General features: G+C 40.0%; 4 protein-coding genes across 5 annotated transcripts; 2 read left to right on the top strand and 2 right to left on the bottom strand.

Annotated features, from left to right (window-relative positions):
* Positions 1–15,480: 15,480 nt before the first annotated feature.
* On the top strand, positions 15,481–23,097 carry slc26a10 (solute carrier family 26 member 10). Its single transcript, XM_026155306.2, has 18 exons — positions 15,481–15,979; positions 16,379–16,489; positions 17,582–17,739; positions 17,829–17,993; positions 18,085–18,237; positions 18,313–18,395; positions 18,500–18,647; positions 18,724–18,837; positions 19,036–19,113; positions 19,198–19,293; positions 20,431–20,537; positions 20,729–20,798; positions 20,962–21,144; positions 21,269–21,323; positions 21,499–21,587; positions 21,715–21,769; positions 21,904–22,010; positions 22,102–23,097. Exons 1-18 carry the CDS (start codon positions 15,715–15,717, stop codon positions 22,138–22,140), a joined length of 2,076 nt encoding a protein of 691 aa, XP_026011091.1. The 5' UTR covers positions 15,481–15,714; the 3' UTR covers positions 22,141–23,097.
* A 5,336-nt stretch (positions 23,098–28,433) lies between these two features.
* Positions 28,434–48,180, bottom strand: b4galnt1a (beta-1,4-N-acetyl-galactosaminyl transferase 1a). The gene is made up of 11 exons (XM_075410366.2): positions 48,036–48,180; positions 45,152–45,363; positions 44,895–45,077; positions 44,424–44,530; positions 44,058–44,095; positions 43,780–43,960; positions 42,819–42,911; positions 42,529–42,716; positions 41,838–41,978; positions 29,113–29,350; positions 28,434–28,934 (listed from the first exon to the last, which is right to left on the bottom strand). The coding sequence occupies exons 2-11, from the start codon at positions 45,361–45,363 to the stop codon at positions 28,723–28,725; spliced, it is 1,593 nt and encodes a 530-aa protein (XP_075266481.2). The 5' UTR covers positions 48,036–48,180; the 3' UTR covers positions 28,434–28,722.
* A 12,074-nt stretch (positions 48,181–60,254) lies between these two features.
* c1galt1la (core 1 synthase, glycoprotein-N-acetylgalactosamine 3-beta-galactosyltransferase 1, like a) lies at positions 60,255–67,433 on the top strand. Of its 2 annotated transcripts, none has more exons than XM_026154903.2 (4): positions 60,255–60,395; positions 61,521–61,775; positions 62,191–62,855; positions 66,529–67,433. In XM_026154903.2, exons 2-4 carry the CDS (start codon positions 61,565–61,567, stop codon positions 66,862–66,864), a joined length of 1,212 nt encoding a protein of 403 aa, XP_026010688.2. In that variant the 5' UTR covers positions 60,255–60,395; positions 61,521–61,564; the 3' UTR covers positions 66,865–67,433. The 2 variants fall into 2 exon arrangements, with proteins under 2 accessions (XP_026010688.2, XP_026010687.2); XM_026154902.2 differs by having other exon boundaries at positions 60,382–60,626.
* Positions 67,434–67,464: 31 nt separating this feature from the next.
* tac3a (tachykinin precursor 3a) lies at positions 67,465–69,777 on the bottom strand. Its single transcript, XM_080294342.1, has 7 exons — positions 69,537–69,777; positions 69,084–69,199; positions 68,733–68,832; positions 68,418–68,447; positions 68,281–68,334; positions 68,130–68,196; positions 67,465–67,864 (listed from the first exon to the last, which is right to left on the bottom strand). The coding sequence occupies exons 1-7, from the start codon at positions 69,760–69,762 to the stop codon at positions 67,846–67,848; spliced, it is 612 nt and encodes a 203-aa protein (XP_080150468.1). The 5' UTR covers positions 69,763–69,777; the 3' UTR covers positions 67,465–67,845.
* Positions 69,778–71,606: the final 1,829 nt, after the last annotated feature.

The following is a 71,606-nucleotide window of genomic DNA, read 5'->3' as shown; positions in this document are numbered from 1 at the left end:
GCACGATTAACACACAGTTGCAAACATGGGTCGAGATGTCACACTCCTGCACTGTAACAGAGCCGGGTCCCCTCGATGTTGAGGGGAAGGGTTCAGGTTTTTATGTTAATTTGCCAATGATCTGTTTATTTATGGGGATGTCTTCAGTTGTATTTCATGAAGTTACATCAGATATATACTGTATATTTGTTCATGACCAGTGAATTTGTCATTATGATTGAGAGAGTTTATATAGAAGGTGCTACACATCGTGTGGCGTCCTCTCTGCGTTTAAAGTATCCATTGTTGCACTTTTGAGCGTGATAACTTTATGTTAATTTATTTTCCCCAGCACAGCATTTAAAATTAATGATTACTAATTTACCGGGAAAAAAATGAATTGTTTATTCATAGGGTTTGCTGTGTAAATTCCCTAAAAAGATGAATTCCCTACAATTGCCTGTCTGTGCAATGTGACACAAAATGAATAATAAAAAAGCAAACACAGAGACAAAATGAGAAAGAAACAATGGGATTATCAATCACAGAGCCTATGCAAACCCACTTAGACAAAGACGACACAGGTAAACAATTACCTTTAACACTTGACAATACAGTTTACAGCCATCAAGTTAATGTGGGTATTGTAGCATGCAGGGACCTCTGCCAATTGATCTTATAGCGTTGTTCAGTGGCTGCGGGAGACACGAGCACCTGTCATGGTAATATTAGCTGATCTGATATAAACTAGTGCTGCTCACTCTCAAAGGAAGCAGGAATTAAAGTTTAAGAGTTAGTAAAAGTCTGTGTTTTTATTAAAATTGTGTATCATGAGTATATGCTGGGGAAAATGACTACTTGGAATATTGATGTAACAGAAGGCCTGTATTAGCATTAGCAAAGGCCCATAGTATCTTGTCTCTTAAATATTACCCAGGAAGCCCAAACATGCCATCTGGGAAGAAGGACTGAGATCAGTATGGTAACCGGATCTATGGCAAAGCTCCAGCTGAAATCAGAAATGCAAAGCAGGAGCAGAGATACAAGGGCTACATGTGCAGAGGAGTGCTGCACAGCCCGAGCAGTAGATATATTTGTAAATGTACGCCTGTGATGCCACTATCTGTTAAGCCCCTCCGTCAGCTCAGCCTGCGTAATGTGAGGGGAAGTGTCACCCTGTCACCACCATGCCAGGGATCAGCCTGCTGTTTGTGTGTACTGCTAATCAAGCCAAGCTTTGAGGAGGAGGGGAGAAAATGACACAGAGGCTCTTTCATCTAATCCTTGTGGTGTAATTTGCACCTCAGTAAGTTTAATTGATGACTACTGATCAAATGCTTGCCTTTGAAAATAAAATCTTTGGGATTGTTATTTTCCTCTTCAACCTGCAAAAGGAATTCTTAATGCACCTGATGAGAGGTTTCCAACTGATGGATCCGTTTTAACTTTAGTACAGTGCAGTGAAGAGCCACAGCTCCTGCCAATATCATGTGCATTTTCTTTTATTCACTGCAATGACTTTAGATGCATTTGATTAAGCAAACTTAGAAGACGTATATTTTTTCCCTTTTGCAGCACTTGCAGCATATGCACCTGGGTTCTGTGTATGCACAACTTCCTCCAGAGATCCAACCTGAGTATCAGTGTCATTCAGATAAATGGAAAGTGACAAGCCCAGCTTATCAATGTCAACGTCAGGGCGCTCTCCGGGTGTTTGATTCCGCTCTTTTCCCACAGCTGAACAGAAGGCTGTGCTTTGCAAAACAAACCAACAAACAGGGATCCTGAAGAGTGTGATGAAAGAGTAAACAACATGGCCCGGTAACATGCCCCACAACCATGACACTTCCTAAGTAGGTTACCACGGAGGGTAACCCAATTTAACAGGTGTGTCTGACTGTAGTCAGAACATCCAGAGAACTTCAGGAAGTTAACGGCATCCCAGCAAAGTGAGGCTGATGAAGGCTGATCCAGCTCAGGACCGTGGCCTTGAAAAATCAAATGGGCCCAGCACTAATCCCCCCCACGTTCATTCATGAGTTCATTATCAAGAAAAATTATAGGGAGTCAATCTATTGATGTTGCTTAACTAATTGTAAAGCTGGGGATTCAAAAGCAGATGTTGCATTTCAAAGCAGTTGTTAGCAAGGAGACAGGTTATGATTTATGCTAAAATGTGTGGCTTCAAAGCGTCGAACGCGGCTTCTAAACAAATTGAACAAGTCAAGCGCTATTCACCCAGGACCAGGAGAGAGCCCAGCGCATGTAGATCAGAGGCGCGCGGCTGCCGCTTGTAATATCACTCAGTGGAGGAGGGGGTCCCACTGGGGGGAAGCAGCACATAGAGGCTAACACCGAGCCGTGCTCGCGCAGAAAGGAATTATGTACGAATGCAGCTGCAGCACCTGTGCAGAAACTACGCCCGCCTCCCTCCTGGAGCATCATCCACACAGGGGGAGTGGAGAGGGGTGGGCAGCATCTTGAGACTTGACATCCTTTCTGTGGATGGCACTATTATTTGGGAGGGGATGGAAAAGTTGGTAGAAGATACCAGGCCTATGTCAACACACTGATGCAATTTTAGAAAACATGGAAAGCTGGGTTAGTTGTTGGGAAGATTGGTGGCTGGGGGAGGCTTAAAAATGTGTTCATCACTGTTGTCTTCTAAACGAGGTAAAGTGTCTGAAAAAACAGAAGATGAGCAGGCTGGACTAATTTCCCATCTTCAGTCCAGAATTATTGATTTAGAGAAAGAGAAAGGAAGAGTTAGGAAGATGGAACTGGAGAGCTATATATTCAGTGTTTGGATTTATTTGTTGAAATGGAAATACATGTACTACACACAGGATGTAACATATTTCCTGATAATGCATGCTGCATGAAGGAAAAAGGTGGATAGGATCGGTGTATCATCCTGAATTTTACATTACAGAAGTATTCCTCCTTGTTGATGTTGCTATACATGTAAAAAGACAGACTGCATGGACTCCTCTCACAAGTCATTTTTTTCCCTTCAGTTTTCTGCTATTTGATGCAGCCTAAATTGGGACGAGAGAAACGAATTGCTAAATTTTTAATTAACTTCATAACATCTGCACTTGTGCTTTGAGAGAGCAGCGAGATTTCCTTTTAACCTATTCCAGCACATTTGCACACCAAGGTAAATCTTGATGCTGGCACTCTTACAGAAAGGAAGGGGGAAAAAAATCAAAAATGGAAATGAACTCTCACTTGTGTGTGCAGATCAAAGAGGCGGAATTATTCAACTTTTTGCCATTGCTTGATCTTCAAAAAAAGAAGAGAGGAAAAAGTAGAGGAAAATCTGGATGGATGAATGAGTTTTAGTTAAGAGTGTTCTTCAGTTGTTTGAAGGAGTGTTCGTTTTCTCATTTGGTGTATTTAGTTGTACATTATGACTTTAATGTCTTGTGTCTGGCTTCATTTCGCAGGTAAAACAGCTGCATGATAAGTGAGATTACCACTGGTTAAAAAGTGGATTCGCTCCTCTGGCTCAATTAATCTAACCCTTTATTTTTAAGTCTTTCTCCGGCCTGTTAAATGTCCATTTTTTAATGTAAGTAATAGACAGTGTAGAATGCATACTATACAGGAATATGTAATAAAAATAAGAGCTACAAAGGTTAGATAGGTAATCAGGCAGAGATGGTGACTTTAATCATAGCACCACTAACACTAATTGTTCAACTGCAACAGCAGCTGTTTTATATTTAAGGGAAATTTCTACTCAGCCTGCTCGTGCTTACATCCTGTACACACAGGCAGGCCTGTGTTTCGTTCACTATCAGCCTTAATAATACAGTAACAGAGTTTTCTCAGTTCCACATTATAAGGAATAAACGAGCACACGTGTTAAGGTAATATACAGTTTGTCTTTGCCCCACTAGGGAGAGCTGTTGAGGAGCAAATATAAATAACAGGGCAAGAAGCACATCTCTGTGGGGCAAATATTTACACTTCCGGGTATAGATTTGAAGCAAAAGAGTGATTCATGCAATTGTTGCTTTAACTTGGCTTAAACCTGCTCACCCCCAGGGTTGCAAGCACCTGCACAGGTAGTCCTGACTGATGTGGGTGATATCGCAGCACACCAAAGCTCCTTTAACAAATCTCCCTTTGATGCAGCACAAACAATGGTGTCTCTATAGGAAACCCCCTTACCTCTGTCTGTGTATGTGTGTGTGTGTGTGTGTGTGTTGGGGGGGAGACTCTCAAACAGAAAAAGAAAATGGCACAAAAAACTTCCAAATGAGAGGGAAAACGTTCTGGTTAAAGGAGGAAAGCACTGGATTTGCTTTACCCCATCTCTCCACAAGAGGACACTGCCAACTTGAATCGGCCCTACTGTACTGTGAGAGCATTTCACAAAAAAAAAATGCTACAATTGCTGTGATAAAATGACATTTTACAAAAAAAATGCTACAATTTCTGTGATAAAATGAGTACTGTTTCGCTTCCTGAAATTCTTTCCCTTTTTGGAGTTTTCTCTTATTTCTTTTTTCCCCCTAAATTTTAAAAGTGCATCCTAAATTTCTTAGAGAAATCTGCACATACAATAAATCCTGGTGACGTGTATTTTGTGATTGAAAAAGTAACAAAATGCTGGTGAAAATTTCATCATGTTCATTCAGGATAGAGCCGCTCAGCAGAAAATGAATTATCAAAGCACTTCTTTCCAGTGTTCACATTTGGGGTGACTTTAATCAGCAATGTTTTGAGGTTGTTCCATGATTGTGGTTTAGATTTGTTTTTGATTTCTGCTTAAAGAGAAACTGCTTGTTAAAGTGACTTTAAGTGCAAAGAAAACCTAATTACTCGTGAGTTGTTCCATCTGTATTACATAACTGTCTCAGTTTTATTTGCCTCTCCCTCAACTTTTATAAAACGTGTTAATAACTTGTATATTAGCAATAAACCAATAAAATTAATTAATGCAATTTTTGGGAAATGCTTTTTTTTCACTATGTTTTAATTATATATCTTTTTTTAAAATTCAGGCGTTCTGTTTTTTCCCTACATTTTACACAAAATCCTATGTGTTTTCTCCCTAAAATAGGCAGGATAATCAATCTGTGAACATCATAATTGTGATTTTTCACTGTCACTGTGTTACTCGTGCGGTGCCTTTATGCACTTAACAGTGTTTGCAGAACTCCCTTCTTGAGCTATTGATATGTTTAAAAAAAACTCAGCGCAGCCTGCGAGGTGGAGGGGGGCAGGCCCTTGGCTTTGTCTCTCTGTTGAGTGGAGCCATCAGATAACAGCCAGGACAATAGTGCTCCATTCTGAGGGCTCACTTAAATGAGCAGGAAGTGGCGGTGAGCGCCTAGCGGAGGCTTCTGGTGGACTCCCTGGGGTCTGCTCAGCCCTGATGGAGCACCACTGCTGAATGGTTGGAGAGCATGAGAGGAAATGAGAAGCTAGCAGCCACCCAGCTGGAGCCACGGGTGTCCTTTGATGGTGAAAGTAAAGTTGGGAGCAAGGTAAAGGTGATGGAGAAGTAAGAAGAGGCAGAGGAAAAATAAGGAGAAGTTAGAAAAGAAATGGAAAAGAAAGGCGGTGGCACAAGGGGAAAAGGAAGAAACAAGGAGAGCGCTGAAGCAGACCTCACTGGCCTAGAATCAGGGGGAAAATGCACCAGAACTCAGTTGATGACTGTGTAGGTGTGCACCTCACAGGAATGTGCAAAACAAAAACCATTCAACACCAATGTGTTTTCAGAGATGAGATATTTTGAAAGATATTTTCTCAGCCTTGTACATCACTGATGGTATGCCCTGAGCCCTTTCCCCTGGCTGTATCGCGCATATGATGCTTCCGAGCTCACTCACTGCGCACACTACAAAATCTGCCCTGCACTTATATTTCAGAATGCTTACAGCCCACTACTTTGCATTGATAAGCATTATATATAAACAACACTCTGAAGGCGTAACATAATGAAGGGTTACAGGTCTTTGAACATCAAAGAAGCCCACTGCTTCTTTCACTGCATTTTTATTTATTTATTGTCTTAATGTTTTCGACATCTAACAATAAGTAGACTAATAAAAAAAAAAAGCTAAAACAGTTTTCTGGTTTTACTATTGTTGTCTAGCTTCAAATGTGATTTCATGAGTGATGTCCCTGTGTGGCAGGAAGGTGGTTTGGCAGTGGCAGCCGGTACAGTTCAGCCCCTGCATCTGTTTGCCCTCTCCACCCTGCTTATTTCAGCTTGGTACGTGCAGGAGAGGGTGTCTGGTGCTAGAGCTGCCGTGCAATCCCTCAAGCTGACAAGATCAAGTCAGGAAATCCAGTGTTAATGAATACTATTAAAGCAGACTGTAAATGAAAGTGCACACAAGTGATGCAATGGAGAAAACAATGTTTTGTTTCACGTACGAGAAACCCGCACATTTAACTTACTATTGTACTGTAGTGAACTAACAGTGACATTCAGCTTGGACGTGACACTATGCCAGTATTACTGTTTTAGAATAAGTCCCAAACTTAACCAGACAGTTTGGGAAGCATATCATATATTTTTTTAATATACTGTTCCGCTACTTTCTGACACTTTTACTGTTAATGATTTTAAAAATGTGACAAAGACCCTACACTCCGAGCCTTTTATGAAATATAGCTCTTTGATCCACAACCTTGAGCACACCACCTCACGATGTAGAGAAATCCAAAGTCTGAGAGTCAGGGAGTAATAGAGGATCTTTTACTTTAGCAAGGATACATTTTTGGAAAGATACATTTTACGTAAAGTTTTAGTAGAAATCTCAAAACTAACATGACTAGTTGCCACTACAGCTCATAATGTGTTCAATATGGAGATAGCAGCCTGTAAAGATCACTGTGTTGGTGCCCACAACTAAGCTGTTGAGTCAACATAACCATCATGAACTCTGTGTGAGGTAAGCCTGGCCGCACTAGTGATTCTCAAGGACCACTCAGAGTCTTACGCACAAGATAAAGTACAGGAGTCCCTGCAGAGGACGGACGCAAGATCTCAGGTTGCAGTCAGAATATTTAGTGCAGATCTTTCCTGTACAGATGAAAATGAAACTCCCCCGTCCCTACAATAACTTAATGCTTAATGTTTAAAGTTTTATTTATAAGGCTTATTGAAAATTAAATATCATACACATAGTTGAGTCATGCGTACTTCTTATTTATGATGACAAAAATGCAAAAAGGGAAACTTTGATGGGTACAGGAATCTTTCACAATACATAGAAAACATAAGCTATTTTCCCCCATATGCTGCACAGAAACATCCCCCATCTTTCTTTCTTCTCTTTTCAAGCCCACCATTTTTTGTTCAATGCCTGTGGGAGTGATTATTACTCTCAAGTGTGCAACGCCACAAATGACAATGCAGAGAAATGCTGTTTCCCTGTTGTGTGGAATGCTCTTAGTGCTCTAAAGCTGAAAGTGAATCCAGTGTTGACAGAAGTGTTGAGGTGAAACAGACAATGCAGTCAAAGCTCTTACAATGTGGTTCAAGGCTGTGTCGCCAATGTGTACTTGAGCTGCACAATGCTTTGGCATAGGCTAGGAAGTGACACATCCCAAAACCCAGGCTCTCCAGTCAACCCAGAGCCTCAGTAGCCCCGGTCAAAACAACTTGGGCATCTTTCTTTGCCTTTAGACAACAATTCTGATGGCAAAAGAGCCAAACGGGACAGGCGAAAAAAAACAACAAAAAAAACAAACAAAAAAAAACAACAACAACAACAACTCTCCTTCATGACTTCAATCAAACAGTTATTCTAAGTGGCCAAATCATCAAAAATCATCATGGCAGAGTAAATGTGAACAGGAAAAGCAGTGCACTTCATCTGTGACAGAAATCCTCCAGATGAGACCGAACAAAAGTGAGTGTTTGTGCATGTGTGTGACAGCACATCCTGAAAGGCGACACAGCCAGCATGACACAGCAAGGAAGGTCAGCTGGGAATAGAGCTCTCACCTTTTGTTCTTTTCAGATGACAGGCGGCATGCCTAGGCAAAGCGTTAACCATTTGGTTTCCCAAATGTAAGAGCAGTAAAAGTTTACTTCCTTCACCACCAGCGGACCAAACATTTGCTGTACTCAATAAATCCATTATTGCCTTAATCATATGGGAACTGTAGTATGAACATGTGCTTAATTATCTTTATTGTTACCTAACAAGAGCATAAAATCTAATCTCAGAGGATGCTTTTTGAGTGCTCACTCGTTAGGGGGACTTTTGATATAGGCGGGTACTCCCTTACCGCCCAGGAGATGCATGGCCCAGATGTTTGATGAATGGACATGACTTGTGTAGGTGTGGTGGGGGTCAAGAGACGTTCATCACAAATGAACAGGAAAAGCCACCCACTCCGAAATCTTCCCGACTCACGCAAAGGTGAAAGCTGTTTTAAAAGCACTGAACTAATAACTGAAAACCTTTATGTATGACATGCCTTTCCCAAGCGAGACAAAGAGATCTGGGACATGCGAGTAGAATTCACTACACATCTCTGACACTAATTAAATTATAGTGTGTTGCCCGGGGACAGAGATGATGATGATTACAGGTGTATTTAAGCATGGAAAAATTATTAGAAGAAAAACAAAAGCTAAAAAAAATATGCAATTTTTGCTTTCATTAATGTATTTTCTAAAAACAAGCTTCTTTAAAAAAAATATACTTTTTGAAGCAAATCAAGTGGTTGTCTGAAAAAATCCTAGTTTTTGTTTGGCATTTAACCCTTGCAGGAGCTTTCTGACATGTAAGTGACAAATTACCATAAATTTATGACTCAATCTTATGCTTTGTAAGGGAGATGATTTCTGAAGTCAGACAATACTTGGACAGGACAAGGAGAGGCACTAATGGATGGAGACGAGCAGTAGACGGAAAGGGTTGGGAGAGGTAGGGAGACACAAGGAGAGGCTTGGCTTCTAGCAGTCAGCCTCATTGACAAGGTCACTTCCAAAGGAACATGCCATGGGGGGTCGGGACAAGCGTCCCATAAAGTAGATAAAGAACAATAGCAGGAACTATAGGCCACAAAGTAACTGGAGACTCTCCCTGGAAGAGAATAATTGAAAGACCCCGTAAGATCAGGACACACACTCAGCATGAAGGAGACAGGCTGGATGAGGTATTTTTATAATGTGATTAATGCTATTGCAACAAGGAAAGTGGGATCATGAGGTGCGCTGCCAAACAAAACTTCAGCTGCCATCGGATTGGATGTTTTTCCAAGCCTCACTGAACTGTAGAGGTTTTTTTTAGACAAGATAACTGTTTTTCTTCCAGGAAAATTCTGCGCTTCAAAAACATCAACAACAGTGAAAAAAAAAAAAATTAGAAAAAAATAAGGAAGTAAAAAAAGCTCGTTGGGACCCATAGTTTTTGGTTTTGTGTCAGCAGGTTTACTCCGATGTTGTAGTCAGTGTTACTCAAATTAGTAATGTATTACACATTACTCATTACTTTTCTTAAAAATAATGCAGTACATTTATTACTCTCTGGAGAAAGTAGTTTGCTACATTACTAGTTATGTTATTTTTGCGTTACTCTTTAACATCAACTGAACCGCACTGTCACATAATTACCAGTTAGCAATAATAATAACAGTCCCACACACTTACATAAATGCCTGTTCTAATGAGGAGACACACAAGAGCTTTCTGTACGTGTTTTAATATGAACACAGCACCGACAACACAAAATGTAAAGCTGAAACCAGCTCAAAGAGACTTTAATTCTGATTGTACTGTAGAAATGGAGGCTACAATGCTGCACGCCTGACTGCTCAACACTGCTTCTGTTACCTGTACCTAAGATCAGGCTCCAGCTGCAGGGCTCAGCATACACTCAGCTGCAACATTGGCCTGGGTTCTTTGTGAGCTTTGTGTTAGGATGCTGTCGGTGCAGATGCTTAGTTGCATTGTGTCTGCCTTAGATGCAGTTTGCACTTTACTATTATGCTCTTGTCCTTTCTTGCAATAAAAATAACAGTAATGGTTCCTTTCTTTGAATACGAACTATTATCAGCTGACTGTAGTGAAAGGGTGCTGTAAGAAAAAGCATATTATTCTCTTTCTATCTGCCTTTTGATGAAGATAAGTGAAGAACCTTTTTTAACTCAAGTAATCATTGTCAAGTTCTACAATCGAGACACACCTTCGTGAATGTTTACAACATGGTGCAAACCACTGGTTATAATCAAGTACAAGAAAACAAGATTAGAGTTTGTCAGAAAACGTCTAAAAGAGCCAGCACAGTTCAGAAAACGCATCTGTAGACATATGAAAGCAAGATTACCTTATATGAAAATGATGGGAAGAGAAAACTATGGAAAAGGAGAGAAACAGCTCATGACATGAAGCATGCTACTTGTTGTATTACTTTTGCATTACTCCCTAAAATGGCCTGAAGCGTATTAGCACATAATTACCAATGAATAGTGTAAAACACAGGCTACAGCCCCACACACTGACACAAATCCCTGTCCTAATGAGGGCATACAGAAACAAATACAGGTAGAAACGAGGCTACGGTGCTGCAAGTCTGACTGTTCACTGCTTGATTTTGTTACATGTTGAAGATCAGACTGGCTGCTAGGATGGGGTCAGTACATGCAAATTTTTAAGACTGGTCTGTTTTCCTTTGTTAGCATGCTGTGTGTGCAGATATTTGCAAAGTTGTTGTGTCACTGTTGTTATCTTTGATGTTGTGTTGGCAGTAGCGGCTTTACTGAATGCAGCATGTGTTGCAGGTGTTTCTATCCTGGAAGCAGTTTGCACTTTACAAAACTGCTCTTGTCCTTTTATGCATTAAAAATAAAAAATATTGTGCATTTTAATCCTCAAAATTTGTAGATGTCCACCACTTCCCTCCTCTCTGTTTACAAACTGAAATGAGCTGATTATAGAAGCTACAAAGGAAGAAAAAGGGCACGCTTGATGTTGTTTTCTTTCTTTTAATCCACCCATTCTTACAGCGTCCCTGAGAGGTCCGATGCACCGCAACCTAAGAAAATACCAGCATGCACACAAAACACAACAGAAGTTGAAATAAAAGAGACGCTCATAAAACACAGGTGAAGTCATTTAGGGGAGACACTTAATGTCATGGAACAGCTGCAAAAGTGACAGAAACCAAAAATACCAAGGACTGCACTGAGATGTGCTTATAAAAGAATTGGATGCTGGTGTTTTCTGCATTTCATTGAATAACTTTTGTAATGTAAGTAACATAACTGTAAATGCAATGTGATTAATGAATTCACTATAATAATCCATTACATTACCAAAATATATAGTGTGAGTATGGTGGAGATAATGTTATAATAGAGCCGTGTATGACTGACAGTTTCTCCAGTCAAAGAAATGGCCGAGCAAGTCTCCTAAACTCAGCCAGCAGAGCCTGCTTTCACTTATTAAACACAAACCTGCACTGCGAAAGCAACTGAAAGTGGCTGCAGTAAAGGCCGAGCAGATCATCTCAAAGGAGGAAAGGCAGCATTTCGTGATGTTCATGGGTTCAACACTTCAGGCAGTCACTGACTACAAATGATTTTCATCCAACTATTAAAAACAATCATTATATTTAAAATTGTGTTAGTTTTTCCAATAATTTTCACCCTCTGAAAACAGGGGACAGCGACTAAAGATGGCTGCAATTCCCAAACAATTTATTATTATTATTATTATTATTATTATTATTATTATTATTATTATTATTATTATTATTATTATTATTATTATTATTATTATTATCATTAGTAGTAGTAGTAGTAGTAGTAGTAGTAGTAGTACTGTTATTGTGTTATTCCCCTTGAAATAAAGCTGAGAGTCTAATTATGGTTTGAGCCACTATGGTGGATAGAAATTCTGTCTTTGTCCAATAATTTGTGGCTCTAACTGTGTAAAGGACTCAGGTTTGTAGCTTACTGTGCCCCTCGGTTATTCACATTTTCATTGTTACCATTCCTAAAGAACCCTGTTTGTAGTTTGGGGTTTTCATTCAATATCCTTTTCTATTCAATGCATTTTTCCTTTAACAGCTGACTAATATCTTGTTTAAACAGTCGCAGACACATCACTCTGCTGGCATGTTTATAAATCCTCTGGAGCTAATCAACACAATAGCCCACATTCCTGGCATTTAAAGGAAGTCCCTAATATCACTGGATCGCTTCTCCACCAGAGACAGAAATTCTAGGAATATGACACAAGAACAAAAACAAGTCTTCACATGCATGTCTGTTTATTTCATTCAGTTATAAAGGCAAGAATACATCACACTTTGCCAATGCAGCGCTTTGCATCTGCAACACATCCTTGGACCTTTCACCTACACCCTGTCTGACTCCCCTTGCATTGTTAGCAGTGAATTCTCTTTCGGGGAATAACAACAACATGGGGAAGTTTTAGCTCAAATTAGCTAATGTTTTCATTTAAAAAAATGAGAATGAACCGCAGTAATAAGAATGAAAGATTTCTCAGAATTAAACCACTTGACCTGGATCCAGCTTTGTCGCCGTATGTGAGATTACCTAACACCCCCTGGGCTGAGGTGACATGACATGTGAAAATGATTTCATGAAAACTCCAAAAGTGATTAGTTTTATTTTAAGAATTACTCAGATGACTGCATGTAATGTGTCTGATGCACTGTGGTGATGAAATCTACGAGAGCAAAGTGTGCAGCTTCATAGCTTGGTTGCATTGTGCAGTAATAGTTATAAATAGATAAGTTAATTATTGTAAGCAATTAGAAGCTCACCTAACCCCCAAGTACGTATTTAACCCTAACTCTGACCTTTTCCCAAACCTGACAAAGTTGTTTTGTGATTGTTGTGCTGCCTTGCTGAATGGAGTGTCAGATTAAAGACCTTCAAAACATCTGACTGCTTTATGGAACTCAGTGGCTGAAATCTAAAATCTACCAACAAAGCATTTTTCGATTCTGAGCAAAGTAAGTGTGAGCAAATTAGATAATTTTTTTATAGAACTGCAACTCTTTAGGGGGATTTAATATCTGGGACTGAGCATTCAAAAGTAAGTGAAACTTTAGCATTAATAATTACAATATTTTGATCACCTGTCTCTGGTATCACACTGGGATAATAGTTCTTGTACAGTGTATTGTTATACCTGTATGGTGCTCTATATTAATGATATTACAGTGTGCGTGTGGGTTCATGGTCAGTAACATTTGTAGCTCATGCTTTGTTATCTTTGATGTTTGGGCGTGTGTTACAGTACATTTTGAATTTTCAAATTTAAACTTGATGCCCTTCTAGCCAAGGTCTGGGTCCATTCAAGCCGAAACCCCTGGGTGTTGCCTTGTACAACAATAGAAAGCAGTGGCGTTGCCTTCCCTACCTCACGTAGCTTCTCATAGAATGGGAGACTTTATTCATGAGACGGAAGAGATTCATTCACAGCACCCAAGACTGGGTTTACTTTTAAGATAAATTCTCCATTTCCTTAGTTTTATCTCCACCATTCAGACCAGTCCTTTCTTGAGACTGTGATTTCCCTCTGCTTCGCCCTTGCTCACACATTCGGTAAAACCGTTTCTGTTTTGATTATACGGTTAGATTTCCAAGTTGCGTCTTGCAGAGAATACGGCCAGCAGGCTAACTCACACACACACACACACACACACACACACACGCACGCACGCACGCACGCACGCACGCACGCACACGCACACACACACACACACACAAACATACAGATCCCGTTTTATCTTGTATTTATCCAAAGCTCCCTTGTATTCACTCCTGTCTGACAAAGAAGATCTCACTCATCACATACAATCTGTGATCAGAGTCAAGGTGTGGTTTGATCCATGAACCAGGATGCCATGTAAGATTGAGTTTCACAGAGGTTTCATGTACCATGCAGACTCTTTTCCTTATGGCTACACAGTTTAAACAACCCCCTCCACTACAGACATTTATCCTTCTCGGAAATGAACTCCTCGTTAACAGACATGGTTTGAGGTTACACCTCAGCTCCACCAGCGACACTACTTTGATGTCTTTAGGAGTTTCACAGTGCTATACATTGTATGACTTTATCAATTGTGCCTCCTTTGACCTCCCACATAGCTGTGCAGTGTGAAGGAGTGTGTAGGGGAGACCGGGGATAGTTGTAACATTTTTGACATTTCTGTCTGTAAATTGGAGCTCGTTTAAGGTAGTGGATTCAAAATGTAATCCAAAGTATTTACATGTCTCTGCTATTAAATAGTGCAGCTATTTTCTCTGCAGCACAATTACCCATTGCATGGTATGGTCTCAAACACAAAGAGTGAAATGTTACAATTAACCCCATAGTCTGGGTTAGTTGTAACATATCCTGGGGTGAAATGTAACACAATGAAATAAGGGTACTAACAAAATATTAACATGTAATCTTTGTTTATTCAACACATGAATGCACTTACATCCATTTATGTAGCTGTGTGTGTGTGTGACAGAATGCAGAAATCTAGCTTTTGAACATATTCCAACCCCCCAAAAAAGACAAATTATGGAATTTTCTGCAACTGAATATTTCATTAATTTTGGTTGGTCTTCCTTGAGTTTGGCCTCATTGGTCCAGTGGGCATTATAACCTACAACTCTTGCACCAATTTTGAACATAACAATGAAGCTGAAAAAATGTAGTTGTTCACCAGCATCGCAATTCCATTACTTTTTATCATGGCTTACCTTGGTGTGGTTTGCAGAGTGCTTCAGAAAGATGAGGAAATCTGTTTCTTGCACCCATCCTGACTTATTTCCACCAATATTTCTTACTGGTCCATCTCTGACACAGTGGTCTGCATAATGTATGTGTGGGAACACAAACAGTGGAGGAATTGTGTTGCCAATGGCATTAACCACATATACAAATGCGACTAGTGAACCTCTCTCTGCTGATGTCGTTGCCCCAACTTGTTTAATATAAATTAAAGTAAAAGTGTGGTAAGTTGTAACATCTGCATTATTGTTACAACTGAACTAGCTAACATTACAGCCAACGGCTAAAACATTAGCACTAAAGACCTACACAGAATATATCCCCATAGACATACAAATAACATAATTTAAGTTTGATGAGTTTAGCTGCAAAGCAGATAATGCTATTAAACATTGAAAAAAGTAGAAAAACTTACTTTTTGGCATACAAATGACTTTTTTTCATGTTAAATTGTCTGTGTTTGACAAAATGTGCTGATTTTTCACATGTGATAGCAGAACTGAATTGGGCATGCACAGGATGAGTCACATCATTTGAAACTTAGCCCTGATTGGAGAAATTTGAAGTGTTACAACTGACCCACGTTACAACTATCCCCGGTCTCCCCTATGTGTGTGTTTAGAAGTAGGTATTGAGAGTGAAGGACAGGAAAATTGTATGTCTGGCTTTCTATCTTCTGCTGGGGAAAAAAACAAAAAAAACTTTTAGCAGTAGGACCCAGAGGATTTCTCTCGGGGGGAAAATCGACCAGCACACCTTTATGATTTCTGAGGCTGGACAAAGATGTGAAAAAACTTGTTGATTACTGTAAGAAAAAAAAGTAGAGCTATGAGCAATGTCATTGGCTACTTAGAGTCTGACAGGAAAATGGAATGGCTCTTGAGGTCAGAGTAGAGTCAACTATAAATGTATTATAACTGACAACACCTCTACTGAGTCAACTTCTGCGGCTGCACGGTGTCATTAGTCATCTCTGCAGGGACAACATGAGCGCTTCTGTTGCTGTATACAGGAGCATTTACACGGAGGACCGATTCAAACAGGCTTACGGCTCTGACGATAACGCCAGTGGAAGCTTGCGGCTCCGGGAAAAACTCGCAGGGAGGTGCAGGTGTTCAAACCGAGCCTGCCTTCACCTGTTGAGGGAGAGAGTGCCCATTTTCAGCTGGCTGCCAAGATACAAGCTAAAGAAATGGATTCTAGGAGATACCATAGCAGGACTCACAGTCGGTATTCTTCATATTCCTCAAGGTGAGAGAACACTGCGTCGAGAAAAAGAAAAAAGTTTGCGTTAGAATTAATTACTTGGAGCTTCTCTCGTACTTTAATTTTTTTTTTTTAATTAAAATCCTACATTGCCAAAATTTAATATTAACAAAAAAAGCATCTCACGACAAAACATAGTTCATTATTAATACTGATACTTTGAAATAAATTTATTTTGAACAAGTATTTCAAAAATGTTTCAACTGTAAACTTCAAACTTCTTAAATGTACATTTACATAGTTGGTGTCTGATCTGGTCACACTGCACCTTCATCGCCTTAGTGTGAAGAACAGGAACAGATCGTAAATTCCTAAATGAAAGAGAAGCAACACACCATTAACTGTCCTTTCCTTCTCTCCTTCTTCTCCCCCCCCTCTAAACAGGCATGGCCTTTGCTCTACTCACATCCGTGGCTCCGATATTTGGTCTTTACACCTCTTTCTTTCCTGTTGTCCTTTATATGTTTTTTGGCACGGGTCGCCATGTATCCACAGGTAAGATGTTAGTCCACAGGGTGTCTATTTATTCACAGAGAAGTGTATAAGATGAAATTCAATAATCTGGGACAACAGCAGAGTCATGATCAGATGTAACCCTCACATACTGTGCATATTTCATGCCCTCTCTGTAAGTTTTGATGAGGTCAAGAACTTCCACGTAATAAGTGTCTATACTGAATCTCGAACAACAGATCTCTGTAAAATACCCTGCATGTCATTATTAAACGGAACCTTAATCTTTTATTAATGTTTCAGAGAGCAGGTGGAGTGTTTTTGTTTGTTTGTTTGTTTGTTTGTTTTTATGTCCTGTTTTATAGCAGCAATAATTATTTGAATATGTCCAGAACATTCTAGAGCTGTTGGGATTTACTATATAAATGTAAAACTATTACAATTAAAAATCCATTACAATCATAACTACCATCTATATCATCAGTATTTATTAAAAAACAACTATTTTGTTTATTGCAAACTACTGAGTGCAATCGTTGAAATTTTATAATCATATGAAACTCACAATGGTTCTATTGATCTTGGTTGTAATCTCACTTATCTCAGAATATATATTAGATTCTTTTATGGCATTGCTCGTGCTTGCAGTTGCAGATTTAATGACCTCTGGGCTTCTGTGCACCTTAAATGGTTGCTGCTACACAGTTTTCCTATTTCACAGTTTCAAAGAGCAGCTGGAGTCTGACACCAGGGGAACCTGGGTAAATGTGATGAACAAAGGCAGTTGTTGGGACAGTCAATGTCCCCCTTGAACCACCAGTATCACATAAAAATACACACAGACAGTTTCACAATTTGAAGATTCCCTAAAAACACCATTTCCAATGTCTCAATGGATGCAGGTCAAATTTGACCAAGCCTTAAATATACTGAATCTTCTAGCTTGTAAATAATATATTTCCCTTTTTTGTGTTTTGGTTAATTTTAGGAAAAGTCATCACATTTCAGGCTATGAAAAACAGGTCAATGTTACCCCACCTGTATGTGAGGGTTAAATGATTTGAAGCATATCTCTTGGAATTAAAGTCAGATTACTTTTATATTGCTTTATGGATATGTTTGGCCTCTTTTCAGGGACCTTTGCTGTAGTGAGTTTGATGACTGGCTCTGTGGTGGAGCAGCTGGTTCCCAGTCCTCTGGAGATTAACTCAAGTTCTTCTGAAGCGAGTGACTTTGAAGCCCAGAGAATTGGAGTGGCCTCAGCTATAGCACTTCTCTCAGGAATTATTATGGTAAAACAGACACAGAAAGTCAATAAAGTGAAATAATAGTGTATGTGTGTATCAAACTCACAGTGTTACATTAAACTCTTTTCGCCCAGCTCTGCATGTTTGCTCTTCAGCTGGGATTTCTCTCCACCTACCTATCTGAGCCAATTGTTAAGGCCTTCACCAGTGCTGCCGCCTTCCATGTTACCATCTCACAGCTGCAAAGCATGCTGGGCCTGCGGCTCCCTCGCCACAATGGGGCCTTCTCTCTCTTCAAGGTAAAAAGCAGTGCTTCTTGGTGAAGAAGAAGTGTTCTCATTTGAGCAAAGAGTTATTTTTTGTAGTCTTATCACGGTCTTGTGTGCTCAGACTTTAGCATCAGTGATGGAAAACCTGCCTCACACTAACATGGCGGAGCTGCTGATCTCTTTGGTGTGTTTGGCCATCCTGGTACCAGTTAAGGAGCTCAACATGCGTTTCAGGAAACGCCTCCGAACACCTATCCCTGTGGAGATCCTCACGGTTAGTTAACTAGCTTTGTGAACACTAAAGATATATTTAATAATTTACAGTTGTAACTCTGACTTTATGCTTCAGGTGATTATTGCCACAGGTGTGGCTTATGCCTGCTCACTGGACTCCACTTACAACATTGAGATAGTTGGCCATATCCCTGCTGGGTAAGCTTTTAGACTTAAATTTAAAAATAAAATAAAATAAAAGACTGATTCATTCAGTAGTTAAAAGTGCTCTGACTAATTTTCACAAATCTTATGGTCTTCAGATTCCCGAGGCCACAATTGCCTGCCTTTCACATGTTCCCTGCCATTGCTGGGGACACAATAGCCATAACATTTGTTGGCTATGCTGTGTCCGTGTCACTGGCAATGATTTATGCCGATAAACATGGATATTCTATACACCCCAACCAGGTAAAATGTAGGAATGTCACTGCTCGATTCTTGCAAATCTGTCAGGTATTTGGACTGAACCTGTGTTTTATTTCAGGAGCTGCTGGCTCATGGGATCTCCAACACAGTGTCATCCTTTTTTACCTGCTTCCCTAGCTCAGCCACTTTAGCCACCACTAATATACTCGAGAGTGCTGGAGGATACACACAGGTAGCATACATGATATTCAGTTTCCACTAAGAGTTCTCACCAAGGAGCAGAAAATGTGACACCTGATGTTATACTGATGTTATAATAGGAGCAGAAAAACATGCTTCAATTTCCAAACAATCTGCACAGAGAATACAAAATGCTAATTTTACATTTATTAACATAGAAATCCTTGTGTCTTTTGGTGTATTCGTGCAGCTCTCTGGGTTGTTCACTAGTCTTGTTGTCCTGATTGTTCTTCTGCTAATTGGACCACTGTTCTACTTCCTACCCAAGGTGAGCTTAAATATGTGTCTCAACAACCTTTAGAGAAGGAGAGGGGGCAAGTTCACTTATCCTATCCTCTGTCTGTGTCTGCAGGCAGTCCTGGCATGCATCAATGTTACCAGCCTCAGACAGATGTTCCTGCAGTTCCAAGACTTACCTGACCTGTGGAGAATCAGTAAAATTGACTTTGTAAGGCCACTTAAAAGCAAGCTATAACACGATAAGTGTTTCTCACCTATGAAGACAAATAAATACCAGAAAACAGAAGAATGATTATTTAATGCAGCCAGAATCTTTATTTATTTTAAAACACTGCAAATAGACATATAAATAGCTATCTCAGGGATTAAATATATAGATAAACTTCTGTACGCTGCCAGAAAGGACTATTTCGCTGGTCCGGCCCACATGAGATCAAAGTGTAATGTAAAATGAGCTTGGCATCCCTGCTCTACATCATCAGTAGGATTTCTTTTTTAACCATAACCTGCTTTTGTTTGTTTATGATAAAAAAACAAACAAAAAAACCTCTGAGCAACAAATTGAACAAAAATGCTGGCAGTAGCAAACACATATATGCAAATTGATATTTTAATTTCTATTTTTTTTTTTAAAAAAAGGTCTGAAGATTAAATAAATGCTCCAGTTTAAAAAAATGAGAATTTTCTGGCCATTTTCATATAGTTCAGGCTTTACAGGGTTAAAGCCTCATGTCATATTGCTGGGTTTTTCCTCAAATTTCCAGAATTGCAGCAGAAGTTCTTGCTGGCAGTGTGGAGATAGAAGACTGGCCTCATAGCTGTCATCCAGACTTCTAAGTAATTAGTGCAGCAACTAATGTAACTTTAAGAATTAGTGACACAGATTTCCTTGGTCTAGTGAACATTTTACACAGGTGGGGTGAAGTATATTATAATGTTTAATTTAATCATGCAGGATAACAGTATCTCCAGCTTTGAACTGTGTCAAAGTATGTGCCATTTAAAGAAATGCTGTGAATATTTTTCCATGCACGTCTTCCATACTTTGTAATACTAACACTCAATTATTCCAAGTTCATTTGACAAATTGATGTCACCTGTACTGTCTTTAAACAATAAGTACGGCATCATCAGTTGCCAGACTTTTTGAAATAAACACTGCCTGAAGCCAAGAAGCATTAATCAGGACCCTGGAATCCTGACCTACTGGAACACGGGGAGCACATCACATAAATTGCTTGATCCTTGCACCTTCGCATTAATTGCTAGGCTAGAATTAATCATAATTTATATCCTGTTATATCCTGACAAGACAATGCATTATTGTGTCTCTGTTTGTGTGTAGATGGTTTGGCTTGTAACTTGGCTCTCTGTGGTGATACTCAATGTGGACCTTGGCCTGGCTATCGGGGTGGTCTTCTCTATGATGACTGTCATCTGCCGCACACAAAGGTACATTTTCCATTCCCTCTGCACAAATACCACAGTGCAATCCAGCAAAAGCACTTATAAGGGAAAATGTGCACATCTGGAAGGTTAAAAATAAAACTCACATAAACACAAACATCATACTTCATGTATGTAAGTAGCATATGTGGTCTATCATAACTTCTTATATTAATTTAAAGTTTATGATTTAACAGGGCTGGTTGTTCAGTGCTTGGTCGGGCCAGCAACACAGAAATTTACAGACCTCTGGAGAACCATAACAAGGTGAGCGAGGGTTACTTCTCTTCTTTGAAATATGAAAATGAGCAACCAGCTCCAGAAATATACAAACTTTCTCTCACCCTGTCAATATCTCGTCAAATTTGCATGTGGATTTGCAGTATGAATATCCAAGAATACAGGTGATGCATTTCTATTTTTCTTACAGTGCCACGAAGTGCCTGGAGTGAAAATCCTGACTTACAACGGGCCCATTTACTACGGCAACCGTAGCTTCTTCAGGGAGGAAATGATTAGGCTGTTGGGCCTGACACCAGAGAAGATCCGCAGACGGGAGAAGGCCATAAAAGCCCTGGAGAAACGGGAGAGGGAGACCACTGTCAGCACTGTGGTATGATTATTGCTATTCCTCGTTAATCTGAGTCACAAAATGTAAAAAAAAATAGAGTACACATACATGGTAAAAATACAAAATACTTCAGTAACTTTCCGCTTCCCCCTGTGTTTTTTTGTAGGAAAGAGGGATTGCAAACACATCGTTTTCCTCAGAAAATGAGTTCTTCAAATCAGGTAAGCAATGACTTTGAATAAGTGTATGCTAAGTAAACAATTCTAAATACAACTGCTATTTCATGAATTTAAAAAAAAAAATCAAGAGACTTTTTCACACCATATTAACATTTTCTGAAGACGTTCTTGTATTGCAAATAGTTTGAACTTTCAAATGAATACATTTTTTCTGCAGAAACATCTGAAAGCTATGACCAGGCAGTGTTAATCGATTGCAGCAGCGTGATATTTGTTGATGTTGCTGGAGCAAGACTCCTGACACAGGTTAGTCGGTGAAAGTAAGACCTAATTGAAAACATTGAGCCTGAATTACACCATGTCACCATATAGGCGTTTCCTTATTTCTTGATGCATTGTAATCAGTGCAATTTATTGCTTTTCCCCCCTTTAGATGTGTACTGAGTGCCAGAAAGTTGGAGTTCATGTATATTTGGCTAACTGCAATGGTGAGGCCCATGTACCCCAAATATTTTATTCCTAATTGTGTTCTTTCTGTTTTATTCTGTGCAAACTTTTATGTAGAAGCTTTAATATTTTCTAGAGAGAGTAGACATGCTGACCGCTTGTTCTCTGTGCACAGAGAGTGTTTTAAAGATCCTAACGTCCAGTGGGCTGATGAAATACATGAATCCACAACATATCTTTGTCACCGTCCACGATGCTGTGGTGTATATCCAACAGCAGAAGGTAAATATCAATATCAGAGTATTTTATAAATAGATGAGACTTTAAATTCTGATGATAAGAACAATGATGTTAACTATCTTGTTTGTTGCAGGAAAAACCTTCAGCGAACACCACGACAGTTTGGGTATGAGGCTGAAGGAAGGTGATGAGTTATGTTCCCCTCAACCAAGTGTTGAGTGCTAAAATGGCAGAGACCATTTTAGCTGCTGTAATAGCTAAGACTGTACTTGCCAGTGTTTGAAAGGCGCAGTAGCCTGTTGTAGCATGAAGTCTTAATTTGTGTTAACTTCTTACATGATAGTTTTACCATGTTTTTTATTTTTCAAATATCAGACTGACTGCCAAACTTAAATCAAAATCAAATCAAGCAGAAGGAATTAGTCCACAACACAAAACCCACCAATACAAAACAATAAAAAAATGATATATATGACTGACGTGAATTGTTTTCGCCCGTTTTTTTTTTTTAGTTGTTGTATAATTTTGTATTTTTATTGTTGTATATGATGTATTTTGGCATGTTATCAGCATTGGTTGTATTTATTTTTTGTTGTTTTTAATACAAATGCATTTCATGCACATTGTATATATTTTTCTTTTACTATGCATATTTATACATTTTGAAATCTGTGCTTCAGTATGCAGTCATGTACAGTAAATAGCACTGCGACTCCAGAAAGACTGAATAAAAGACTTTAGGAATGAGCTGCGGCGACTGTGCCACCCAGTGGCTGTTCTGACAATGAATACATCTTACAAACAAAACCTGGAGCATTTTAGTGAATAAAAACATGCAATAAATAGAAGTAAAATGTCATCTGTAGGTTTCTAAATCAATGTATTGATTAGCAATAGTTATTAAGTGTGAAGACTTATACTTTTGAAGGAAAACGGTGAGGAATGTGAAGAATGCCACTCTGAGATTTGGAAGGGGGGAGAAGAGCAGTCTTTGTACTTTATCAGCCATTGTAAACCAGACGGTCTGGACTGAGAAAGATTAAAAAATACTACAAAGTCTCATAGCAGCAGAGAAAATTATATTTTAGTATTATAAAAAAAATGAAACAAACAAACAAAACAAACAAACCCAAAAACAATTGGAGAAAAACAGGTTATTAATCTTGCAGATTACTGGTTAATTTATGATACAAAATGCAGTTTTCACTGGAAATACATAAACATGCCACTTTTATTCTGGTATGTGTATCTGTCTTTACTTTCAAAACGCAGACATATTCTAAAAAATGTGATGAAATCTGCTATATTCATTACAATAACTGAAAGCATCTCACACTGTTATGCTGCCCTCTGCTGTCCGATGGGTAAAAACCTCCCTGCTATCACATTCTTGTTACCTTGACCTGATAAAACTACATGTAGTGAGAGTCAAAAACCAGGACAAAAAAACAAAAAACCCTAATTATTTCCCTGCTTGATGTTGGATAGCCAAGTTATTAATTTTTTCCTGTGCATATTTCAAAGGGCCCTCGGGATACCGTGCCCTTTGGGTTTTCCCTTTAAAGCTCAAGGAGTGTTTTACTAATTAGTAGGAAGTTGTCCACTTTAATTAGAACGCCATACACAAGGCTGTGGCCAAATGTTTACTTAAGCCCGATTCTACACTCAGGCCTGCCTACACACACACACACACACACACACACACACACACACACACACACACACACACACACACACACACACACACACACACACTTTCCAAAAAATAAATCTAAATCAAAATAAAAGTAACACTGGAAAATCCCCCAGGAATTTCAGCGATGTAGTGATCAAACTCGGATTTAAATGAATACCTGTTTTAAGATAATCTGCAAACATGGAAAACTGGAGGCGTGCAGAAGATAATTCATATAAGCTGACTTGACTACTGAGAGGGAAAAATAAGGTAATTTTCTCCCCACGCTTTGAGTACCATTATGGCAGCAAAGAAAGAAAACCAGGAACAAGAAATAAAGTGGATTATAATTGAAACGTATCTGGTAATAACAGGAATTTGAAGATAAAGAGCGTGAATTAAAATAAAAATAAATATGCTGGAATTCACTTCATAGCTGGGATAGGCTCCAGCGCCCCCCCGCGACCCTGAAAAGAATAAGCGGAAGCGGATGGATGGATGAATTCACTTCATAAAAATGCAACTTGTATTGCATTTTTGTCTGATGTTTTATTTTCACCTTGTGGTCAAACGTTGGAGCAGCAGTTAGTCTGCGGGTGTCTAGCCTGAGAAAATGGTCACGTGCTGCTCCATCGTCATCAGTGGTGATCTGTTCTGACCCTCGGCAAAAATTCACAGACGACCCCTCCCATCTCCGTTGTAGGGCCCTCTTAGGGAGGCCAGGTTTCTCATACTATCCTTGCAAAATTTGCACATTGCCACTGGTGCAGTTTAAAGTTTGTGAACTCTCTGGCCTGAGGCCCCGAGGTGTTGCCTGTCTTGCCAGGTGGGAAGCCTCTAGTTGCCATTTATCCTAGTGAAATTGAATGTCTATAGATCAGGCCCAATGATGGCACGAAAATATTGTTAAAGAGCAAGCAAACAGAATTTGATTTAACTTGAGGTGGCGCTAGTTTTAACTGCTTGTCTCCAGGGGGCGCCACTACTCCAAAGATACATTATAGGTGACAACACGATTAACAGCAGTGTGTTAATTATGTCAGATGAGATCTCCGCCTAATCACGTTCACTAACTAGCGCCCTTCCCCCTAATATTTACCAATAGGTAAATGTTGGATTTTTATTTATATATTTATTTAGTCAGAGACTGAAACACCCTCGCTGCAGGAAGGAGCGCTTTCACAGATCATTCATCCCAACAGCAGTTAGACTCTATAACTCCTCAATCACGATGTCATAAGTCACTGGACACTGAACATCCACGGTCACCACTTCATGCATAATGGACCTTCCATGTGTATGGACATGTGCAGATATATATATATATATATATATATATATATATATATATATATATACATATGTATATTTAGTGTGCACGTGTGTGTGTGTGTGTCTCTATAAATAGGAATAGTAGTGGTACAATAGCTATATCAAGCTATATAGTTTATGTCTTGCATATTTCCAACCATATCCATAACCACATACTGTGTATGCTACCATTGTATATAGTGTATTATCTTACTTTTTTTCATTGATTGCACTTATTTGTATTTTTGTATTTCCTTCTGATATCTGTACCTGAGCTGAGGTGATACAAAAATTTCCCCGTTGTGGGATCAATAAAGTCTTATTCAAAGGAGCTTGCAAAGAGTCCAGACACTTTTCTTTGCAAGCTCCTTTGACTACGATGACCTGGATGACTGAGAACCTTCACAGACAAAGTCTTATCTTATCTTATGACACGCTGTGTAAGTAAACAAACAACAGTTTGGTCTGCATTTCTTGAAAGATTACATCCCCCAAACTTAGTTTAGAGGGTCTACACTGCATATAGTGAAGTCTGCAAGTTTTCTAACAGCAAAATTTGTTTTCTGCCCAAATCATTTTGAAGATCATTAGAATGAAAGTTATTGGCCATGTTTGCATAGCCCTTTTTAAAATGATGCTTTCATGACATTATTGTATGTTGGGTGGTGGTCACGGCTATCTAGACTGACAAGTGGGATGTTGAATGTCACCTCTCCAGTGAGGAGGGGGCCTGAGATTGTTTAAATTGGAGTCTGTTTTATACCAAATGCAGAAAAAATGTTTTAAGAAGGCAATGAAGTTTGTGTTCCAAAAAATAGGATTATTTGCTCGCAGGACACCAGGAGACATGAGTCCTCCGTCACAGATGGTGTGGTCAGTGAAGATGGTCGCCTGCAGGTTCAAGCTCATTGCATCTCCAACCCACATCCACTGCCACTGTACTTAAGGGAAGTTAAAGACTTTCTTCTGCACCTACATTTGGATCACCTCGATCCATGACAGTCATTCAGGCAGTAATGCCTGGACTGGAAACAAGCATCCTTAAAACATTACAACATTCCAGCTCCTGTGTTGGAATGAAAAACAAATGTGTTGTTTAAATCAGAGACTGCACTTGTGACAGAACAATAAACATTTTATTTTGATTATATAAGTAAGTACAAAACAAAGTTGTGGTAGGCCTAAACTTATTTTCAGAATAATTACATCTGAGACTTTGTTTCATTGTAAGATTATAACAGTGATGGCAATATAATTGTTTGTTGTTCAGCAGAACAGTGTCCAGTATGTTGGCTGTTATACTTTGTGTTTGAAAATAAAAGTTGGGCTGATTTTAACACCATTACAAAAAGTGTTGTTAATTATTTTTAATCATATTCAGGTTACCACAAATTTTTTTTTTTGAGTGGAGGATTGCTGGAGGCGATATGAGTGAGACACAAAGAAGTATACAAATAGGTTCCACATTATTTATTCATAATTTGTGTTCGTTATTAGAAATGATGAACTCTGATGAGGAAACTTCCTCTCTCCTAAAATACAGGGATAAAGGACTTCCACTTAGTTCTTTTCTACTCTGAGCACTCAAAACGCTTTTTATGACAAACATTATTTACCCCATTTGTTCAATGTCGAAGAGTGTCGATGAACGCATCAGGGGCAACTTGGGTTCTGGTGTCTTGCTCAAAGATACTTCGACATGCTGACTTGAGGAGCTAGATATTAAACCAACAACCTTCTAATTGATAGACGACGCACTCTTCCTCCTGAGGCCCTGTAGGCTTTAACAAAACAATGGCCACATAATGGATCTGTGCTTTTTATTTAAATTACATCATTTTAAATATAACAAAGCTGTATTTAAATACTCATATCACAGAACAAAACAACCCCAAAATGATTGCTAGATTGTTTCTGTGTACGTAGGTACTTAGCTGATGGTTGATGTGCTCCTATTCTGGTGTGGAACTAACAACATTGCCAACTTTACCTCCCAGCAAAGGGGGGGGTTAGTAAAAGAGGTAAATGCTGACCAGATTCAGTTCACAAGTCATGATAGTCATGTAAAGGATTCTGCAGCCCAGTGATTGCCTTGCTCTCTAGACTGAGTGAGGTAGTTGAGGAGCAACTTTGGTTCTACTAGTAAGAAACAGCAGATGTTGGGGAAAAAAAACAAGTACTAATTTGGTAAACATGTACACTCATTCACATATTACACCTTTAACCACTAACCATAAAAAAGAGCCTCCCTTAGAGTGGAAGGGGGCTGTAGTAGATATTAATGAGAACCATCTTTAATGTTCCATCGGATTTGGGAAAGAAGTGCAAGGCCACTATTTGCTAAAGGAGTGTCACTTAAACTCGAAATGTAAGTCATATTTTCTGTTTAAAGATTGACTGTCAATCTGTTGGGTGCTCACTCTCTCTTACACAGTTTTTCTGTGTTATTACTTAGCCAGAAAACAAGAAATTTAATATAAAAAATAAACAGGAAATGGATGCTAAGGTTTTTTTTTCAAACAAACAAACAAACAAACGATACACTCTAAAAAATATTAAACAAGCATTTTTAGAAATACTGTTAAGAAAAGACAGAGACAGCATCTGTTTACGCAAATTACTGACTAAAGGTTTCATAGATTAAATTTAGAGACACAGTCACAGCAGCAGGATATTGCGAAATCACTGACATTAGGGGAGAGGGAAAAAACAAAGAGTGTTGACCTGAGTGTTTGTTATGGTCGCTGACCTCTAGTGGCTCTCCCTCTGTCAGAGTTTTTTTTCTCCCTTTCCTGTGTTCCAGGTCTGCCTCATGAGCCGCAGCTGAGGTGTATTGCAGCTCGTCAGCCACGGCATATCTCAAACCGCCACGCCCCTTCCACTTTCCCCCATTTCTTTCTTTCTTTATTGTGAGCAACGGTGTGCCTTTACAGTGGTAATTGGTTAATCACAGTGGAAGCAGGTAGGGGTTCTCTGCCATTTTTGTTTCAATCGTTTTCTCCTGCTTTTGCTAGACAGGGAGCTCAGCCATTGTATTTTGTTTTCGGCTAAAGAGTTCTTGGTTCATTTCTTAGTTAAAGAGGGTGTTTTATTTGTTGTTTTGGCCTTGGAGACCCTGAAGAAAAGAGCTTCCCTGTGTTCATCTTTACTTTAGTAGTTTTGTGCAATAAATCATGTTTAATGACATTTTTCAGTAGTTTTCTTTTTCACTTTGTGTCCCCCCCACCCCAGTTAACACTTCGTTTCTAAGTGGGGCATAACAGTATCCTACTAAAAATACATACAAATGAAACAACTTAAACAACAAAGACAATCATGTGACACTGGGCATTAGTTTACAAAGCCATTTTTATCAAACTGGAACTGTTTTGCTGTAGAATACTTGCTGCTATATTGTGACTTGCAACAACGTACCTTTTTCTTAACTCCATTTTTTTTAGAACCCGTTTAAATAAAATAAATAAATAAAAATGCGGTGCTTCACAAGCTGAAGCTATTTATTATGTAACTGAAGATTTTCCTTTTCAGTGTCAACATTTTGCAAATCAGTTTGAAACGCTTTGAAAACAGTCAAAAGGCGATTTACAAGTTTCCAGAGAGTTGCTAGAAACACTACAAGCCACAAACATAAAAAACAAAAAAAAGAAAACAAACACCAACCTTGGATACCAAAGATCATAACTGGGTAATCCACCCAGTTCTTTTGTCAGTAAAAAACAAAATAAACAGTTTGTCTTATTTTACCCGAGCAAAACTATTTCTCACACTTCATTGACTGGTCATGCATTTGAACCTGTTCTTAAAGTAGAAGATTTCATTATGAGTTTTAGCATTCGTGGCTGACGATGAGTAGCGGAATTTTTCATAGGCTTTTTGTACGTCTGTTTTACTCCAGGGTAGTATGATCTTTGACGCGTGACTCACAATGACGTCACTACAGGAGCCAATGTGGAGGTGGCCAAGAGCGTCGATGAAGAACTCTGCAAAAAGAAAGTATTCCATTTTCCACAAGCCTTGATTTTGTGCCACTTTACTTTTTTTCATTGCGAAGAAACTCATCAATGTAATTTCTACAAGTTCTATAAGTTCTACACAAGTAACACAAATTCCTTAAGGATTATTGAAGTATTGTGATTCTGATAACAATTAATAACTCACCTAGATGGGCCTGCCGTGCGAGGCGCGGGTCAAATCCAACCTGCTGCACTTTGACCGTCCGCGCCATGAAGAAGTTGATGACAGCATCAGCTACCACGCAGTTGGGAAATCCTTTGATGGCATGGTGGTAGCCAAGTCTGATATGTAAGCAGTCACCCTCGTTTCCGCCATCCTCCACCGATATGGTGTGACGATAAGTTGCAGTGTAACCTGTCACCTCTCTGACTGCACCACCAACCTGAAATCAGTAAGACAATAATGTTAAGGCAGAAAAGATATGCATGGTTTCAAGAAGCAATACGTTGACTAGGCAACCATTGCAACTTGGATCTGGGCCCTATTTCTGGAGTAGTGTTCAAAAATTTTAAAAATTACAGAAAAACAAAGAAAAACAGTCTGACAACTGTGAGTTTCTTCTCTTCAAGAAAGGCTGATCATTGATTTAGGGTTGTGCGTCAGTACGGAAAGAAAGCCATTGTTAGCAGTTTTCAGTTCGAGCACAAACTGATAGAAGCTGGCTTAATCGACTTTGTGAATGTTGCTCCCCAGTTAACCATGTGCATGGGCAGCCATAGAAAGCTATGATTAGCTACCAAACCTGGTTTTACCAAGTAAAATGCTAAATCTGAGCACATTTTAATGAGCACTAAATAGCTGACCTTTGCTTTTCACTGGTAGTTAACAAAGTTAACAAAACACAGCTTCACAGTTTTTCCAAATGTTTTCTGGAACAGACCAGGTTTCTTTTTTTGGAGACCTGAAAAGCACTTTGGATCAACTCCTGTGGCTTTAAATCTGCTGTAGAAATGACAATGACATATTTTATTCAAGCATTTTCATAGTTCATTTGAGGTATATTTTTGTTGTTCCAAAAAATATATATTACTTAACGCCTTTCAATAGGTAGAATATATCATATGACTGCCTGAACACAGTCTATAGGTAATCGGATTGCTGAAACGACTAACTGAGCAATAACATTTTGAAAATCAAAGTTAAGCTATGCTGAAGATATAACATCATCTATTACAACTGAATCCTTACTTTCACTGTTGTATGAGTTATTCATATCTCATGTAACTGCATATTCTTTGCCTAGCTGAAAGGACTCTGCCAGTGACCTCAGTCTCTGCGCAGTCTCTGGGTCTGTCTGAGGGATTTTCCTCCTTTAGTATTTGTTTTCTTTTGCTGCTTGTTCTCTTTTTTGTGCTTCTTCCATATGCGGACATAAAATGGTGTTATCACAGTAGAGAATTTCCTTTCTACGAACTATTTCCAGTGTTTTCATTTCCATCTGGAAAATCCCTTTACAGGATGTCTGTTTCTGACTCACACAGCCTGTGTGTCAGTGCTCAGAGTTGCCCTTGAATGGAAATGTAAATAATAAAAAGAAATCCAAATGTTTTGCAAAGTGCACATATGAGAGAATAGTAACTTGAAAAGATTTCCAATTTTGGCCAATTGATAATGTCTACAGGAGCTGATGGACAACCAATCCCACAGAGGGTACCCACTCACAGCCCCCCCAGCCTCCACCCTCCCCCAACTTCCTCAGCCTTTGATGTCAACAGCATTCTTTTGCATTCAACAGTTGCAGCATTCCTGTGTCCTTGCTGCTGTTGATATCAAGTGCAGAGGAAATAAATAAGACAAAACAGAAACATAGCAAGTCATTCACAGCTTGGGGAATATTTCCTCCTGTGAGCCTGAGCAAAATATGTTTTGATCTTTATTTTTTTGAAAGATAATTTAACTATTTTGCATGAAAAATAATATCTTACAATTGCTTTTTCCCCCGCAAAATTGTGATTTTGAAAAAAAAAAAATCGTAAGTCTTTTGTAGTGGACATCGGGTCATGTCTTGATCACAGGATGATGTGGTGTAATGTAATGACATCGTTTCCATGTGTGGATTTCTGAACATTAGAACTGCATCTGAACACTAAAACATAATTTTAAGCAATAACTTCTCATAGTCAAGCTTTTTGATTAAACTTCAATCTGCTGACCCAATAGTCACCTAAATGTTGTTAGATCACATCACCCATGGCACCAATAATGGTCATGCGTGGTATGACCGAGCTGAGTGAGGAAGAACTGTGGAAGATGAGTCACAGTCAGTGCTGAAAGGAGATGGCACTAAAGGCACTAAAGCAGGAACAGGAAAGCAGGGGCATAAATGACGACATCCAGAGCCCTATACAATACTTCTTATTCATTATGGATAAGAAGTATTGTATAGGGCTCTGAAGTTGTGGGAATTGGTTTCTCAAATGCCATACAGGACAGCGGCCCATCTTTCTATGGTCTCAGCAGATTGAGACAGCCTTGTCGCATACTGTTTAAGAGAGGTCTCACCTTCCAGAGGTCCCTTACCAGAGACATCAAGATCATTTGTTACTTTGATCTTAAAGAGTCTGTCTTAATTTACTGAACTGACTAAAACAAAGAACCAGTAAATGCAGATTCTAGGTTATCTGAGTTTTTCCACAAACACTGGTATGTTTTCAGTTTAAATGCTATCTACAGAGATGAGCTGATCTGTCTGTGTTTTATGTGCTTTGACATTTGTCTTTCTCAAACCTTTACTGTTTGATCTTATCAGAGAGCTACCACTCTTGGCAGTTGTGACCAGGTGTTCTGCTTTCATGTTTCATGCAGATTTCTATATGGTTGAAACTGAACTGACAAAGACAGGAGATGTGTGTGTCTAATGCAGTTATAGCCCCAGAGGGGCCGATGGCGTGATATGGCAGCCTCGCTTCTGTCAGTCTGCTCCAGGGCAGCTGTGGCTACAACTGTAGCTGCCTCCACCAGTGTGTGAATGTGAGAGTGAATGAATAGTGGTATTGTAAAGCGCTTTGAGGGCCCCAAAAAGCGCTATATAAATGCAATCCATCATTATTATTATCATTATTATTGCATACTATGATACTAACTGCAGAAATCAACAGTGTAAATAGTTAAATAAATCTAACTTTTAGTTGATGTTTTTAATCTGTCACACTACCAGGCCTCACTTCCACCCCGTCTGAAATCCTACACCATAGTCCCCTTACCAAAAGAAAAAAGACAAATCACCCACAACCTGCCTGAATGAGTATCGGCCAGTAGTTTGATACTCACCAATTTGCCTACAGGGCTAACAGGTCTACTGAGGACGCTGCTGCTCTCCATGCTACCCTGTCCCACCTGAAGCAGAGGAGCTCCGCACACCTCTTTATTGATTTAAGCTTTGCCTTTAACACCACCCTCCCTCACAGATTGGTGAGCAAGCTGTTGACCCTAGGACTCCCATAATCCACCTGTCTATGGATTAAGGACTTTCTGACAAACCGGACACAAGGGTGGGTCCCCACATTTCCTCGGCCATCAGCATCAGCACCGGCTCTCCCCAGGACTGTGTGCTGAGCCCAATGCTCTTCACACTATACACATATGACTGTGCCCCCGCTCACCACAGTAACACCATCATAAAATCTGCAGACGACCCACTGTGGTCGGGCTCATCCCTGGGGGAGGATGAATCTGCCTACAGGGACAAAGTGGAGCAGCTGACAGCATTGTGCAGGGACAACAGCCTGCTCCTGAACACAACCAAGACAAAGGAGATTGTTGTGGATTTCAGAAAAAAGAAAATGGACATTAAACCTCTTTACATCAATGGAGATGGGGTGGAAACATGGGCAGAAATCTGTGCCATCAGAAACTGAATTTGAATAAGGTAAATTTGAATTGCTGAGATTGAATCTGAATTGTAACTTGAATAAATGCTTTTGAAAACTGAATTTGAATTAGTCTAATTTGAAATTGAATTTTATATTTTGAAAATGAATTGATTTGCTTTGAAACTGCATTTTATCCTTTAAAAATTCAGCTCTCGCATAATTTCAGTTTCACTTCTCACGATTCAGTTTCAGTTCTACAATTCAGTTTTTTGGAACTTACATCCGGTTCCGGTTCAAGCGCAGATTAATAGAACTACGTTTTACTAGCGGACCGAAAGTGTTACTGACGGGAATCTACAGCGTCTTGAGCTGAATTAAGACTTCAGAAGTCATTCGTCATGTCGAATGACCAGCGGATAAACTCTCAGGTTGGTAATAAATGTACTACATGTATAAGAACAAGCGTCATGTTAACAAATTATAGCCGTACGGTAACTTTTATGCTTATTGTAGCTGTTAGCTAAAAACGCTAATTTAGCGTAGTTTGCCCTGAATTCAGCTTTGACAAACAAATATGATCGACTGTTTCTAGTAGAATTCCAAAGTTGTCATCTTGTACCCTCTCAGAGTACCCCCTCTGTATCCTTGCAGAGACCCCTACAGTAGGGAAACATGCAAAACGGTGTCCAAACCTTTGTATTTTAGCTTTATTTATGTCTTACACAGCATCCCAACTCTTTAGCTAACTTAATAACTTTAGCTAAAGTGAATAGTTAGTCTAATTCATTAGTGCAGCATTACTGGATCACCTCTGTTTGAAGTGATATAATGTGATATACAACTATCACTGAAACAGCAAACTTTGTAAATAAGCAAACAACACTTCTCATTCTCTAAACGTTTGGCCACAGCTGTAGATTACACTATCAGTGCTTGTTCATTCTTGAAAATAATTACATTTCTAAATTTACTTTGTGCATTTACAGGTAAACAATATCTAATATTTTATCTAAATGACTGCTTTGTTTTTGAAATGGGTGAAGAGCCTGAGGCCGGTGACAGTCCAGTTCTACTCTTAAGTACATCCTTACGGTGGCTCACAGGACAAGGCCACATTCCTGTCCTGCCAGAAGAGAAGAGAAACTTCAGAGTCTTCATGCAGTTCAACCACACCTGTCATATTCCATATGACAGGGGCCTCAAACTCCAGTCCTCAAGGGCCAGTGTCATGCAACTTTTCCATGCCCTCGAGGACTGGAGTTTGAGACCCCTGCTGTATGGTGTTCATGCTGTTTTCTACCCCACAGTTACAGCATGTCTGACTGCCTGTTCAGCATATGCAAAAATATATGATGAGTTTAAGCATGTGATGACTAAGGCCTTCCATTATGGTCCTATCGTTGTTCTATTGAGAGCATCCTGTGCTACTCCCTCTGTGGTTTTCCAGCTGCACGACATATAATTTCGTTATACTTGTTACAGTGATAAAGGTGTGTGTGTGTGTGTGTGTGTGTATAAAGGTTCTTATTTAGTTTTCTACACGTCTTCTCATTCATAATGATATCATGTCTTCTTCTGACCTTTCACCTCCATGTTCCAATGTCTGACTTCCCTTTCACAATTTTAAGTAAACTCTAGACTCATCTGTCTCTCTTCCTCTTTAAGTATGGACACAGGTTAAAAATCTATGGTAGTGGTTCAGAGTTACCGAATTAAAGTTTTGTTTTGGAAGGTAAAGTTACCGTAGTTTTCTCAAATCCCACTAAAATCCAAGTTAAGACAAAGACATTAAAGAAGCGATTTGGGTTTTAGCAACAGAATCATTTAACTTCACTTGTGGCCACAAAATGTGAAACATATCAATTCCTGTTATTCTGAAAGGAAATGTCACGTACTCTGTTAACCCAGCCTCCACAAATGTGGTAATAGAAAGCCCAGAGATGGACTCACAGAGGTTGACTCACAGAGATTGCACAAATGGTGCTTGACATAGAGCTTTCAGATTCACAAGAGAACAAGATGGCGCCGAGTATGGCAGCCTCGTCGCGAGCTCCCCCAAGCAACAGCTTTTTTCTGTGTTTAATTTTACTTTTCCTTCATTTTTTCGCGAGTAGCACATGTCTCCTTGTGTACGACCGACAAACCTTACTGGACATAAAAGACGGTCTTTCTTATAACTTTCCGGAGTTCAAGTTTTGCAACACGGACGCTCCGTTTGCAGACCCCCCATTCATCTCACCTGAGACGCCTTTGTTCTCTGGCCCTGGAGGCCGCAAACGCCGACGCAGAGGGAGAAGATCTGGCGCTCTGGTTCGACTGAGACGGCGCACTAACAGACCACCGTTACCCAGTTTATTACTGGCTAATGTGCAGTCTCTGGAGAACAAGCTGTGCGAGCTTCGGGCACGGATCTCATTCCAGCGAGAGATGCGGTACTGCTGCGTGATCTGCCTCACAGAAACCTGGCTATCGGACAAGGTACCGGACTCCGCAATACAACTACCGGGGTTCTCTGTGCACCGCGCAGACAGGTCACAGGATCTTACTGGGAAAAGCAGAGGTGGTGGTGTGCGTTTCATGATCAACAACAGCTGGTGTGATTATGCGAACGTGCACCCGGTCAAATCCTTCTGCTCACCGGACCTGGAGTACCTGATGATTAAGTGCCGGCCATTCTGGCTACCGAGGGAATTTACAGCAGTGATTATTACGGCTGTTTACATTCCCCCACAAGCCGACACTGACCGTGCACTCAGGGAACTGTACAGCGCGATCAGCAGCGAGGAAACCGCACACCCAGAGGCAGCGTTTATCACAGCCGGAGACTTTAATAAGGGAAACCTGAAGAAAGTCTCACCCAAACTCCACCAACACATCCATTTTAACACTCGTGGAGATCGGCTACTCGACCACTGCTACACCTCTTTCCGGGACGCGTACAAAGCCCTCCCCCGCGCCCCATTCGGCCAATCAGATCACCGCTCCATCCTGCTCCTGCCCGCCTACAGGCAGAAGCTGAAACAGGAAGCTCCAACCCGGAGGGCGGTGCACTGTTGGACGGACCAATCGGAGTCTCCGCTGCGGGACTGTTTTGATCACGCGGACTGGGAAATGTTTCACGTGGCTGCTAGGGACATTGATGAGTACACAGACTCAGTCTGCGGATTTATCAGGAAATGCGTGGAAGATGTCGTCCCATCCAGAACAGTTAAATCCTTCCCAAATCAAAAACCCTGGATTAACGGAGATGTTCGCGCGGCACGGAGCACCGCCTTTGCCTCCGCGAACACATCGGACTACAAACACGCACATTACCAACTCCGGAAGACGATCAAAGCAGCCAAACGTGAGTACAGGGACAGGGTGGAGCAACAGTTTGACAACCCTCGGAGTATGTGGCAGGGACTCAACACGATCACAGACTTTAGAGGGAAAACCAGCACACCGCAGACCACGGCCTCTCTGTGTGAGGATCTAAACGTATTCTACGCTAGATTCGACACAGCGAACACCATGAGACCGGACAGTGTGCGCACCGCGGATGACGTCAGTGCGCACACTGTGTCTGAGGAGGATGTGCGGAAGTGCTTCAGGAAGGTGAACGCGCGCAAAGCTACTGGTCCGGACGGGATTCCCGGCCGCGTCCTCAAGTCATGCGCGGCTCAGCTGGCTGGAGTGTTCACGCACATCTTCAACCTTTCCCTCTCTCTGTCTGTAGTCCCAGCCTGCTTCAAAATGGCCACCATCGTCCATGTACCCAAATCCTCCACCATCTCCTCATTGAACGACTGGCGACCTGTAGCCCTGACCCCCATCGTAAGCAAATGCTTCGAGAAGCTGGTCAGGGACTTCATCTGCTCTGCACTACCCGACTCACTGGACCCTCTACAGTTCGCATACTGCCACAACAGGTCCACTGATGATGCCATAGCCCTGACACTACACACTGCCCTGTCACACCTGGAGAAGAGAGACACGTATGTGAGAATGCTGTTTGTAGATTACAGCTCAGCATTCAATACCATCGTTCCCTCGAAGCTGGACAGGAAACTGCAGGATCTAGGACTGAGCAGCTCCCTCTGCAGCTGGATCCTTAGCTTCCTGTCTGACAGACGCCAAGTGGTCAGACTGGGCAGCATCACCTCATCCCCCATCACACTGAACACTGGTGCTCCACAGGGGTGTGTACTGAGCCCTCTCCTGTACTCACTCTACACCTACGACTGCACAGCCACTAACAGCTCCAACATCATTGTGAAGTTTGCGGACGACACTACAGTGGTGGGTCTTATCACCAACGGTGATGAGACGGCTTACAGGGAGGAGGTCAGCGCCCTGACCCACTGGTGTCAAGACAACCATCTCACCCTCAACGTCGCAAAGACAAAGGAGTTGATAGTGGACTTCCGGAGGTGCAGAGAAGTACACACCCCCATCACCATCAACGGCGCTGCTGTGGAGAGAGTGAGCAGCTTCCGGTTCCTTGGTGTACATCTGGCTGAGGATCTTACGTGGTCAGTACACACAAACAAAACAGTGAAGAAGGCGCAGCAGCGCCTCTTCTTTCTCAGGAGACTGAAAAGATTCGGCATGAGCCCCCGCATCCTCAGGACCTTCTATCACTGTGCCATTGAGAGCATCCTCACTGGATGCATCACCACCTGGTATGGCAACAGCACCGCCTACAACTGCAAAGCTCTCCAGAGAGTAGTGCGGTGCTCTGAACGGATAATTGGAGGTGAGCTTCCCTCCCTCCAAGACATCTACAGGAAGCGCTGCCTGAGGAAAGCGGGGAGGATCATCAAGGACTCCAGTCACCCCAGCCATCAACTGTTCAGACTGCTTCCATGAGGAAGGAGGTTCTGCAGCATCCGGTCCCGTACCAGCAGACTGAGAGACAGCTTTTTCCATCAGGCCATCAGACTGCTGAACACGTCATAGACACCTCAGCTTTACTACTGGAACTTTAACATTATGCACTCCATACTGTACAGTAACGCCACTGTTTTGCACATGTCTCACTCTGTATATTTTATTTTATATATTTTATTTATTGTTTACTCTATTTAATTTGTAAAATATGTGTACACACACACACACACACACACACACACACACACACACACACACACACACACACACGTAGAAAAATATTTAGTATACACATCCAGAAAAGCATATACTATTATATATTGTACATATATTTATTAGTTTCAGATGTAGCCATTCTTGTATTTTGCTTGTTTACATTATTGTATTTTGCACAACTCTGTTGCTTGTGAAGCTCGCACACAAGAATTTCACTCACATGTGCTGTACCAATGTACCTGCACATGTGATGTGACAATAAAAGTGATTTGATTTTGATTTGATTTGAGATTCATGGCACCCACAGAGGGGAAAAGTGAACTCAGAATCAGAAAGGGTTTTATTGCCAAATGTTGAGCAGGTTTACAACATTAGGAAATTGCTGCGGTGCTTCAGTGCAAACATACTGTCATAAATTACGCTTAAATAGACATGAAAATAAGAATAAGAATTAAAAGTGCTAAGTAGATAGATATATACATGATATATACATGAGTGCAGGTAGTGATCAGTGCCAAACATGGAATGATGCAGTGAACACAGCGTAGGGTCATGTGTTAGTGGTGGGAACAGTCATGCGGTTATTGTTCATGTGTCCGACAGCAGAGGGGAAGTGCTGGGTTTTTAAGAGGATGTGGAATGAAACTTATTTTTTTTTAACATTTTGCCTTTTCAGAAAGGACATTTACTGGTAAAAGCACAAATCACCACACACCTTCAGTGTTGGGGAGTAACGGAATACATGTACCGCCGTTACATATTTAAAATACAAAATATGAGTAACTGTATTCCGTTACAGTTACCGTTTATAAAGGTGGTATTTAGAATACAGTTACTTTGTTGAAACTTATTGAAACAATAAGTTCCGTTGGAGCAGTCTTTCAACGCCTCTCTCTGTCTCTCGCTAGTGTAGCCGGATGGGCTACTCGCCCTTCTTTTTCTCTCTCGCTCGCTCTACCACCCTCGCTCTCTTTCCGCTGCACTCGCTCCTTGTATCATGTGATTGGGTTAATTAGGAACCCACCTGCATATTGATTACAGGGGGGTGTTTACCTGTATAAAGGGAAGCCGGTTTTTTGTTGGATCATTCCTCCCGAGCTTCTGGTGCGATACAGCAGTAAATGCTGGCCTATTGGTTAATTTACCGATACAATCGGATTATGTGACTGCTACAGGTAGGCCTCCTTTCGACCTCTTTCTCTCAAAAGTCAGCAACTGGTAGTCATAATTCTGTGGCCCGCTACAGCGCGGCTGTTTCTCTTTCTTTACTCCAGCTGTGGTGGAGAGACGCGTTCACAGTACAGTACAGCGCCTCCAGTCTTGGGGTAAGCCCGCTTATATTATAGCTGCTAGTATTTGTAAATTGGAGACGATTAAGGTTATCTTTGCCTTTTTTTGTTTGTAGGGTTTGATTGCTGCTGCACCTTCTCAGGGACCAACTGCCTGATTTTTAAGCAAAGAGTCGAGATGCCTGCCTAGCTGCTGTCTTGTCTTGTCTTGTTTTTATTAAGTAGGCTCACTTTTTTTTTTTTTTGGTTCGCCTGGTGTTCTTCTATTTTATTTTGGACTGTTGCTCGTACCCACGCTTCTGTGATCGGGCGGAAGTGACACTCTGCCCGAGCGTCGTGCTGAGACTCCAAATCGCCTGGGTTGCCGGTCTCAGCCGGTGGGGAGCCAGACCGGCCTACGCCTGAGAATAATTATTACCAGCACGAGTGGTAGTTTGACCCGTGGGGTATAAGCCTTTCCTGTGTGTGCGTGTGTGATTTCTTTTATTAAAGTGTGTTTTAGTTTTTTGATGATCTGTAGCGAGCCTGACGCTCAGTGTCCTTTTTATCCTTTTAACATATTTTTCTGTGTTTTATTTCAGTGAACGGAGGACGAGCCAGTGGCCCTGGGACCTCAGGTGGTGGGTTGTTTTCACACTTTCTTTTGTACAGCACTGGGTGGGCTGCAGTGATTCTTTTTGTGTGATTTTTCTTTTGGTTCCACGGCTGCTGGTAAGTCCAAGTTCCACGATTGTTTTATTTTTTTACTGTAGGACACTGTCAATAATGACGCTACATCTTGACTTTTAATATTTTATTTATTTTTTCTATAAATAAAACTGTTTTAGTATTGGAAGCCAACCTGCCTCAGTGTGCATCCTTGAATCTGTGCGGAGTCCTTTTATTCCTTTTATCTATTTATCTTAAATATATTTCCTGGGGGTGCAATTCCCCTAGGTGGCGTTGTCAAGTTTATTATTTTGTTTATAACCCCGCCGACCACTTGGTCACAATAGCAAAGTTGACCCAGACAACAAAGTAAAGCTAGTTTTCGGCTACGAGCCCGACGTATTAGCCAGAGGTCCCTTTACTACGGTTCGGAGCCGCGGACCTTCAGTAACAGTAATAAATCACAGCAATTAGTACATTCATGTAGTTGTAAACAGCATGATAATATATTATTATTATTTGCATACCAGATTGGTGTACTGTTAATTTGATACATGGTAAATAATCGGTTAAAGTTTTCTAAGTTTAAGGTAAGGGCAGAGGTCAGTTCCTGTTTTGGGAAAAAAGGTCAGAAGCTGCTCATGGTGAATGTCAAAGAAGAAATAAAAAGTCCTAAGTTCCAAATACACCGTTTGTCTACTTGCAGGCCAAAGTGGTATGTTTGTTTATATTTTGTGAATTTTATATTGCAATATGTTTGCTGAAATATAATTTCCTTGTACATATGCATTCACCAGTTCTACGGTGTACCTGTGTACGTTAAGAGAAGCACAGTAAACATCAGTAAAGAAGAACTCTCGTGCCTCTCGCGTATGTGTGCAAGCCGGCATACAAACAATTACATTGTTTGCATTCGTTGCCTGCATGGTAGAACACCGTGGACAGAGAGGACAAAATGTGTCAAATATACAAATTATCCATCAAAAGTTGTAGCATACTCCAATTTTTCCCGTTATTTATTGCAATTTGTGTCATGAAGCCCAGTGAATAGCTTGAAATGGTACAAAGGTCAGTGGTGAACTGCCAGAGGTTTAGAAGGAAAAAAAAAAGGTAAGGTTACCCAAAACTGAAAAATAATGTACATTTCAGAATTATACAAAAAGGCCTTTTCAGGGAACACAAAATGGGATAACAATTTAAAGCTGTTCTGCAGCAATGGAGGTTGATCAAGCTTTGAAAGCTGGTGCTACAAGTTGCTACAGGTTTTCCAGCTTTTCTGGATTACTTACAAACCCCCTCTGTCTGCATAAAAGCAGTGTTGAAACACACTGTGGTACCATACGCTCGTGAGCATCAGTTGAACAGTATTGTACTGCAGAAAGTAGTGCGTTGCTAGCAAAAAAAAAATCTTTCCCACAGAGACTTTGCAAGGAACGTCAACGTGTGCGTGAGTACAAGTAAAGGGACTCAGAAACTGGGACAAACTGACAGGAAGAGGTCTGGCAGACCCAAAGCCACAACAGCTTTTGTGATAGGCGGCTAACAGGAAACTGCATGACTTTCAATTTAAAAAAATAAATAAATAAAAAATTGGGTTTCCTAAAACTTTTGACTGGTAATTCAGATCTACATCACCACTGCACTTCTAAAACTGGCACCCAAGACTTGTCATCAGGGCAATTTCAGGGAAAAGAAATGTAAAACGCAGTCACCATTTCCCTTCTGCTCCTGACTATAAGTAATAAATGAATGAATAAATAGAAACATACAGTGGCAGAAAATTATGACACGAAAAGGAAGTTAACTTGTATTTTACAAGTTAAGCTTGTAAAATGGTAATTCTAGTGATTAAATTTCTTTCAGCAACAACTGAATATTCTGCTCATAATCAAAGATTGTAAGGGCACAGTGACATTGCGCTTTTCTAATTACTAGTTTGCATATTTGCATGAAGTTTCAGGCCACTCCTTTAAGCTCACTTTAAAAACAAAACAAAACAACCAAACGAACAAAAACAACTGCATCGTCTTACCAGATCCAGAGTGGTCTTTTCTAGGATGTCCACCATCTTCTCCAACTTGGTGTTTGCAGTAAAGATGAAATCATCATCCACCCAGAGTACATATTTGGTGATTACCTGAGACACTGCCAGGTTTCTACCTGCAAACCAACCCTGTATAAACAAAAGCAATCAATAATAGAATAACCACAGTAAAAATGGCAAAGCAGGATCCTATTTGAGGAAGCAGGTCAAACTGACTGAGATGAGCAACTCTGAGTTTTGGTTCCAGAACAGTTTTGGGCAGAGAGAAGAAAGCGATTATCAGGGGAGCTCTGATACTAGGATTCACCATAGCAACAAGGAAATAGGTGGCACAAACTAAAGATAAAAGTATTACGTTTGAGGGCATTTTTAAATTGAATAAAAAACACAAAAACAAAGTAAATATGTTGCATTTGGGTCCTACAAATAAAGTAAACAAGGTGGTTAAAGTGAAGCAGAAGGGGAAGAGTTGGAGACCAACTCAGATTGTTGGAGAAAACCTGCCAGCAAGCAGGTTAAGTTCACAGTCTGTTATTCCAGTTATTGAAGTTAACTCTCTTTCTGGAACTCCCAGAAGAGTGTCCTTCATCTCAGGCTTAACAAACTCAGAGTTTTTCACTAACCTTGCTTCCTGGAATAGGGCCCAGGTCATTACATACAGAAACAGTAACTTGTTTACCTTTCCAAATGGCATAATGTAGTGTTCAATATGAGGACCAGTCACGGGCTGAGGGTGTTCATTATCATCTGCTATCACAATAGTGACGGTGGGATAATATTTTCTTATGCTGTCAATGAGATCTTTCAGTTTGTCATAGCGCAGAAAGGTCTTGGTGGCGATGGTAACTAGAGCTGTAATATTGTACTCTAAGGGAAACAAGAACAACAAATTAAATACTCATGTGACTTTTAAACACTGTGCATCAAAAAGCTAAACTTTACATGTGTTCATAGTAACTGCTCACGAACCTTTTTGGTATCCCGAGTTGTAAAGTTTCGGATTGTTTCTGTGTTCAATTTTGATGGTGAAAAATGACTGGTGATCTTTAGTTGCAAACTGAACTGCAGAATGAAACAAACAAACAAAATGATAAAGGCCAGCTGCAGAATTTATGGGCAGTTATCGTTGTGAAAATAACCTTTGCACATGAAGCTGTAAGCTGCATTTGCCTAAGCACAGCCCCGCCCTCAATGACATGTCTTAAAAAAACCCACTGGAGAAGCCTTCACTCACCTACTTCATTGGCTTTTAAACCATGTGGTCAAGTTGAATTTCTATTGGAACCTTCTGGACAAGAATATTCCTCAAACATTACATTGGTCAACTCCTTTTTATTTTTGTTGTGGTCAGTCCTATTTGTATATATTAGAGCTATTTCTTATACTTTATAAACATTGTAATATATCGATTTATTTAATTTAGTTCTGAGTATTCTGATCTGATTAAAGTAGTTTCTTTCTTGTCTATACAAGTGTGACATATGCTGATGTTATCATCAACTAGGAGCTGAAAAAAACTGAATAGTACACTTACATTTTAACTTCCTGAAATACATAATGAGTCAAGAAATAGCAGTAAATGTAAAATGCACACGGCTGTCAGACTGCCATCTGTAACCTCCAGTTCACGGATATCATCTATCATTCTGTAATGGTTAATGCTTAGCTAGCATGTGTAAGCTCTTTAATCAAATACTGTCAATGCTTTAAAAAAATCTACTTGAGTTTAAATCTCCTTAAATTTGTATTCTAATGCCCATTTATTTATTTAATAGATAAGAAAATAATTGCTTGTATAAAGTTACGTACCAAACTTTGCCTTCCTTTCGTCTCATTGTGGGTGGGGGTGCACTAACTGTTTATATGTTCAAACAGGTTCATTCTACATTGCACTTTTAGTATCAGTTTCATATCCACATCATAGCTTTACTTGTGTCTGCTGTCTTCGGATGAAACACGATGTTTGTATAGGTGACAAACTGCAGTTGTTTGTTCAGAGCAGAGAGAAGAGGACTCGACAGAACCATGTTCTTCTCTCCCACTCCCTGGATGGAGACCATGTCCACCTTAGCAGCAACATCAAAACTTCCAAGTGTTGCAGTCAAAGATACCTGTTACAGGATAAGCATTGGTTGCAATAAAGAATTAAAAATAATCATATTTAAAATGATGACAAAAAAAAGTGCAAGACAATAATTGAGGCATTACCATGTGAACTGATCTTGTTTCTTCTTTAAGGGCTAAACCTGCAGAGAAACGGTTATTTTTGGAGACAAAGTGAAATTATATAAATACAAGATTTAAAAATATGCACCCATTTAAATAGCAGTTTTATTTCCTTTTTTTAACAAGAAAGTGCTCATGTAGAACACAGACGGTTAAGTTTTGTTTTGCTTTCTGTAGCTTTAAATAAAAAGACCACACATGCACTTAACCTTCCTGTGATTGTTCTGCATCCTGTATTATACCATGCACAGTGTTTTCAATCAAAGTAGGGCCCAGTGTAACTGACCTTTTAAAGGTAAAAGTTAGACTGGGTTTCAATGTTTTTTTGCATGTTAAATATGCCTTTACCAGGAATGATGATTGTCTTTAGGGGTCGCACCAGCACCCCCTGGGTAGGATACTGAAGAGGACTGTTGGCCTCAGCTACATTAAGCACATCTGCAGGATTGTAGGACCTTTGGAAACATGACAATGATATACACACACTACAACATAAAAGCTGTGAGTTTTTACAGTTGTAGTCTGTACACTTAGAGCAGTACAATTTATTTGATCAACTCAGGCTTGATAGTGAATTTAACAGGTGACATCTAAAAACCTAAATTCACGTATCCTCTTGTATATCTAAAATAAATAAAATATCTTACTTTAAAATATGATCATAGACAATTGCAGATTGTATCAAGAATGCCGTTCTGCTAAGTATATTAAAAGCCTCTTGGACGAAAAGGTTGCTTGATGTGGGAAAATTTCCAGATTGTCATCTAAAATCTTATAAACCATTCCTTATTTAATCAAAAGATGCAAAACATGCTTCACCTTTCTTGAAGGTTGTTGTACTCATCAGCTCTGTGCTGCTTTACACTTTCAGGATCAGGGTGGAGCTCCAAAAATGCTTGATCAAGATTGTGAGCCCACACGTGTGGAAAGAGCAGATTTGACAATGGTAGGTGAAAGGTTTCTTCATCAGCCTGGCATACGCAGGCATTTTGAGCCAAATGACTGTTGGAAATAACAAAGAGTTAAGTAATAGGAACAAAAACTTGAATTTAAAAGAAAAGGTCACACTTACACACCTTGCCATTTCCTCCTTTATGTGGTAGGAAATGTCCTTATAACCATTTGTGGCGTCTCCAATTTTCCCAGTGAAGAATTTTTTAATGGGCGTAACCTGGCTTGAGCTTATGTCAACTTCTTTGCTGCTAGGTTTCCAAAAATAACAGAGGGCGACCAGAAGAATTCCACTAAGCAAAGCAAGTTGAACACACTTCCTAGAACTGTTGTGCATCTAGAAAGAAAATTTGTATAGATATCATCAGGTTGATAAAGCAAAGTGGCTTGGGAGGGACAGACATTATGTGTTTCACACTGGAATTACTGTGTTTCAGTGGGTCATTGGAAACTTGAAATGAGCCTACACTTTATTAGTGCTCGATGGAAAACCTATCTAGGTGCAAGGCCGAAAGCCAGACATGCACACTGCAAACATGTGCTGAAGACTACAGTACAAAGTACTAAACCATAAAATAATTGAACTTGTAGACTTATAATTTCAAAGATAAAGTTTACCTAACTTTATTAGGACTGTCAAACCTTATTTGAAGACGTATTATGCTGCAGATGCACAAATCATCACGAGGAAATTATATCAAAACTGTAACTCCAGTATAGCTTTTTAGAGCTGCTCTACTACTGTACTGCTTATTTTGTCTTTCTTGTCAACAGGATGTGCTCTTTTTGAAGCATGTGGGTCTGCTGTTGACACAATTTTATGTGGTCTGAACTGGAAAATCATTGGTTGTGTAACCACAATCAAATTCAAATTTTATTTGTCACGTACACAGTCATACACAGTACGATATGCAGTGAAATGCTTAGACAACTGCTCGTGACCTAAAGAAAACAAAAAGGAAAAGGCTATGAATAGGATAGGAAATAAATATGAAAAATTAAAAAGGGTAAATTTAACTAGGAAGGAATAAAATATAAAAAAAATGAAGGTTAAAAATGAAATAACTGTACAACAAAATACACAATATAGAACTATATAAGAATGTATGAAGAAATATAAATAAATATATATATACACAATAACAGCAGTTTGTCGGTATCATAGTTTCTGTGGGATTTAATAAACAAAATCTACAACTACAGAACCTGTGTAGATAATCATTTGAAAGGCAGCAGGTCAAGTCTGTAGGACCATCTGTGATCGTTTGTAACCATCAATTAATCAATGTTGGTCTTTAATAGGTATTTTTATATAACTGACTGAGCTACATTGGCTGCTTCTCCAGCGGACGCATAATCCTAACAACTGAAGTCTGAATGTAGCTGTAAATGGTTATGTTTGTGAAAAATTGTAGATCTGCTTTCATTTAATGTTTCCACTTTCCAAGATATTGTCAAGAAAATACAGACTTACTGACTTGCCAATTTAAGATGTCAAATTTGTGCTTCCAAAAGACACAAAAGGAAGTGTTATCATAATTTAAAGGAAGGAAACATTTTTTATTAAGAAGGAAACACACAATGCAAAGGAATAGATCAGCCTGACTACAGTAGGGAAGTTTACTTAATGTCTTTGATTTATTTGGTCCGTATTCTTCCCTCCTAATTAGTTCTTACTTTTAGAAAACATGACAATATTAGTACAATTTTGCTGTGCTGACATTATCATTTAAAAACTAGAGCTAGGGTTAATGTGTAGTGTGCAATGTGTTTGCTCTTTCTGTCATATGGAGGGCAACTAGCATTGCATGTGGGAAATAACTATCATTTATTTACTTGCACTCAGCCACTCATCACTGGCTGATAGTATTTCCTGCTTTATAGCCTGAATTATTGGATATGTCAGGTAATGAAACTAGCTTTTCGTTTCAACCTTCAGGAGGAACAGGTTTTTACCACGCACTGTGGTTTGTTGGAGGTTGTTATAGTAGCTTCCTTGTATGGCACTTATTAACAGTGATCACTTATCAATCAAGTTTCAGACCGAGGTCTCACACTCAAACATGCCCACTCTCATCTCAGTATTGGATGAACTGGGGGATATACATGTAGCAATGATATTACAAATGAACTGAGTGCTTGTTGAAGACTTCTGCACAGCAGTGTTTAAAGATATAACTTCGCATTTTGGAGTGCTACTGTACTCTTTCTTTCAGGCTTTAGTTTCAGACTTTAGTTTACAAATCAGCAGGTACAGGATGTAACGCGCAACAGTTCTTATCTATATATATCTATATATATATATCTATATCTCTATATCTATATCTATATATTCTAGATAATTTTCTTTCTTTTAATTTATCCAGCTGAAAACGTAATATCTTGTATTAAATTAATATTTTATATTAAAACATATATTAAAACATCTTACCGAAATGGGATGCTGTCTAATTATTTTATATTTATTTACCTCTTGGTAGCTTATTTGCAGTACTTATAACCAGGCAAGGCAGCTTTAAAAACAGTTTCTGTTCTTATTGATCACTGAGTCACTTGACGCAACAGATTTTACAGAAAATCGTTGGGATGCAGTGGAACAGGAAGTTCAAATCATGGTCGTTTGAGGAATGTTTCTAGAACCTCGCTGAATCTACGAAGCTCTGAAGGCAAAACCCAGTGCTAGCAAGAGCCTTAGTCAAATCAGCTCAAAATTAACTAGATCCTGGTACACCACAACGCTTTTTTTTTTTTTTTTTTTTTGTTTGATAAATAAACTTGGGGGCTAAACGATCATTCAAAAATGTTAGTTAGTGTTTTTGGCAAAATGAGAATGCTCCGTTTCATATTTTCTTAGACAATTAAAACTATTTAGCACAACATATTCGCACACATTGTAGCCCCATTACAAAGGGAAATGAAAGAAAACCACTGCACTCTGAATATAACCAGCAGCCTGCACTTTTTCAGAAGATATGTGACAGTAGTACAGGAAAAAGAAATGTTTCTTACTGTTGCTGCTTCCCTGCGATAAAGACGTTCTTTACGGCGGAGAACTCTCCAACCAGCTTTGCATAGGGTGCGTTCACGTGTTTGTGGGTTCTAGGCTGTCAGTACACGTTACAACTGACAGCCACACCTCATTTACAAACCAACTGCTTCCGACTGGTCAAAGTGTAAAACATTTTCTTTAAAAAGAAGGCCATTTTTGAAAGGTGCGAATGTCCCCTGAATGAAACCTGATTATTATCCATTCAGTGGTTTTGTAAAATTCATGTGGTGCTATAGTACTGTTACAAATTAATATATTGCCAAAACCACACTTGTTTTTAAGCTCACAATTTACTATAGTAAGGGTTGAAGCTAAAAGAAAATATGTTTGGAGAGTCAAAGGCTTAACATATACAAACATGATTAGAAAAGCCTCGTCAGTACCTACAATAACTTAAAAGTATTATAACCTTTTGGGTCACACCAGCCAGGCCGATTACAGGTTTTGTCTGTGTTCCATTGCTGCTCCCTTGTGGGCGACACAGAGTGTAACTCTGCAGGCCACTTTGGAGGTCTGTGCCTGTCAGAGATTTACAGTTAACAGTCAGGTGAATAAACAACACTGAGACACTCGAGATAGTTAACGTGCTGCACGGGTGAAATACTCAGAGAGCAATCACACCGAACTGCAGTATTCGTTTATTTTCATAGGTTACATCGTCAATATGCAAATATAATCACATTTCCTGTTATGCAGGTCCTGATGCTGTCTGTGTGTAAGCTGTGTGTGTCACGGAGTGTGTGTGCTACAAGTCAATTTCTAAGAATAAGATACAAGTCAACTTCTGCGGATATGTATTTCTGTACTGATCTCTTGCGGTAAAGGTCACAGAGTCAGCTTCTTGTTTCAACAGAAAACTGTCTGGTGAAATATGTGAACATAAGTATAACAACATTTGAAGCATAATCAAATAAAACAGTAAAAACTCCTTAACAGTGCCTTTTTTTCTTTTACAGTTTTTCCCTCATTTGCTTTGGTGCATTTCTCACAGAATTGATCTCTGCACCACTACTAAGGCTCTTCTCAAAACAATTAGTGCAAACTGCAAAACATGGTGGATAACTTGCAAAAGTGAGTCACTTCATCAAAAAGAAAAGTCAGTTGTTCAAAATAAGTAGTCAATGCTTCAAAAGCAAGTCCCTTAATCAAAACAGATAATATATCCATCAAAAGCAAGTATTTATATCAAAGTGTCAGGGCTGTCACAATTACAAGTCACTACACCAGCACCTTTGGTCACAAAATCAAATGGTTTGAACATGTTCTCATTGTGACGGATTTCTTTGCAGGTGCTTCCCAATGACATGTCAAGTCTGGACAGCATGCACGGCATGTTGAAAACCATAAATTGTAAAGAAAAATCAAGACAGTTCATATGCACTCTTGATAATATTTAATTGAAACTGTTCACAGCATTGTGCAACTGGGGAAATACAGTAAATCAAACATTTTACAGCAAACATAAACTCACTTAGACAGTAAACCTTACTGCAGTAGTCATGAAACAAAAAACAAACAAACAAAAAAACCAGACACTGCTGCATATCAATCATTGATATTTAAACGCTCCCATCTGTCTGCCCACATATTTGCATCAACATCACAGTGAATGTCAGCTCTATCGATGCATCGGGGAAAGCATCTTCTGGAGTGTCGAATCCACCCTCTGCAGGACTCTGCTGTGATGTCATCACAAGCTGCATCCATAGCTGCTAGCAGGGTCATTTGGGTATGTGGATGCCTGTCATATACCTTCCACCTCCAGGAAGAGAAAAACTCCTCAATTGGATTTAGGAATGGAGTGTAAGGAGGAAGAAACTCCATAAGCATCCTGTCGTGTGCTGCAAACAACTGCCTGACTACAGCAGAGTGATGGAAGCTAACATTATCCCAAACCACTACATACATTGTCCGATTGTCACCAGGATCATCCCTTTCATTTTGTGGGATTAGGTCCCTATAAAGAGCGTCCAGAAAAGCCAACAGGTGTTGTGTATTGTATGCACCAATACGAGGAATATGGGTGTGAACGCCATTTTCTGAGATTGCTGCACACATTGTAATATTTCCTCCTCGTTGGCCTGGGACATCAATGGTGGCTCTTTCGTCCACGCCGTCTGCCTTTTGCGAGATTGAATCCCGCTTCGTCAAGATATACAAACATGTGCAGGGGTTCCCTGGCCTCCAATTCCAGGATACGCTATCCAAAGGATGAGAATAAAAAAAGTCTGTAATGGTGCATTTGGCACAACAGATTGTACAGTTTGAACTGTAAATAAGATTACAGTAACATGCATAAATGTAAGTGCAGTACATGGCCTAAACTTTTACAGTAAACAGAGGTACATATGCAAACATGTTTTACCTGTACATACTGGTGATGGCGCTTCTACACTCGATCACTGTTCCGTTCAAATGGTACTTTGTACAATTGCTTCATGGACATTTCATTCCGTCTGAGGACTCTGTCTATGGTGGAAATTGATATTGACTGAATATTTCCGAAGATGGTGTCATCTTCTACGACAGTTCTTTGTATTTCTCTCAGTCTCAAAGCGTTGTTTGCAGCCACCATTGCACAAATTCTTTCCTCTTGCTGCGGAGTCAAAAGTGGACCTCTTCCACCTCTTCTAGGTTGTCTGGCAGTCCTTTTTGAGATGCAGATGAAAAAACACAAACATAAATAAGCGCAAACATGCTTACAGTAATTGTTACAGGACTATCATTCAAAACTCCTTTCTTTACAGCATTACTGTATTGTACCACAGCACACTATGCCACACCTGGGCCAAGTCTGCGCTTCAGTTACAGTACGTCTATACTGTATGTAAAGATCCACTTTAACCAGTTGAGATCTCTTTCATTTCCTGGTTCATGATCTCCAAACAACCTCTTAAAACAGGCTTCAGGCATTATTGTTACATTAAAACCAGTATCTAACAAAAATATCACTTCCTTACCATCAACAAATACCTCTAAAAATGCCCCTAAAAATTGAGAGTGGTTTATCTGGACTGGACCATTGTCATCCTTCCCAGTCACCTGGTCCATAGTGACTGGAATTAATCATTTAAAGCCATCTTGGATGGAGCTCCCCAACACTCCCTTGCCACGTGTCCACTGATTCCACACTTACTTGCCCTTGTTGATCTCACTCATGCCCTGGATGTTCTACTGGCAATGAAATTTGCTTTGTCTCTTGGAGTGGCTCTGAAACTTCAGCACATCTCCTGAAACCAACAGGGACTAAAGTCCTGCCTTTCTCGCTCCCTTCCGGGAGCTTGGCATATCTGTGGAATTGGTGCTGGTCGAGCAAATTCCCTCAGCTCCTCCTGAAGAGTATTTTTGAGATCTTATGCACCTGTTCGAATGAAAGATTAGGATCATGCCTTAACAGATGCCGTAGATCTCATTGGATCTCATTCTCTCTGAGGCCCTAGACAAACTGATCATGTGCAGGTCTGCACGCCGAGGGTCTTGTGGCTCTTTTATCTGCAAGCGATGACCTAGCTCTCTTAAACATAAAGTAAACTTTTTAATAAGCTCTTTTGGTCTTTATCTGCAATCGTAAAACATGGCACACAGGGAACCCACAGCTGTTGTATCCCCATACAGTTCTTTAAGTTAAAGAAAGATCTTATCTGGTGTATCCTGTTCCACTTGCTCCAAAATAAGAATTTGCACAGTGGTTCTCCTCCTAACGCACTCAGCACAAAATGACACTGCTGTTCTATAGACCATTTTTGAGCACAGAGCATTGCACTAATCTGGCTTTTCTAGTCTTCATAATTAGTGTTAAGCCCACAAAATTTTGGTACTCATGGTGCACCAATAAAAATGGTCAGACAGTATTAACAGTTTCAGATAATTCATCTAGTATATTGATCAGTCTAAGGCAGGTGGTTTCATATACTGGCCCCAATTCTGTCAACGTCCCCAACATAGCGTTTTCAATGGGAGAAACATTTCGTCACTCATCCACGTGACTTCTTCAGTGTCAGCTGACTGCAGGTTTCCCCAACCTTATAAACAGTACCTTTCCCCAATGACTGAAACTATCCCAGTGAATGAACAATGGGCTGTGGAATCAGTTTTTGATCATTAATATGCAAATTCTCATGTCCATTGATCAACAACCACTAATCAAAGACCAGTGATCCAGGAGGCCCCCTCCTGGATTTAGAGATGGTCTTTTCCTTTTCACGTAAATGCCCTCCTTGACTCCCTGCTCAAACCAGAGTTCCTACCTGTCCATAATGTGTACATCCTCATCATTGAATGAGTGGCCACTTGAACAATTTCTTCTTGTTCGCTACCTCCTAATTACAGAGTAGGCTTTTTCTCCTTGAACTCCCCGAGGCTCCCTTGTCCCTAAGGCAGTCCCCCTGCCTTAGGGACTCCAAGCATTAGCTGCACACGCTCCACTCAGGTGTTACAGTGGATGATAGCATCATCCAAGTAGGTGGTGGCATAAACTGCATGCGGGCACAGGACCCAATCCATGAGGCGTTGGAAGGTGGCTGGGGCTCCAAACGAGCTGAACGGAAGTGTGAACTGGTGCAAACCGTACGGAGTGGGAAAGGCTGTTTTTTCCCCTTAGACTCTACAAACGGTAGCCCTTGGTCAAATCCAGCATTATGGAAAATCAAGCAGTGCCTAACCGGTCCAGGAGCTTGTCAAGCCGGGGCATGGGGTACACTTCAAACTTTTACACCTCATTCAACTTGTGGTAGTCAACACAGAACCGTATAGACCCATCTTTCTTCACTGCAAGATCTATGGGGATACACCATGCATAGTGCGACTCTTCTATTGCTCCCATTTTTATCAGCTTAGCGGATTCCTTCTGAACAATTTCTCTTTTATGCTCAGGTAACCTGTGAACTCTTTCCATGCTTTTAGGAGGTTGAGGTGATATTACCTGTGTGTGGCTCCTCCCCTGTCTAACCACTTCATAATCAATATCTCCCAACATCAACATAATGTACATTTGATTAGGGGGTAAAAACCTGGTTAATTTTTCTTTTGCAAATCTCAATTTTTGGTTGAGAAAAAGTAATTGAAAGTTAATGTTGATGAGAACTAGTTTACAAAAGTCTAAAAGTTGTGTGTTTTGTGTGTGTTAAAAACCAAATTACCATCACAAGCTATCCTCTTGAAAAAGTCTGTGCATTTTCCCATAATGTGATATACAAATGATCTATATATTTTTTTATACTGCCTTAATAAATGATAAATTAACAAGTAAACATTATCAGATTTAAACATTTCCTGAATAATCAAGAACATAAGGTAGGATTTAACACTAGATTTAAAAATATATAGTTACTAATAAAATGTTATTATTATTTTCCTTGAGAAACCATCAACACTTCCGTTGATACAGATGTCATATGGCTTCAGTTTATCATATGATTCCAGGTGCCAGGTGAGGATCGGCCCTTTTGAAAAATAGTTCCTTCGTGTGAAACTTCTTGCTTGCCTCAAACAAGGGGATCCAGCTCTTTCAACACCAAGCGCACATCCTGTTTGCTAATGCTTAGTCCATGTTTCCTGTTTTTCGCATACATTCTTCAGTACCAGTGGAGCTGTCCAGAACACTTTCGCTGGTTGTTAATGAATTCAACCAAGAATGACAGGGCAGAGTACGTCTTGCAACAAGTGTTACCCTTGTACTAAGAATTCTCTTCAGATGTCTCTCATTTATATAAAAACATGTCTACTGCCAAGCACCAATTTAATATCTTTATAGTTTAGGTCAAGTTAAAAATAAACATTTATGAATTGCTCCTGCTGGTATGTAGGAATGCATTTGGAGCATTGTCTATCAGAGTTGACTTGTTCTATAAAAAGGTTTGTGTGATCTGTTCTGATCAAATGCTCACAGCATTCCAAAATGACAGAAATGTATGCACGTTTTTACCACATAGCTTTCCAGCTGCCTATTTGGCTAGTGCTGTGTGGCAGGCAGGAGGGAGGACTCATATGCAGGACTCAGAAACAGAGGGTGGAACTTAGGGCGTAGCTTTATTGCCGGACAAACTCTTGTTAGAAATTAAGACTTACAAAAACAAACAAACCAACAAACCAAAACCCAGAACTAGAAACTAAACTGGAACTGGAACCCAGAAACTCGGAAACTCAAACTAGGAGATGCGGAGGACATGAAGAGAGAAGACACAGCACAAGGAGAATGCAGGTTAGGTTAATGACGCGACAGCAGGCAGAGAATGACAAAGGACTAAAATACGCAGCGGAGTTATCAGGGAACAGGAGACAGGAAGGAAACACAGCTGGGACTAATTAGGCAGGATACACTGACATAAACCAGGAAACACACCTGGACTTGGAACCAGAGGGAACAAAGAGACAAAACCTAAGGACTAGAAATCACAGAGCCATGAACCAAAAGTCTAGTAATGATAAACCGTGATGAAAATCAATGATTTCCTCTGAAGTAATTATCTGACCGGCACAGTTCTTGATGAATTTTCCCAAATAGAGTCCCAGTACACCTGTCCTGAAGCTTTTGAATTTGTTCTAGTCATAGATGAAGCAGATACATTTGTATGAAATCCTGAAGAGGACCTGAAGAGAGCAGATGGTGATGATGCTGTTGTGATAACACTGAATTATGTCAACAAACACAGATAAGATCATGGACAATTGTGGGTAAGGTGTATTGGCAACTGTCAAACTGAGTCGCTGAGCAGCTGAATAGGGGAATAATGTTGACACACCTGCTGTTCAAACATAACTCAAACTTTGATTTTGATTTTGATTTTGATTGAATCTTTATTTTGAACATGTTGAAAAAGTATAAAAAAAATAGAATTAAAAAAGACAAATGAACAAAGCAAACAAAAGGAAAACGAGCAACCACAACTCCAAATAACGTCCATGTTCAAAAACTTTCCATTTAAGACTCTCATAACACATACATATAGGATCGTGGGGGTTGGCACGCTACACGAAATCCAAAAGACCATCAGGGTGTACAACCTCACCCCTGGTGTCGTTGCCCACCTCTCAATTTTAAATACATGTAGACATTGAGGGCTATCAGGAGGGGCTATGCGCTTACCTGCTGCTCTCTGGCAGGTAGCTCCATGCCCTCCTGGGTTTTAAATGCACCTTAGAACACACATGCATCAACACTACATATGAGCGGGCGGAGGGAGGTTTGGAGTCTTCACACAGCCCCCGTCGGGGCGGTCTGCTTCTCCCCACCCCAGGGAAAAGGGTAACACCACCTGGGTCTGGGTGCAGTTTCCCCTTCCAGGGGCAAGGGTACCTAGACCCGGGGTTTAGAGTACGCTTGGGGAGTGTGATTGTATGTACAGTGTCTCTCTACAGGGAGTGCAAAATTATTAGGCAAATGAGTATTTTGTCCACATCATCCTCTTCATGCATGTTGTCTTACTCCAAGCTGTATAGGCTCGAAAGCCTACTACCAATTAAGCATATTAGGTGATGTGCATCTCTGTAATGAGAAGGGGTGTGGTCTAATGACATCAACACCCTATATCAGGTGTGCATAATTATTAGGCAACGTCCTTTCCTTTGGCAAAATGGGTCAAAAGAAGGACTTGACAGGCTCAGAAAAGTCAAAAATAGTGAGATATCTTGCAGAGGGATGCAGCAGTCTCAAAATTGCAAAGCTTCTGAAGCGTGATCATCGAACAATCAAGCGTTTCATTCAAAATAGTCAACAGGGTCGCAAGAAGCGTGTGGAAAAACCAAGGCGCAAAATAACTGCCCATGAACTGAGAAAAGTCAAGCGTGCAGCTGCCAAGATGCCACTTGCCACCAGTTTGGCCATATTTCAGAGCTGCAACATCACTGGAGTGCCCAAAAGCACAAGGTGTGCAATACTCAGAGACATGGCCAAGGTAAGAAAGGCTGAAAGACGACCACCACTGAACAAGACACACAAGCTGAAACGTCAAGACTGGGCCAAGAAATATCTCAAGACTGGTTTTTCTAAGGTTTTATGGACTGATGAAATGAGAGTGAGTCTTGATGGGCCCGTGGCTGGATTGGTAAAGGGCAGAGAGCTCCAGTCCGACTCAGACGCCAGCAAGGTGGAGGTGGAGTACTGGTTTGGGCTGGTATCATCAAAGATGAGCTTGTGGGGCCTTTTCGGGTTGAGGATGGAGTCAAGCTCAACTCCCAGTACTACTGCCAGTTTCTGGAAGACACCTTCTTCAAGCAGTGGTACAGGAAGAAGTCTGCATCCTTCAAGAAAAACATGATTTTCATGCAGGACAATGCTCCGTCACACGCGTCCAAGTACTCCACAGCGTGGCTGGCAAGAAAGGGTATAAAAGAAGAAAAACTAATGACATGGCCTCCTTGTTCACCTGATCTGAACCCCATTGAGAACCTGTGGTCCATCATCAAATGTGAGATTTACAAGGAGGGAAAACAGTACACCTCTCTGAACAGTGTCTGGGAGGCTGTGGTTGCTGCTGCACGCAATGTTGATGGTGAACAGATCAAAACACTGACAGAATCCATGGATGGCAGGCTTTTGAGTGTCCTTGCAAAGAAAGGTGGCTATATTGGTCGCTGATTTGTTTTTGTTTTGTTTTTGAATGTCAGAAATGTATATTTGTGAATGTGGAGATGTTATATTGGTTTCACTGGTAAAAATAAATAATTGAAATGGGTATATATTTGTTTTTTGTTAAGTTGCCTAATAATTATGCACAGTAATAGTCACCTGCACACACAGATATCCCCCTAAAATAGCTAAAACTAAAAACAAACTAAAAACTACTTCCAAAAACATTCAGCTTTGATATTAATGAGTTTTTTGGGTTCATTGAGAACATGGTTGTTGTTCAATAATAACATTATTCCTCAAAAATACAACTTGCCTAATAATTGCAAAACAATTGCAAAACAAATTTCCCACGTGTGGGACTAATAAAGGTTATCTTATCTTATCTTATCTTAATTCTACACTCCCTGTATGTCTGTCTCCACGTTGGGTGAGTGTTGAGTAATTGCATATGAGAGCATGAGGGTGGGAATGGATGTTTGTGTCTGTGTGTGCCTGTATGTCTGTGTCTATATGTCAGGTTGGGTATCAGACGCCACCTCTCTGGGGACATCTCAGGCCCTCCAAGGTATGGAGGCCTATCTCCCCCTACCACCACTTCCCCTGCCAGTGGCGGACTCCCTCAGACATCGGTGCGTTGGTAGTTCTTTGTGTCCGGGAATGGGCGTCCAGGTACACACCGGCTCACTCCTTGGTGGCTGCTTATCGGGGCCTGGAGCCTGGAGCCTCGGTCACTCAGGCACAGCTGGCTGCCGGCGGAGCTCACGGGCGCGTCACTGCAACCCCCCCTGGCTTCTGCTCCGTGGCTGCTGAGTGAGCCCTCATCTGGGACTCTCGCCAGCTCTTTCTGGGACAGTGGCGCGGCTGCCCCTCTGTTGGTCTTCCTTGGTCTCTTGTGCTCTGAGGGCCTCTGGATGTCTGGAGTCTTGATCTCCTCCATACCTGTTCATGCCCTGGTGGACAGGGCTGTGGCTCCCCCACACCCTCTAGCAGATCATTACATGAAGGAACCTTTTAAAAACAAGCGCGTCCATGCTCACAGGTGTACACACGGGTGCTCACACACACAAACTACACCCTTTTTGGCTCCTACCTCAAAGCACACTGTGCGCTGTCGATCTTACGTGCTGCACAATAATGTTTAATATTTAGCATTTACTGTTATATTCCCATATATCATCGTGATGTTGTTTATTATGTTGCTCTCTTTTTCTTCTGCTCGTTTTCTTTTTTCTTTCTCAACAGGTGATCCAGCTGATTGATATATGTATTTTTTGTCTGCTTATTTTGTTGGTGTCAAGAAATATACTCTAAAACACTTCTTCAGTAAAGAGTCAGAGAAGAGAAACACACAGCCTCCAGCACTGAGGCTCGCGCTGAGGACTGCCCCGGTCTTTATTTATACTTCAGTGGGTGCTTGTGTGTGTGTGTGTGTGTGTGTGTGTGTGTGTGTGTGTGTGTGTGTGTGTGTGTGTGTGTGTGTGTGGGGTCAGAGTGTGACCCCATAAAGACTTCCCTAAACCTGCTGGTCTCGAAGTCCAGCAGTTCATCAAACCAAAAAGCACTTAGACTAAAACTGATATAGCTACGTTAATCCTACCGTAAAACAATAAGACAAGGTACGACCTCTTCCCATGCTCCCAGGATGTGGGGGTGGACGCTAGAGCACCTTGAAAGAATGTTACAGACCTCCTAGGATGAGACATTCTTTCAATATGCCACCAACTATATACTTCTAAACACAAATGATTACATGCAGTATTCTACCATATGCAAACTTATATCATTAAAATATTATACTGACTACTAAGTACAATTTTCCATTGACAGTTGGTTTTTGTTTTTTTTGCCCTTTATCCCCGTCCCTCTTCTCTGCTGTTTTTCTTTCCCTCTGTCTTCCTCCCCTTTCTTTTCCTCAGTCAAGTCTGTCCTGTATTTAGCAAGTGAAAATAAACAATAAAAGGTGAATCAAATAGACCATTACGGTAAGGCTGGGATGGACCATTTGGTAAAGTAAATCCGTTGGGCATCTTTCTTCACCTTTAGACAATAATTCTGATGGCAGAAGAGCCAAACAGGGCAGGCAAAAAAACTAAAACAAAAAACCCCCCAAAAGAGTCCTTTATTTGTTAGGAAAAACCTTTCAAATCCATCCAACAACAACAGTGATCAAACCATTCCAGGCTTGAACGATCTGCAAAAGTCGACTTCCCCCATCACTCACTATGTTAGTGTTATCGACTAGTAAAAATGGACAAAACATGGAAATTTATTTATACCCAAATTCAATAACTTCCATAGTTTTAGATTCTCTGAATTAAAAAAATAAAAGTCAATTATGCATTCCTGCTTTGAAAAAATGTAACCATTTACAGTATTTTCCTTTCTGTTATTCTTTAGGACCTCAAATGAAATAACCTACTTTGCTGTGAAACACTTGCTGTATTTACAATTATAAGAATTCATCTCTTGTTAGTTTAGAGCTTAACCTCTTAAGCACCAGCGCCCCCAGATACAGGGACAAAAGGGAGGAGATCGCATTTAGGGTTAGGCGTGTGTGCTTAAGAGGTTAATTTTGTTGCATCAATAATTAACATTTCATTACTTAATTAATTGCTTACTTGCTTGCATAATCTGTTCTGATCAAATGTCCTTGTTTTTATTTTCTGTTTTTGTATATTGCAGTATAAAAATATAAGCTGATGCACATTAACCAGTCTTGCTCTGTGCAGCTGTTAAAGCTCTTTCTTAGTGCACAGTATACTCTAAATAGACAAAGTACAAACAGAGATTGTACATACAGTATAAAAAGTGTAGCTTTATCATATATGAAATTTTAACACATTCTTTTTGCACAAGACAAAAAAAGCACTTCCTCCTCAGAAGTGAGACATTTGCATTACAGTGTTGCTGTCTTTGCAGAAGTTACTAAATGAAAGAGAAAACACCTATTACTCTCACAGTTTGACTTTGGATTTCCACCACAATACCAAATGACTGTTTACAAGAGGTGAAAATGACCTACAAATGAATTGAACTGTGTGTGTTTAGAGGTTCAAGAACATCAAAACTCTAGAAATTTAGTCCCCTTCAAAAGTGCTTTGTTAGCACTTTTGTATATGTTGTAAATTTAAATACATTAAATTTTTTAAGCTTTACATTGAGTCACATTTGTTGTATATATTACATTTGCTTATCTGGAGCAAGCTAAGAACCCAGCTGTAGAACAGAGATAAAAACAGGATCATAGCCATGGTTTTATTGGTTATGTAAGGTATGTAAGCTTTTGTAAGGTAGCATCAAAACGTCTTTACTAACTGGGGAGCTGAGCAGGTAGTTATAGCCAGGTTGCCTTTAACTGCAAGAGACGAAATGGGGATCCAGGGCAACAGGTGACTCGGAATGTACTTTAATTTCCGAGTTCTGTTTGAAAGTGGAGTCAGTAGCTCTGGTTAGGTAGCTTGCATTAACGTAAAGTGCTTATGATTGCTGGAGCTGGCTTGAAGCCTTTTGGAGCCGTTGTAAGGGTGACACCTAGTGGCGATTATTTGCAGACGACAAGTCGTCGCCATCATTTAGCGTTACCCTTTAACTGTCTCACCGGCGTCTCCGAAAAACCAGTGTCACTTGTGACAAACAAATCTTGATCATCTGAAACAATTATTATTTCTCAGGACTCGGACGAGCGCTTCCTCATACGTCACCGACAGGCGACCAATGGCAGCGTTCATTTTCAGAGCTTACCCACCGCGAGGTAGAAGAATGTAATTCTACTCAGAAGCTTTTCTTTGCTGGTAATCATCTTATTTGGCGACACAGTGCAGGGAGGACTTCACTGAGAAACAGTATTTCGGATGAATGAGACCTGCATGTAGCCGTGTGCTCGACAGGTGTAGCGTCCTTGTGCTGTTTTTCACGAAATACTTTAGCTGCTCCTTGGGGTGACAAGCACATCGTGCTCACAAATGACTGATCCCCAGCAAAGGTAAATAACATACAGGAGGGAGGGAGTCTCTTAAAGGCTTGTATTTCTCATTTATTTACTCAGTGGACATACACGAAACTTTTGGTATTGATTTATTTCATTTGGAAAGCGATCTGGGTTCCCTTTGGCCTCGTTTTGCTGCCAAGCAGTTTCTGTCGTGTTTATTCATTTATTGTCTCAACGGACGAATCCCTGATAATTGTAACCAGATTGTCATGTCATTTTATTTATCGTCTGGATAAAGTAGAAGAGCAGCATACAGGAGAGAAGCTGCTTTGCCATAAACATTTCTCGTCACGTTAATCGTTAACATCTGTCTCGGATTTGGGGTCTTTAACCTCATCAGACGCAATGAAAAACACTGCCAGCGGCCCGCTGACAGTTAGTTATGAAGTGCGTGTCAAAAGCACTTCTCTAGTCTTTTTTGCTCCAGCGACAAACTGAATTTAAGTGTTGCTAATATTAGTTTTAATCATCCCGTCTTTAAACTAAACAAAAGGAGGAGGTCTTGACGTGACGTCACCATAATAAATCAAACGGCTTCTCTAGGCACGAGCAGCGAAGTTAATCACTATGTCGTCATTTGTGCACATTATACATTAAACGCATGTCTACTGCTGTGTCAGCGCGCTATGACTTCATAGACATTCAAATAGTTTTTTAATGACATTTTTCAAAGACTAAAATCATGAGGCAAAGTATTATAATTTTAAAATTATTGCAATTAAAAAAAGAAAACAATGATAGCAAAATTAATTGTACAACTACATGCAGTCAGTCTGCTATCAAGCACCTTACGCATGTAACGCAAAAGACGTTTAATGACTGATATTTGTTGGCCTTTGTGGTTTGGCTGTGCATCAAATTGACTGAGTGTGGTGCTGTTTCATGTAGACATGCAATAACTTGGACCTCGCAGCTGTGGAGACATTATCGCCATGAAAGGCTTCAGCTCCAGATTGGGCTTTTCGCTGGGCTTCATTTTAGGGGCCTGCAGTACGTACTTCTTCCTTCACCAGGTGTGGTTTGAGAGAAGTTACCCTGTTCTGTCAGGAGCTCAGGAAAAAGTCACTGCTGTAAGGGAGAGGCCGACCAGCTGGAGGAAGGAGGGAGCTGCTGTTAAGAATCTGCACCTTCCTCACCGTACAGGTGTGTTATGTTGTGAATACATTTTTTTTTTTCTAATTTAATAATAGCTTTCACATATTTACAGTGCAGGAAACATTCTAAGCCCGTGACTGAACTTTGCCTTAAAGTTTAGAGATTGGTTTACAGACACAACGGACTTGAAATAGCACCAAGTCTACTTTAGACTGTATAATGATGATAATACCTATTCTGCTTTGGACTGTGATGCATATATGGATTTTTTCCACTATTGCTTTCATGCTACTTCCAATTGGCATGGCCAAAATAATGACAGCTGAAAGGATGTGGAAGGGAACTAACTGCATATGTATCCAAATGTGTTAAGCAGAGTGTGGTGTGGCTTGTAGAATGACAAATGCAACAGGTCAACTGCATACCAGTTAACACTGCTATATACTGTCGTGTGTCCCTCCAGATGAAGACAGCCAGGTGGCAGATATGTTGTATCAGAAAGTACGTGTTCTCTGTTGGGTGATGACGGGGCCGTATAACCTGCAGAGCAGGGCCCAACATGTCAGGGCTACCTGGAGTCGGCACTGCAACATCGTCGTGTTCATGAGCTCTGTGGACGACCCTGACTTCCCCACTGTGGGCCTGGGGACAAAGGAGGGCCGTGACCAGCTCTACTGGAAGACCATTCGAGCGTTCCATTATGTCTACGAACACCACGGGAATGAAGCAGACTGGTTCTTAAAAGCGGATGATGACACCTATGTGGTAGTGGACAACCTGCGCTGGATTCTGTCCAACCACTCCTCCGAAGAACCAATCTATTTTGGCAAGCGCTTCAAACCTTATACCAAACAAGGCTACATGAGTGGGGGAGCAGGTTATGTACTCAGTAAAGAAGCCCTCAAAAGATTTGTGGAAGGCTTTCGAACCAAAGTTTGCACACACACGACCCCTGTGGAAGACCTAGCTCTCGGTCAGTGTTTGGAGAAGATGGGTGTTCTGGCAGGAGATTCCAGAGACACTTTGCAACGAGAAACTTTTCACCCATTTGTGCCAGAGCACCATCTTACTGGCAAGTTCTCCAAGAGCTTCTGGTACTGGAGCTATTGCTACTACCCAATTGTTGAGGCAAGTCCCCTCACATTAGTTTTATTTTTGAGCGAGTAATAGTGAAATGGGCTTACACATTGTGGTGGTAAAAAAACAAAGAAATCTTTTCATACAAAGGCCATTTCTAAAATCCAGTTCACAGATAGCGCGTAGATAAAGCAGACAAACAGTGAGTGGATTAACCTTGTTAGAAAGGGGCAAGTTAGGTTAGGACGTCATGCTGATGACGGACTGAACCTTAAATTAGAAATCCTTTAATGTCATTAGCTTATGTCTTCCATTCAAGTGACAGAGGTATTTCATTTCAAAAAGTGTACACACTTTTTTCTTAGTGAAAGTTACACTTACTGTCATATAGGCAATAATGTTTACAGTCTTTAACTGAAAGTACTTCAAAGACTGTATATTTAGTGCTAACACTAAAAAGTTCCTAATTTAGAAAAATAATCAAATTTTGAATTTAATGTCAGGCACATACAAACTTTCAAAAAAAGTTGGATCAAGAACATGTTTACTGCTGTGTGGTGTCATGTTTTCATTTAACAAAACTGCTTTAGAACTAAGGAGGCCAGCTTATATAGAAAACTTTTCAACAGTTCAAGCCCTTCTTTGAATTTTAGTGTCACACCATGCCAAACTTTTTCAATCGATGGCGTATCTGGACTTGTAAGCTAGCCAGTTTAACATTTTAAATATGGAGACATGCAATCAGAATATTGGCAAATTTGGTTTGACAATATTCTGACTGAAACCAGGAAGGTGTTTTCTTTAAAAACCAAAAAAGGCCTTCCTTTGGATGGCAACATAATTTGCTCCAAAATATGTTTGGCCACACATACTGTAGCAGTCAATTAGCCAATCACATGGCAGAAACTCAGTGAATGTAGGTATGAGGACCTGATCATGATGACCTAGAGACTTTCAAACTGACTATCAGAATGGGGAAGACAGTTTCAGATGGGCTGGCCTAAGTGTTTCAGAAACTGTTGCCCTACTGGAATTTTCCTTCATAAACATCTGTACAGTTCACATAGAAAGGAGAAAATATCTAGTGGGAGGCAGTTCACTGGGTGAAAATGCCTTGTTGATGCAGAAGTCAACGGAGAATAGCCAGATAGTAACTCAAATAGCACTTGTTATAACCAAGATATGGAGAAGAACATCTCTCAGCGCACAACATCTTGAGCCTTGAAGCAGATGTACCAGAGCAGTAGAAAACCACACTGGTTGCCACTACTGTCAGCTAAGAACAGAAAACAGTCTCGCACAGGCTCATTAAGACAATCGGATGGTCCGGTCAGAAATTGCCATAGCAACATGAAGGTATGGTCCCATCCTGCCTGTATCGCAGGAATATTCTCTTGGCACACTTGGCACAGCACCAACTGAGCATTGTTTAAATGCCAGAGCCTACATTACTATTATTTTTGACCATTTGCATCCCTTTATCACCACAGTGTATTTATCTTCTGATCTGTCAAATCAACAGAACACTGTGGTGAAACATGAGAATCATGGATGCGGAGCCCATGAATCTGCAGCAAATGCATGATGCTGTCAGGTTCATATTGAGAAAAATCTCTGAGGAATGTTTCCAGCACCTCGTTGAATATATGCCAGTATTAAGGCAGATCTAAATGCCACTAGCAAGGAAAATCTAATGAAGTGGCTAATGGATGTATATTGTTGAGCATTAATGCTACCTTCACAGTAATCCAAGTAATCAAGGGTTGAGGAAACTTCTTTGAAAGCACAGTTTTACAAATTACAGGTGACACCATGCTTCAAAAGGTTGAATAAAGAAAAGGTATGCTTGACACAAATCTAATATGATAAATTAAAGGATAAAGTGGTTAAAACTACTTGGCTCAAAGAGTGTTGCAAAACGTGACCACTTGTTCATAAGTGATACTTAAATAAACTGATAAATAAGTAAATAAATTATGCAGCTATTCAGTGGAACGTTTGCTTTGATTTCCAGACCAAATGTCTGAGTGAAACGTAAGCCTTTCCAAACCTACAGTTCATCTACGGTTATCACCCGAAGCAGGATTAGTCAGTTAACCAAGTAACAGATTTAATCGCACCGAGCAGGGTCTCTGAACATGTGAAGGAATAATCAATAATTCTGACCAATTTATATCTCTTTATTTATTTAATTATTTAGAATCACATTTAAAAACTGTTGCCTGATGTTTTGTATATTTTACTTGGAATTAGAAACATAGGCATTGATTTAAATGAATCATCAGAAGAGTACTGACTAAAATAAATGAATATGTGAGTATCTAACACATTCAAGTTGTGTGCCTGACCCTTGCAAACAATAATTGAATTGGAAAAAAGAAAGTGTTCATTTTAAAGTAGACGATTGCAGCACAGACAATGTGCTGTCGAATGAGGGGAAAATTGGTCAATTTGTTGCTGATGATGCAACTAATCTATTGTACTTTGCAATTAAAATGAGGCAGGTTCATTACTGATGCTGTCAAGTGCTGTCTGCCTGAGTATGGAGCTGCTTTATTTTTATTTTTTAAAGGGTAATAAGAACATAAATGTACTTTTAATATTTTTAAGCCACAATTATTTTTTTTTTTTCCTCAGACAATGAAAAGGAAAAACTGTGACAACATGTGTCCGTTTATGAAACAGTAGTTAGTTTTAATGTTACTCTTATTATTCTTTCTGGGTCAGAAAATAAACATTTAACATATTTTCAGGTGAGAATGTAGCTGTGTAAACTTCAAATATCTGCTCAGTTTATCAGGACACCACATATTTTCAAAAGCGCTCCACGTTTTCGGAGACGTCTGTTACCCACTAGCTCGATAGCTACCCGGGGACAAGGCTCACTAGCGCCGTGAGAACACCGGACTCCCGGCAAATCGTGTTCAAACCCACCACCGTCTTTCGCTACTCAGGTTAAATATATATGAGTCACTTAGATAACTTAAAAATGTTATTGTTTGGCTTTTTTTAGTATTTTATTTGTTCCTGAGTAAATCGCTTTGGCTGAGATTAAAGTTATAGTTTTTACACAGCTGAATAAACGTCAACCAGACAGCTGATCATCAGAAGTGTGAGATGCTGGAGAATATACTCCGGTGTCCTGTTATAGTTTAGATAGCAAGGAGTTTATTAAACTTCACTGAAACAATCTGCACATTTCATTAAAATTTAACAAACTATCATCTTGTCTTTATTTTTAGTTAGCACATACCTTAAACACTTAAAGCTGTAAGCTAATGATAGTTATATAAGAGCAGATGCTGCTGGTGCAGTAAGCTGTACGTTTTACGTCCAATGGATGATGATCTGATAGTCGACTATCAAAATAATCGTTAGTGGCAGCCCTAATGTGCAGCACTCTCTTTTCTTTGGACCGTATGTGGTTATTTGTCTTTATTAAATCCAATATTTTGTTGAAAATTACATTTCAGTTCAGAGATTGAAAGCAGAGAGCAGTGTACACTTTGTACAAGGACGATTACTGATCATGTTCTCAGGTGTGGGCATTAAAGCAAAACTCAGTGGTTTACAATAGCAATGACTATCAATGTGATTATGGACGGTGACTGCTACTCATGTAGTAAAAATATGAATACTTCAGTGTTAACATATTTTGAGTGAGTTGCTTTTTATTGTTCTGTGTGTGGTTTATGTTTTTAACCTACGTGTTATTCTTCCTTAGGGTCCGCAGTGCTGCTCAGACCTGGCTGTTTCGTTTCATTATATCGAAGCAGAGCTGATGTACGTGATGGAGTACTACACCTACCACCTAAGAGCGTATGGTTATATTCCACGCTACCAGCCCTCTTTACGTCATGGTTTGAATGTCAGCCCACACTCGCAGACGGCTGTAACAGCGGGACTTAAAGCAGTTCGAGGGGTGAAGGACGGAAAGAATCGCACAACTGTTGCCTTTTCTCTCAATGGAAACCAAACCAAAGAGGATACGGTGACAGAGGAAAAGGAGACGGAGAATTTAAACTCCCATCTCACTGTGAACAGGACTGCAGTCGAATAAAACGCTGTATTGTATTAGCTGTGTTGTGTTTTTAGATGGTACTGAATGTGTTTTAACTGCAGTGTGTCTGATCGCCATCAGAAACTACATCAGGAGCACCTGTGGCTACTTTCCTTCTGTGATTAGTCAAGAAGAACTGTGGTGAAAAGTATGACTTTTTCAGATAACCCTTTTACTGCGCACTAACAACTCTTTTCTGCTGAGTATGACAACATGAGTGAGTTGTTAAAGATAAGAGATGTTTGAGTGGAGGCTACATGTGTCTCAGCTGTGTTCAAACAATATGAACATCTGGTTTAGCCTTAATTATATTTGACATCATCAGTGTTTGAATTTATTGTCACAGCCAATGTGCTTGGAGTTATGCAGGAAAAAGCAATAGATGTATGACATTTATTATTAATTGTGAGTAATTAAGTAATTTGGCATAAAATGCTTCAAGTTAATAAATTAATTTTGTTTAAATTTCGTTTGTAACTCAATCTAATTAACACACGCTTTAAAACCAGAGCCAGGATGTTTGATATGATGTTTGTTTCAGAAATGCAAAATAAAGTGTTTTCTTTTCACCTTTCAGAGTATATTTGAAACCCCCCGTTGAACCGTTTGAGCACCTGATTTTATTTAACCCAACACTGTGATTGAACAGTATTGTCTCAACATGAGACAACAGCTTGAAGAATCACTTAAACAACAAGGGAAACTGCGCCGACATTTAAATGAATGAATTATGTATAAAAATTACATTTATTTTGAACTTTAAGAAAAAGAATGACATGATAAAGAAATAGAATTTATTACTTCTAATTATGCTTTGTCTCCAAATAAAACCGTACATTATGCTTGGTACATTGTCACTTTCATAAGCCAGGTACAGTGGGAATCATGTGGTTTTTTTTGTTTCTATCAGACATTTGGTTTGCTGTTGATGCTCTCGGTGACATTCTGTCATTGTAGCCAAATGAAAGTAACTCTCAGTGTCTACAGTCCCTGAAGTAACCTGCAGGAAAAAAACAAAACACATACATGGACATAAGTACCCTAAAAATCCACTGTGAGAACTACAAGTAGAGATTTACTTTAAGAAATGAAAAGCATGCAGATGGTTTGCATAAACCAGTCCCTTTTAAAACACCCCAAATCTTCTGAAGTTCTATGTCTGAAATCGGTTTTATCCTTAATTATGCAGGATGATCATTAACTTATTTTTTCTAAACAGCTGACATTTGGTGATGTCTGTTTAAGAATAAGGAAGAAGCACTCACCTCAGCCTGCACTTGTTGAGAAAAATGCCTCTCCTCTCTGGATACTCTCTCCTCCAGGCACCATTATCTGTAACATATACATAGAAAACATGAATATGAAAGGCGACAAAGCTAAAAGGACATGGATATTAGACACCTGCCATACACTCACCAGTCTCTGCGTTTCTCCGTCCCATAAGTCCAATAAAAATGTCATCCATCTCCCCTTATATATAAAAAGCAAAATGCAATATTTCATGACAATTTTAAACGGTCGTTTTACGCCATAAGTAAATTACAAAATCTTACTTTTTTGGGATGGTTGTTCAGCGTCAGCCTCTGATGAAGAAAATAAAACAAAAACAGAAGACCGGCGAGATTTTCAGAAACATTGCAGCAAATATTTTATTCTTCAGTTTATAGCTTCAGCATTACTGTCATCATACATCACACACACACACACACACACACACACACACACACACACACACACACATATATATATATATATATATATATATATATATATATATATATATATATATATATATATATATATATATATATATATATATATATTATTTATTTTTAAACTGGTCATGTTCGCCCGTCGAAAACACTAACCTGCACTTCTTCTGCCCATCAGACCCACAAAGCTGTCATAATCCAAGTCATTATATCTCTTCAGGATGTTCCGCTTAAAGTTCTCTAAGCCTATGGTCTGCTGCAATAATGAGAAGAATAAAACAAAATCTGATTATTCTAAAAGATGTTCTCAGACTCTGGCGCGATGTGGCAGCCTCGCTTCTGTCAGTATGCCCCAGGGCAGCTGCGGCTACAACTGTAGCTGCCTCCACCAAAGTGTGAATGTGAGAGTGAATGAATAGTGGAATTGTACAGCGCCTTGAGGGCCCCGAAAAGCGCCATATAAATGCAATCATTATTATTATTATTATTACGTGCCCGGGAACCTACATCTGAAGTTGATCTGCGCGATCCGGGCTCGTCGCATCTGCACCGGCTGTAGCGAAATTCCATGACGAGGAAAAAAGTCACCAGTAGCAAACCTCTTCTCATCTTGTTGGTGTCGCCTGTGCAAAAACAATTCGTTTTATAAGGTGTTTTCGTAATGGGGAAATTCATTGCATTTTCATTAAGAAACCCACTGCGCACAAGGGACGATGCAATCGGTGCGTAAAAACGCACAATTTACTGTTCGCAAAGTTAGATTGAAGAGAATTTTTCAAAATCAGTAAATAACAGATTCATATTGATCAAAGACAGTAGTTTTACGCAGTGTTTCTTTCTGTTCCGTTACCAAAGGGTTAAAGTAAACCTTAAACTATCTTCTTTCACAACAAGATAACAGTTTAAATGTTATTTTAAAGATCATTTTTAAGCATTAAGACATTTTTTTTTAGCTTTTACCTGTTTTCTGTCGAGCAGATAATGCGGTTGGCAAGTCAGCTGAGTGCGCCCAAGTGCAAAGTAGAGTGGAATCGGCTAGATCCCGCTGTGAGAGCCAGTCCGGATGAATGAAGCGTCTGGGCTTTGGGGTAATAAATAATAGCTGGATACCTGCGTAACGCCAATCAGCAGCGTAGGTGGAGTACTCTTTTATCACGTTGCACTGAAGGCTACAGAGCCTACTCATTGATGGTCATGATGATGATGATGATGAGAGCGTCTGCCCCTCCCCTCCCCCCGCAACTCCTCACTGCACACAAAACACGCACACACCCTTTTAAAAAGAAAAGAAAATAGAGAAAAGTTTAGGATTCGTGACGAGGATACATGTTTGTTTTCGTGGACTGAAGCACACCACTGAACATATTTGGAAAAAGATAAGGCTATATCTGCAGTTAGTTTGGGGAAGAAAGGATATAGAAGTCAATTAATCTGACCATTTTAATGGCTTTTAATTTTACATCAACATGGAATTTTTTTAGGAGACAGAATATAAAATATACCATATATAATTGATCTCTGCTGGTTTGAAAGCAAGACTTAAATATGTTTAATATCACTGGGTAGAAATATTATCAGCACAACCATTTTTAGAGCCTATACGCGGTGAGCTGAGCTTGGATAGACACATCTTCATACCAGTCCTGACACAATGAGTAACATGTTATTCAGACATCATTTGAAATTGTTTTCATGCTTGCTAAATTCTCTGTTAAATGGTGTGCGACAGGTGGTGAGATGAAATGTCATCACCTGACAACCACTGAGGGACTTTTTATACATTTTTTGTGAGTGAAAAACTGCATGGGTAAAATGCTCAAGAACTGCTACTTTTTCAAATTAATTCAGCATAGCCTGGAAATTTAGTATATACTGTCAGTATTCACAGAAATCCTGAAACGTGTTTAAACATGTTTTCACCAGCCTCTGAAAATGGCTCAAATTTAGTGCAAGTACCAAACCTATAATTTTTCTTGCAATTACACAAGCAATTAGAGTTGTGTTGGTGTTTGTTTACGCATTCAGAATGCAAACAAGCATAATTCTTCAGTAAAGCAAAGTTTGAGATTCAAATTGTAGTGCAGGCAAAGGGAAGTAATGCACATCAATTACTGTGGTCTGGAGATTTAGGACCGATGTGAGAGGGTGTGACACTGACAACAAAGCATTAAGCCGGAATCCAAATTGTGCCTTTCACATGTTAAGAAATGGCTTCCCATTTCCATATTTGTCTTGTTCCTGTCTGTAATCGTGCGGGGATGGGTCAGGGTGGGGATTGCAGCAGTGCAGGGGTCCGGGATGGGAGATCCGTCAGAAGTGGGGAAGTCATTAATTGCGTTTTTGCATTATTGATGAGTGTTTCTTTCTTATCTCCCCTGGTAATCAAAGCAACCCAGTAACACAAGGAAAGAGTGCCAGTGGCTGTTTTTCCACAGCATGCAATTGCAGGGAAAGCTTCTCATTTAATGACAAGGTGAGTAGATATATTGTATCGATTATGTTAGCCAACATTGACATCCTGCTACAGACGACATTACAGGCACATATCTTGCATAGTGCTGAACAATAATGTCTTGTATCTTTCTGCTTTACAACATTTGGAAGTCATCCAATCCTGCCATCCTACTCAGTACCAAACCTGTTGAACTGTCATTATGTATGCGCTTCCCTCAGAGCTGCAGACAGCTGGATAATCTCTAGTCCTGACAGGTCAGCTGGACCTTCACAGCTGGCTCAGTAACAGCAGGTAGACCATGGTGGCTATAGGTGAAGCAGTATATAAAACAAAAACAAAAACACAGACCAACACCATGATGAGATCATTCTATGCGAATGAATTTGAAACAGTGTTTCCATGCAAGCCAAATTTCTGTTTTTATTATAGTGACTAATCCTTTGGCCAACTAAATTAATCTCAATCTTTGTTTGCAGCAGTTAAGTGTTGTTAAAGTTTAAACCTCTCATGTAATCACGTTCTTCTATATCTCACAGATATTCATCTGAGTATAAAGAGTGGGACATCCTTGTCCA

This window comes from Astatotilapia calliptera, chromosome 20, assembly GCF_964374335.1.
Source record: "Astatotilapia calliptera chromosome 20, fAstCal68.1, whole genome shotgun sequence".
NCBI classification, from domain to species: domain Eukaryota; kingdom Metazoa; phylum Chordata; class Actinopteri; order Cichliformes; family Cichlidae; genus Astatotilapia; species Astatotilapia calliptera.
This window is presented reverse-complemented; position numbering and strand designations above follow the sequence as displayed.

Bases quoted from the DNA above. Each gene is read 5' to 3' on its own strand.
- c1galt1la (XM_026154903.2), top strand. From the start codon at position 61,565: ATGAAAGGCTTCAGCTCCAGATTGGGCTTTTCGCTGGGCTTCATTTTA. The intron at 61,776-62,190 runs GTGTGTTATGTT...GTGTCCCTCCAG, and splicing joins GCACCTTCCTCACCGTACAG to ATGAAGACAGCCAGGTGGCA. The intron at 62,856-66,528 runs GCAAGTCCCCTC...ATTCTTCCTTAG, and splicing joins GCTACTACCCAATTGTTGAG to GGTCCGCAGTGCTGCTCAGA.
- slc26a10 (XM_026155306.2), top strand. From the start codon at position 15,715: ATGAGCGCTTCTGTTGCTGTATACAGGAGCATTTACACGGAGGACCGA. The intron at 21,145-21,268 runs GTATGATTATTG...GTTTTTTTGTAG, and splicing joins AGACCACTGTCAGCACTGTG to GAAAGAGGGATTGCAAACAC. The intron at 22,011-22,101 runs GTAAATATCAAT...TGTTTGTTGCAG, and splicing joins TGTATATCCAACAGCAGAAG to GAAAAACCTTCAGCGAACAC.
- b4galnt1a (XM_075410366.2), bottom strand. From the start codon at position 45,363: ATGCACAACAGTTCTAGGAAGTGTGTTCAACTTGCTTTGCTTAGTGGA. The intron at 43,961-44,057 runs GTAATGCCTCAA...ATCCTGTAACAG, and splicing joins AAACAAGATCAGTTCACATG to GTATCTTTGACTGCAACACT. The intron at 28,935-29,112 runs GTGAGTTATTAA...TTCTTTTTGCAG, and splicing joins CGCACGGCAGGCCCATCTAG to AGTTCTTCATCGACGCTCTT.
- tac3a (XM_080294342.1), bottom strand. From the start codon at position 69,762: ATGAGTAGGCTCTGTAGCCTTCAGTGCAACGTGATAAAAGAGTACTCC. The intron at 68,833-69,083 runs GTAGGTTCCCGG...TCATTATTGCAG, and splicing joins CGCGCAGATCAACTTCAGAT to CAGACCATAGGCTTAGAGAA. The intron at 68,335-68,417 runs GTAAGATTTTGT...TTTATATATAAG, and splicing joins TGAACAACCATCCCAAAAAA to GGGAGATGGATGACATTTTT.